The sequence below is a fragment of the Calonectris borealis genome, chromosome 2 (assembly GCF_964195595.1).
Source record: "Calonectris borealis chromosome 2, bCalBor7.hap1.2, whole genome shotgun sequence".
Taxonomy (NCBI): domain Eukaryota; kingdom Metazoa; phylum Chordata; class Aves; order Procellariiformes; family Procellariidae; genus Calonectris; species Calonectris borealis.
This window is the reverse complement of record NC_134313.1, coordinates 79,243,109-79,304,056: the sequence shown is the minus strand read 5'-3', so window position 1 is coordinate 79,304,056 and position 60,948 is coordinate 79,243,109. Positions and strand designations below refer to the sequence as shown.

Sequence of the window (60,948 nt, the reverse complement as noted above, 5' to 3'; positions counted from 1 at the left end):
AAGCATTAAAGAAATGATAAGTAATGACACTTGCATCAAAGGAATGGGTATTCCTATGTTCTCCCAAAGCTGCACTTTTTGGATATTGGCCGAGGGCAGGATCGGTCATCCCAGTCAACATTATGAGGAGCAACTGGCAGTCCAAGGGCTTAGCTGAGGTACGTTATCATCACTGCAGGACTGCCAGCTTCTCTCCCCTCCGTCCTGTGACTACTGCAGTCAGTAACGATAGAATTTTTTGTTACGCTTATTTACACCACTGAATAAATCCTTAATGATAGCCAAGACTTCAGCGCAGTAAGTACTGTATAAATGTGGCAGGAAGGAGAGGAGGAAAAAACAACTGTTAAGCAGAAGCTTGGGTCACAAAGTTCTTTTTCACTACCCATTTTCTGAATGTACTTTTTTTTAAACTAGTATCTAAATTTTAAAAGCAAAATTTATCAGATACACTGCTATAGTAACCAAACTAATCTAACTCAACAGCAAAGACAGAATTTTGAGCTTTAGACAAAGCTTACTGCAATACCATACCGGAAAACTCAGCATCTGGCAAAATTGTATTACCAATTTGTTTTGAAGAACATAACCCAACATATACAGTGTAAACAGATCAGAAGACACTTGGCAAAAGTTTGATTTCCATTGATTTGCAAAGTATATTAGCAGCAGAGTTTTTGGGTTTTGTAGGAAGTTTTTTTGATGGTTTTTTTTGTTGTTGTTGTTAGGGTTTTTTTTTTAATTATTATTATGGGGTTGTTGGATTGGGGTTTTTTTTGTGGGTTTTTGGGGGTTTTGTTTTGTTTTTTGTTTGGTTGGTTTTTTGGCGGTTTTTTGTTGTGTGTTTTTGTTTGTTTGTTTTGTTTGTTTGTTTTTTTAAGTTTTCTGTAGAATTTCTTAGGGTTTCTTTTCAGCAATTCTAAAAAATTCTTTAATATATTCTTTAATATAAGCATGCAAAGAACACAGATGTGCCTCAAACTGAAAGTTGGTATGCTTGGGATCCCATCATGTTTTTGAAACCCTTCTGGAGTCCTTTGGGAAAAAAATTTAGGGGTATGAGAACGGACATTAATAAAACAAGCAGCACTACAAGACTCCAGATTTTTGGAATATAAAATCATCTACACTGTTATCAGGAGAAGGAAGACACTTGATGTTTTTTAACAGCATAATAAAAGAATTTTGTAACAATCTTAAGGTTTTTTTAAGAAGTTAGAAAACATTACACAGTTGTTAACAGTGCTAGACTGGCCTAAGTATCCCAAATAAAGAATGCCTTCCAAAAATAGTGTTCAGTGAGAAAACACATACTGAATATTGAGACAGTTATCAAATTTGAGAGGTAGATGACAATCTTAATCTATTATTTGGGAACAGTAGCACTACAACTGTTTATGTAAATGACATTAAGAATTATCTATACAGTGTCCATACCTGCGTAAGATACCTAACAGCAACTACATTCATCTAATGTCCTTGGTCTGCATCATCAGTTCTCCTGCAAATGCAGGTAGGGGGAAGAAAGGATTAGGAAGGCAAGGAAAAAAAAAAAATCAACGCCATTTGTGCATGCAGGCAAATAACAGGCAGATCACACCATCCAGATAGCAGTGAGGGTGACTGGGCTCACGGCACAATCCTCAGGACAGCGTGGCTAGATCGAGCGGAAAGAGCAGAAGCCTGCATAGGCAGAAAAGGAAGCACCAGAAGTCCTGTACAGTACTTTCCATGATGTGAATTCAGACGCATTGCCTAATGTATTTATGATGGTGCTCCACTGTTGGAAAAGCATTTCTGTTCCTATTCACCATGTCACCCATCAGATTCTGGGTTTTCATTCAGAGGAAAAGAAGTAACCAATAGCAGCACTGATGCAGAGGCTTTGTCACGGTGATGATCAGAGTATGTCGTTAATCTGCCAACACCTGTAAAGTGTAGCTGTTACAAAAAGCATCCATTTCAAAAACAGTGTTAAAAGCACAGCTCAGTACACAAATGGGATCACAATTTTTCTGCACTTTGGGTAGTCTTCAAATTTCTCAAGGTACCATCTGAAAAACAAAGACAGAAATCTGATGAGTACTGAGTCTTCAAAATGCTGTCAAGGAAATTAAGTAATTGTACAATGTGTTCAATTTAATCCATATATTTTCTGGCTACAAACCAAAAAAATGCCTTTAGAACCTACTCTGGATAGAAAACTGCCATTTACCTCACTCATCCTAATGACATCTAATCACCAACTACAACAAAACAAAGTTACTGCTGCCAGCAACGGGAAATCAAACCAACAGATGTGGTGACAACAGCCAGGGAAGGAATAGATGTTGTTGCAAAAATGTATGTTGTTATGCATCCTGAGTATTTGCATTTTAGAAGTAGAAGGGGAAAAAAAAAATCAAAAACATTCAAGGGCATAACATGTCAAATTGTGTAATGACTTCACGTGGAAGCAAGGGATACTTCAACTACTGGAATGACAGTCCTGTTCTGGATAGAAACGTCTTCAGTTCCAGTCAAATAATCAAACTGAATGTGACAAACATTACACTAGCCTTATTGCTAATCCCCCTCAAAGACATTGCTATTTTCAAATTCAACAATTTTAAAAGAATAAATGCATAGCGCTACCAAATGTTATTATTTGTCTGGTCACCTTAGATAACAAACACACTTCCTCCTATTTTCAAATATTTATTCTCCTGCTTCTCTAAAATAAGAAGAAAGAATTAACTTCATCTGGGCTCCTCAAAGGTGCAGGTATTCATATTATCAATAGCTAACCGCAAGACCAAAGCTGGAATAAGCAAAGAACAAAACATGCAGTGGAATACCAGCACTACACTATTTATCCTTTTCAGTCATTTATTCAAAGTTTTTCAAACTAAACAGACTACGCCAAAATATTTCTTCACTTACATGGATTTGCTATTTTTAGTTTTTATTTTTTCTGTACCCCTTTTCCATTTTTATGCATTTTTCCTTTAGTGCAAATTACTTCCTTGAACAACGTTTAGCTTTTCATAATGCTCTGTAAGTCAAGAGCTCTTAAAGAGTGCTGTCAAGGCTTAAGATACACAGAAACCAATCATGGAATTTGAGCCTGAAGAACATAATATTCAAGAAGAGACTGAGGAATCTGGCATTGCTTAGTCTGGTGAGGAAGAGACTAAGGGGCCCTGTTATTGCTGCCTACAGGTACTGGAAGGGGAGTTATTTAAGGCAATGGAGCAAAACTATGAACGACATGCAAACTCTTGCAGCTGGAATGCAATGGCCCCATGCAAAAGTGCAGGCCAGAGACTGACTGGCTAGATAGCAGCTCTGCACAAAAGGACAGGGACATCCTGGTGGACAAGTTGAACATGAGTCAGTAATGGATTCCTGCAATGACGAAGGCTAAGTGCATACTGGCCTGCTTTAACAAGTACAGAGCCACCAAGTCAAGCGAAGTGCTCATTCTCCACTATTCAGCAGCTGAGAGCCTGCATCTGCATTACTGCCCCCAGTTTTCGGCTTCCTGTGCAATAGAGATGTCCACAAACTGGAGAAGAATCCAGCAGATGGTCATTAAGACGACTGCATAGCTGGAACATATAAGAGGAGAGGTTGAGGGAACTAGGCTTGTTCAGCCTGGAAAAGAAGTTAAGAGGCAGATCTAATTGCAGTCTTCCACTACCTACAGCGATGTTAGAGAGAAGGCAGAGCCATACCCTTCCTGGAGGCACACTGCAAGTGGACAACTGGCAGGGGATAAAAGTTGCAACATGGAAAATTCCAACCGGATGTAAAGAAAAAACCCTTTTCCCCATGAGAATGAGAAAATTCCTGTCCCAGTGCTTTGCCAGAGATGTGCTGAAGCCTCTACCTTTGGAGACACTCAGAACTCAACAAGATGAGGCCCTGGGCAACCCGGTATAGCCTTGTGGTGAGCCCTGGTTGGAGCAGGTCACACCAGATGACTGGACTGAACAACCTCCAGATGCTCCTCCCAAACGAAGATATTCCGCGACTCTGCTCAGTAATAGCAGGTGGTAAAACAAGGAGGGATAGTCACAGGCGACAGGCTTGGAAGGTTCAGGTTGGATAGTAGGAAAAACTTGTTCCCTGAGAGGGTAATACAGACCTGGAACACCCTACGAACAAGGTGCAGGAAAACCTCCATTTCTGAAGGTTTTCAAGACTCCACTAGACATAGCCATGGCTGCCCTGACAGACCGTTAGCAATGGCATTTTTTTCAACTTATTTCCTCCATAAATTCATGTTTATCTCCTCTTATGCCACTAAGTTTCAGCATGAGAATCAAAGCAGGAAGCTTAAAATAATTAAAATAAGATTAAGGTGTTCAAATTCTTTTAAACATGCTATTCCTTAAAGAGAATCCTTTGAAGAAACAAGTCTTCTCTAACTATGATCCTTCTGTTAGCAGGAAAGCCACATTATGAATACGTTAGCAGTCAGACTGTTTAATTACAGAGCAGAGACTTTATTACATATCATCTACCAGAACTGTTTTCATATTGTCTATACACTTGATTATAGACAATATGATACAGACTTGACTATAAAGTGTGCCTGTTACAGAAGACTTTAGAGTGATTTTCAAAATTTTAATATTACAGAAACAAGTTTGAGCCGCAAGGGAAAGTATAGTATATGATCAATTAAGACAATTTTCCCAAACTTGTCTATAATCTTTTCAGATCCAGAATGAACTATGTTCATTTAAAAATTATTTTGACCACCTCATTGTACCTTGTGTCCGTTTATGCTCAGTACCATCCCATTGAAATCATGCAGTGCTTAATACTACTCATTCTCTATCATATTCTCCACTGCAGTAGCAGAGTCCTTCACAAGACTTGCTATGCAACATCCCTATGGGATGAGGCATAATTTGTGAAATGGAAATGAAGTGTGGCATAGAGACAACAGAAATTATAAGACACAAACACTTACTGGTGGTGTTGTTTTGCCCTTGAACCCAAGATGAAAAGCGTACACAACGCAAAGGCAAGGCTTTCAATGGTGCAGCAGGCAAGGGCAAACCCAAACCATTCCAGGATCTCCCCAAAAAAGTTGGCTCCACTGACATACTCAAACATTCCTCCTGAAAGCAGGACAGAGTTATTTTAAAAGCACTTTAATCAAGGAGATCTCCAATGCTATCTTTTACTGTAAGTAAAATAAGAGCTATACCACCAAAGTCTCTATACAATTTTTAAAGGCAGTGGAAGCAGTGTTTTTCAGTTCAAGCTGTACCATGAAGGATCACTTCAGACCTCCTTCTAAGACAGACCTTCCCCAGCTCCATTTTTCCTCTTTAAATCATGAAAGAAAAGCAGATTTACCAGTATCAGAAGCGAGTTCATGCCTCTGTAAATAATTACTTAACAATGATATCAAACTGGCCCTTTGATCATAAACTAAACCTTTTTTAAAATATATAAAAATAGAAAATATGATCCCCTTTAAGAGTTAGTTAGCATACAATGTTTAATTTCTTTAAGTACTTCAGAAATTAAGTTAATTATGAACAATATTATTATTATTATTATGAATTAAAGTTCCAAATTTATCCTCTAGCTTAAAATGTATTGTCCTTTTGTTCACATCCCTTGTCAGGTCTACTGCTTCAGCCCTGACACTCAGTGAAAGAAGTAATTGGCAGCCTGCGTTAAATGTGTTTTACAGCCAATTATGCATAAACAATCAGTACTCACCTGCTGGGAATTTTATAAAATAAGAACTTTCACCCTAATTCCAAAGTTAGTGTACAAACTGATAACATCTCAGTATGTGCTTTACCAGTGGGACTAAACAAACAAGCATTTGCCAAGTGTAATAAAGGACATGTTTTGACCTTGCTTTAATTACTTTGCTTTTGTGACAGAAGCAGAATTCTAGCACTTAAACTGGATAAGCAATATCAAAAAGACCAACTCCTCCTGATTGTGCAGCAAATAACATCTTATTTCCTTCAGAACTTTTTTGTACACTAAACATAGTAAGTATGTTCATATTCATTTTTCACATGGGCACTTGGATTTACATCTATCAAAATTATAAAGTTACCTTCTGGATGCAAAAATAACAGTCTACTGCGTTACAAATCTAGTTCTTCCAGTTTTATTAAAAAAATCTCACTAAAAACCAAGAGAGCGCAACAACTAAAGGAAAAACTTAAAGAAACAGCAGAATTCAAAGGTAGCTATTATTTTTCTGCTCTCACCGAGTGTAATACACCTGGAAGAGTCTAATGTTTCCAAAACTGTCAATAAACCTTAACACCTCCATAGGCTCCATAAGAAGTCCTTTCATATTCTCCATTTTCCCATGAAGGCCAGAATTTATAACGCCTACCTTCCTTTGGATTTCTGTCCTCTTTTCCCTTTATCTCCCTTACTACAGTAGTTGTGGCTCTCCAATTACCTAAGATCCCTCCCTCTTCATATGTGGGACAACATAAGATGGGCCAGCCACACGCAGTTGCTGAGTGCTTTCTGCCTTCCCCTCCTGCCCCCACACTGGAGTGATAATTTAGGTCTTCTTTCTCCACCCACCTCTTCACCACCTCTTTCTCCACCCACCTGATTCTCATAAAAGTTATGGAACCCTATGTTACATTTGTACCACTTTTTAAAAATACAGCCAAAGTTAGTCAAGAAATTCAAAGCCACGTGATACCATGAAACAGATCCCTTAGAATACTTCAGAGGAAAAAAAATAAAATGTTTCCCACACTATGAAATCACTTCCTGAGGTTGACAAGAAACTGCTACTTCCAGTTTCCTCTTATATCATAAATCACTAACTTCCCTAAAATACACCAAGCTTTAGAAGGTGATCTTTACAGAAAATAATTTTAGGTCAGATGGGACATCTTGAGATCATCTAGTCCAAGCTCCCCCTGGCTCAAGCAGGGTCAGCTAGAGCAGGTTGCCCAGGACCATGTCCGGTCTGGTTTTGAGTATCTCTACAGATGGATACCCCACAGCCTCTCTGAGCAACCTGTTCCAGTGTTTGACCACCCTCACAGCAAAATACGTATTCAGATGTAATTTCATGTGTTTGAATTTTGTACCCAGTGCCTCTGGTCCTGTCACTGGGCACCACTGAGAAGAGTCTGGCTCCTTCGTCTTCATTCCCTCCCATCATGTATTTATACACATTGATAAAATCCCCCTGAGCCTTCTCTTCTCCAGGCTGAACGGTCCCACCTCTGCCTGCCTCTCCTCATATGAGAGATGCTTCTTTTGCTATATAAATTTCTGTTACATTTTTACTCACCTCTTGGTATCTTGTAACCGGTTTCCCCTGGTTTTCTCAGATTTCTGAGAATATGATCAGAATGAATATTGATTGCCATGCCGATCAACCACCCTATAAAACCTGAAGAGAAATATTTAAAATACTATCTTTAATACACTGAGCCAAAGTGCTTGTTCAGAAGACAAACTACAGTCATATATCACATATTAGGCATATTATCTCGAAGGAGTAGTAACATAAGCAGTATAAGCAATTCTGGTGACATGCTGCACAATCCCAGTCCCACACCAAGCTCTGCAGTCAGCAGAGCTCACAGTAATCAACATGTCTCTAGATAGAAATAGTACTGCAAGTATAAAGTTTATCCTTAGGTTGCTAAACTTATATAAATGTATGCATGTGCATATATACAGATGTAATGTGTGTATTTCCCTGACTTCCACATAGAAAAACAAATACACTAAAATTTTAAACACTGAAAGAAACAGCCATTCTCATTCCTGCCAGAGGGACACATCTTAGTCCCCCCTCCCTTTTTTTTTTTTTTTTACTGACAATATACCAGAGTTTCCACAGCAGACTTCGGTGCAATAAAAGGAATAACAAAAGTGTGAAGGAATTCATGCACCATTTACTTGTGTCATTCAGCAAAATTAACCATTTACACCAGGCTTTCATAGAAACTGATATTATTGTCTCATTCTGCATCCTTATGTCTTGTTGCTATAATTGCATGGGATAAATCAAAAGGAATTTAGAGTTGAAATTCAGTATTTTCACCCTTCCTTTTTGAGTCTTTGGCTACACGTTATCTTCCTTTGAAGGCAGCATTCCTTGTTACTAGGAGCTGACAAGATTCGGATTTTGAGGGTAGATCCATTGTATTGTTTTGAATCCACCTCCAAAGGTACCGATTTTTATTTAAATTACCACGAAAATGCCAGTGATGTGCTTCTAGAAGTCACTTCACGTGCCAAAGAAAGCAAGCTTTGCCTTTTTGCACCCATAACTTGAGTCTTTCAGACGGTTCTCTTTCAATACAGAGAAATCCAGTAGTATGACCATCTCAGCAAAGACGCTAATGGATGTCCAGATGTATGAGGCCATGTTGCAAGACCAGCAGGTTGTCAGAGCATACTTTACCAAGACTTGAGCTACATTTCAAAGTGAGGCTACAGATGTAAGCGGACCTTGCCGCTTCAACAAGTTGTTAGATAGGCAGCTTTCTTCTCTCAATCCCTTGGTGGGCTGCGTTTACCTAAAGAACCTAGCTGTCTGCTTCCACATGGATTAGGAGGAAATGACTGCTCTGAAAAGAAATTGAGGTTTCTGTGTGAAAGCTCGCTCCATGTTTACCTATATAAATACCAAATGTTGTTTGATCAGCTTGTTACAATCCGCTTACATTACAAAACTAGTAGCAGAATTTAGTCCTGTGAACAAGCATGTTTCTTAACCTTTTGCTCATACAGCACAGTGCAGTAAGTTTCCATTAGCAATCAAGGTGTGTAGATGCCGTATGTAAAGTGGTTTTTGTAGTAAAATTTTACCATAATCCTTTCAACTATATATTCAATGTAATTACATCATCATGAGATAGATTAGATCAATGTAATGAGGAATTTACAGACCAATTAATATAATAATAACATTCAAAAACACAAGGTGAATAATTCAAATGCTGTTGAATTCTACTTTTAGGAAAACAGATCATTGTAACTTTTTTCCTTCAAAACAGTTCTCTATCCAAGCAGAGAATATTGAATCCCCACTGCATCCAGCAACAAAAATAGTTTGCTTCTCTTAGCATTAGTAATTATGTATCAATTTGCTAATTGCCAGAGAGGTTGAGACTACCTTGGAAAACAAGAGATGTTATTCATGCAACTACATAAGCAAGTCATGACCTCTATCCATAAAACAATTTGAAAGGGAATTTCTTAACAAGCACGCAGATTAATTCTACTTAAATGTAAACAATATTTCTACTAATTTACTTCAGTATTAGCATGAGGAAAAATCTACACTGAAAGTTAGTATCAGTTCTGAGGAAGAACACTAAATTTCTTCTCAGGAGGGGAAATTAGAGACCTTTTGGTTTCTCTGAAATGCCACTGTAATTTTGGAGAATGCTAGCTGTTTGTTCTGTATTGGTATCTGTTTGTAAATTAGTATATGAACTACTAAGAACTTTTCAGATCATGCAAAAAGACTGGAACTTGCTTGAAGAGTGCCCAATTACTACAGTAGATTAGCTTGGTTCTGTGCATTTTTATCCCTCCTACTTGAAAACTACCACATGTCAGAAGGAAACAATCAAATCTCTCTGCATGGACAAGACGACAATGAATGTAGGCTATTTTCACAGCACTCCTCTTCGATTTGAAGATCCACCTTCCCCTGAAGTACTGCATAACCACGTTCCCTGTGCCTGTACTCCGTGGGCATTGTACTTCACTGTCCTCATCCTCAGATTCTCACCATGGCCGAGCCCTAGGACTGCACTCTGGAAAGCCAAGAGCTGGTTATGCACCACGATCTGCGTGACTTGGCTTCCACCAGAGGGAAACGTGGATATGAGGTAAACAGGAAGGGAGCCACATCATACTCCAGCAGATTCTCAGAACCACAGGATGCACCACACAACACAGATGACCTCATGAGACTATTAAACTCAAGAGGCTTTTCTGCTTCATAAAGATAAACCTGGAGATTAAGGCCTGGGTTCTCCTAGTATGAACACTTGCACAAGAAGGAAGTAACTAGGTCTGTATTACCAAACGACCTAGTGCAACAGAAGAGCACGTGTGCGTTGTTGCATCAGCGCCCTCTTCACCCTCACCCATATAGAAGCTCACGTGAAAAGACCTACTCTTGTTCTGCAGGCTATTTCAGAGTGACAGTATGGTAACTGCTGTCAGGTTCCCCCCCCCCCCGCCGGGTTTCAAGAATATGCAGTGCAAGATGCTGTAGAGAAACAGCAGGAGGCCAGTTTCTACAGCTGCGCTGAAGGTGCCTGGCAGACACTTCAGGCGAACCAGTGCCTCATCCCAGATTGCGTGGTTAGTCTTTCCAAGAAGGCACAAGATCATTTGGAGCACCCAGATGCCTAGAGATATTAGGAGAGAGACTGACTAACCCATGTCACTCAGTTACGGGACCATATCCAGATATGGACACTGCCACTGCTCTGCTCCTGTCTGTTCTGTGTAGGGAGCAGAGGTGGCATGCGTGCTCGGTTGCCTGACTGCCAGATAAAAAGCCTCACGCAACAGACTAGGTGCTGATGTTCTGTCACCTGCACCTTCTGAGTTATAGGTACTGCTCTGCTTCGCAGAGCTGCTGCTGCTGCAAAGAAGTGTTTGATGCATGGAAGGGTTAGCCATCAACATTAGAAGGAAGTTGTTGAATGGGGATTTAAAGGAGTAAGAAAAGACACGGCATACTGCAAAGGGTTTGACAAAGCTAAAGCAAGCAAAGGAAGGAAGGAGTTTCCACCTAGGAGTGCAGACGGATTAGGAAAGAGCACAAGAGTGAAACAGGCAGGTGCATATGCCCCTGTTTGGAGCGCTCACCGCTTTAGGGTATCATGGGTACTCTTGGTAAGTTCACAAACTTTTTTTTGCCACACATGTAAGGTACATGCTGAAAGATAATGATGTTGTTCCCACATTGGTTTGCAAACTCATGGTTTTACAAAGTGTTGTACTGCATCTGAAGCAGAACATTTCTGCTTCCTCTGAAAACAGACTAGTTCACTGCACTAACACACACAGTCCAGAGAAACCATGAGGGAACCACATCAAAACTGTATTGCTGCTCCAAATCAATTGCTAGTGTAGATATAAGCTATTGCTTTTCCCAAATTGACTCCTAAACATCTGAAAATAGATAGTCAATCTGTATACTAAGGCTCCACAGACAAGAGAACACATCAGTCGTTTGAAACCTCCCACCATGATGGTTCATCAGCCTCACTTCTCCGAACTTCTGTCTTCCGTGCAAATTTATCTAATTTCAGCTGCCAACTACTGAACTTGTTTGGCTGCTACTTACAGACACCCTCCCATTTCTCTTCCTCACGTAACTTCATATAGACTGAAGAAATATCTTGTCAGCCCTCAGCAAACATGCTTTCTTGCTATTGTTATTCTCTAATCTCCTACTCAATTTTTTTTAGTCATTTTAAACAGAGGCTTAAAGACACTGCCAGATGTTTCTGAAGAACTAGAACATAATAGCCCAGTTGTTCAGGGAGTATCCAGTGTACAATACAGCACTTCTGCATTTGAGTTGACCAAAGCTACAAGCATAAATTGCAGATACTTGGAGGTACCTAGCTGGGATGAATACCAAATAGCAATTATAAATACCCACTATGTTCCAATTATGTTGATGTGCACTACAAAACAAAAACAAAAAAGCCCAAAAGATATTCTAGTTACAAGAATAAAAGAAACAAGAAGTCTTAGGTTTGGCCGTTTCATAGCCATGCCAAACTTTATCTAAAGATTTATTGTAATAACAGTCTCAAAAAAGGCAGGGAGTGACACTATTTAAATTAGCTGCTACGTATACCAGGAATCTTCACTTTCTTATTTTTCAGAGTAACTTTTTAAAGCAATATTTTGACTTACAATAGTCAAGAAAGCAACACTTTCCTATGGTTAGCAGTACTGGAAACAAATATATATAAGCATATATTCCAAACTGGTATTATTTGGAAAACAAAAAACAAAATCAAACCACACTAATTCATACACAGAGGTATTCATAACATCTTTCAGAAATCCTTGAAACTCAAAAAAAAAGGGGTTTTGTAAGCAACAGTCTTACTGCCTTAATTTTTTAAGATCTTTCAGTAAGGAGGAACTGATTTATGGCTCCTGAGTCATGATTTGTTTACAACACTGTACTGAGATATCTTTGTATTAAGGTACTAAACTAGGACACCAGAAACAAAGTCTGCATTGTATCAGTCTTCAACAGTTTTGATCAGTGGATCTTTTAATAATTTTTTTTGTTGGATCCAAGTTTAAGGAGACTAGAATTTCCAAAGTACCAAGAGAATTTCAGGTATATCCTGAAATTCAGAAGTAGTACTGCCTCCTAATCTTGGCAAAAGAATCTATTTCCATTTAAATTTCTTCAATCCTATAGTTATGGCAGCATTTAGCACAGTGGTCCTCTATCGTCATCCGCAATAACACTGCAATAAAGATAAAAACTTCTTATTCTTGCTGTACAAGGCTTGAGAAATCTGGGAGAAACACTAACTTGCTCTGGCTCCAGAATAACAGGAAGAACAGTACTGAGTCAGATCAAGGATCCACACAGCCCAGTATTCTGCCTTAGACTGACAAGGCAAAAATATTCTGGTTTATCTTCAGATCAAAAAGATCTTTCCGTAAAAATTTCCTTGGAAGATGATACTATGTTTTTGACAGTAGGCAAAACTGGATTCCTAGGAAACAAAAAAGTAGGGCAAAGACACTAAACATCTTAGCCTTTTCATCATATGCCTGGCTTCAAGTATAAATGTGACCTCACCTCCTGATAGGAGTGAATGATCAACCCCTCCACGCCCTTCCTTGTGGGCCAGTTTTGTTCTTTGACAAAGCCCACTTCTATTACGAGGGTGGGTGGGTTGGTGCATGTGTGTGCATGCACGCGTCAATATCCTAACGCCAAAGACATCTGGCATTTGAGTTGGTATCTTGGTATTAAGCAGCTACCCTTAACTGGATTTTTACTCCACGAATTTGTTCACTTCTGTTTGACCGCATACAAACCTTTAGTACCTACGTCATCAAGAAACAAGGGATTTCAGTTTAATCTACATGTTATGCGGAAAATCTGCTTTGTTTGTTCTAAACCTGTATGCTGCTGGTTCCATTTAAGGCCTCAAGTTCCTACATTGAAAAAAAATACAAGACCCGTATTTACTTTAAAGTGTTAAAGAATAAAGATGACAGTCAGCTCATCTAGCACTGACATTGTGGGAAGAAGTGTCAGTTCACAGTTCTAAAATAAAAAAGGTTAAAAGGCTTCCAGCTACAGCAAACAAGACAATTAACTATGAGAAAAGTTATAAAATGGGATTGAAGATACTATAAAATTATAATAAAAAATAAAAAGCTGTGAAGACAAAGGAAAACTACACCTAATGGTCTCATAACATGTAATGTTCTCATAACATGTAATGTAACTCACCTGTAATGAAATGTGGATCTTTCAACCAGCCTGAAGGGTATTTTGCATAGTTGCTTAAGCTTCGGCCTTGCAAGTATCCATTGTAAACACAGAACAGAAGCGCTAGCACAAAAGTGAAAAATGGTGTTGGTTTTCCTTCCCGGATCAGAAAAGGAAATATGAGTGCCCTAGAGCGAACAAGGAAAGAAAAATCGTTGCTTTAACAAACAGAAAAGATACTTTTGATGTCCAACACTGTAATCCATAGTCCATATTATCCTGCTTTTCAAATTCTCAGCGGAGTCTTTGATCTCAGTTCAGAAAGATAGTTACGCTTGCTTTAACACCTAAATGTTAATTTTGTTGCCTAATTGGAATTACAGGATCAGTCCTCTCTCCCCTTCTGACAGAAATTTCGACGTTTGTATCCAAGGCAACTACTTTGAGCAGAGCAGTAAAGGCAACTGATGTTAAGCACAGCATATTTTTGTCCTCCTTTGTCCCTAAATCCTCAATGGTATCATCAAGCTTTCTGAAACGAGCCAGGTCTCTCGATCCCTACACCAAATCCACCAGCACTTCCAGGGAGGAAAGTCAATCCCCTTGAAATTAACCTAATTGAGCTCAGTTTCCTCCTTGCCCTAAGAGTCACTTTAAAACATTAATTGCTTTGCCTTGACAGTCTTGGTCTACCTTACGACACCTGCTAAAGATATGACAAATCCACAACTGCCATCCCAATTGGGAAAGGAATCTTGATTGCTTTTCCCAGGGGATTACGTGAGTAAACAAACAAGCTCCAAACAAGAAGAGCAGGTGAATGTGTTTGTGCTCTGCTCTGTAACTAGCCAACTCTCAATCGCCTATCGATTTAATTACGATCTGTAACAATATAGGAGCAGGATTATTGAAGCCTGAGCGTTCTTCACGTGTTTTCCAGCTACCCAAGGACTATTGCTTCAAAGGAGCCTTTGCAGAGGAAGCAACACCGTAACGGCTTTCAAGAAAGCGTAACAAATTCATTAACACGATTATTTAAAACTACATCACAACAAACGGAATGGGATAACAGAGGTCTCTTCCAGTCTACGTTCCCCTACAGAACAGTCCCTCAGTCCAGCAATAGCAGTAAGCAACTGGAAAAAAAGAAACTGCGGTACAGTTCAGCTTTCTGTACAAACCTTTGCCTTGCCTTTCTAGCATCGAGGATGAGTTAAGATCCCATTAGCCAAAGCTAATCTCTTTACTCTTAAGAATGGAAAAAGAGGGAGTAAAGACACACTCCTGGGTTTGCAAAGCCAGTCAGCCACCAGGCCAACCGTACGCTGCATCTCTCTCGACCGCGAGGATGTGGAATACTTTCAGCCAAAAGCAACAGCCTCTCGCAATAAGCACTGGAAAACAACTGTATATCAGCCACACAAATTATTGTTATTATTAGCCTGATAAATCTCTGCTATATTAGTATGGTGGCAAAATTACTTGCGGAGTGTTACCAGTAACTATTGTCAATGGCTTGAAGGGAACAGCAAAATCTTATCTGAGCTCCAACTAAGCTGCCTTCTCCCGAGTAGTTTTACGAAATACCCTACTACCATTGACTGCACGGCAACACGGGGCACTCAGCCTCAGCTTTGCCAGTGTTTTAATGATTCGTTGAACATCCTGGGCTGGAAGGGACCCACAAGGATCGAGTCCAACCCCTGAAATGAACGCTATGTTGAAAGACATGGTTGGAAAATAGCTACTGTTTCACAATATTAAAACTACATTATATCAGCATCCAGAGCTGAACTTTCCTTATTGGAGCCGCGTCCTTAAGACTACCTGGTCAAGTCACTGCTTAAACGGGGGTCATCACAAGAGCTACGGCGACAGCGTACGGATGATGCGGCACACCGAGAGAGTACCCGGTGCTCCATTTTTATGCCATTTCCGAAAGGCGCCGTAGCACTCCGCTGCACACCACACAGCAGCAAACCAAAGCAGCCAGCACCGCGCCGCCACGATTGCTTGCTCAGCTCATGTAAAAACATGGAATATCTCAACATAAAGAAGCAGGAAAGACTTTAGTGATCACTACATTAAATTAAAATTAATTAACAGCAGACTCTCAATCCCTGCAGTCAGAAAACAGTAGTCAGGCGTTTCTATCAAGACTGACCCTGAACTGCGACTGCTCTTCTCCCGCCGCCAGCCACCACCCCCCGCTTTTCGGGCAAGCCCGACCGGGAGCACCCGACGGGAGGCACCCAGCCAAGCGCCCCAGCGCCGGAGCCCCGCCGGCGCCCTCTGACAGGGCCCCCCGCCCCGGCCGAAGGGCCGCACCTGTGCGCGTAGTGCACGACGAAGCAGCCCAGCAGCACGCGGTTGGGCCAGGCGGCGGCGACCGCCCCGCCGCAGGCGGCGAGCCCGAGCGGGACGAGGAGGGAGGGCAGCTCCTGCAGCGCCCAGGCGGGGCGAGCGGGCAGCAGCCAGCCGAAGCGCCGCGAGGAGTACCGGCCGTAGGGCATGGGGATGAAGCAGAGCAGCAGGGCGGAGGCGGCGCCCAGCGCCACCAGCCCGTAGGAGAGGAGCTCCAGCAGCCGCTGCTCCTCCGGGCCCGACACCCGCCGCCAGAACCCGCACACGCCGCCGCCGCCGCCGCCCCCCATCCCGCGCCACAGGCACGCGCCCGCGCGCGCCCCGGCGCCTCCATTCATCGGCCGGCCGGCGGCACGCCCACCACCGCCGCCGCGGACCAATCGGCTCCGGGGGCGTGGCCCCCTCCGCCCTCTCCGTCCGCCGGTTGGTGGGGCCGCCGCGGGCGGGAGTGGCGCTTGGGAACGGAAGTTCCGCCGGGGCGGTGGCGGCGGCTGTAGCGGCGCGACGTGCCGCCGCCGCCGCCACCGCCCGGAAGGAGCGCTGGGGGAGGGCCCGCGCATGCGCGTAGCGGCGCGAGCACGCGGTGCGGCAGCCGTTTGGCCTCGCGATCCCTCTGGCCGGGAGGGACGGGAGCGGCCGCCCCGACGGCGGGGCGCGCGGTGGGGCTCGGCCGGCGCCTGGCCGCCATGGGCCGCCGGGCGCGCGACCGTAGGCGGCAGCAGCAGCAGCGGCGGGAGCGGGGCGGCGGCGACGGCGGCGGGGACCAAGCGGTAAGAGCCGGGGCGGGGCGGGGCGGGGAGCGGCAGGGCCGCCGGGCTGACGGTGGCGGCGTGTTTCAGGGCTGGGGCGGCGGCTACCCCGAGATCGTGAAGGAGAACGAGCTGTTCGAGCGGTACTACCGGGAGCTGGGCATCGTCCCCGCCGGAGAGTGGGGCGCCTTCATGGCGGCGCTGAGGGAGCCGCTGCCCGCCACGCTGCGCATCACCGGCTACCGGAGGTAGGGGCCGCGGGGCGGGCAGGGGGGCCGGTGGCGGGCAGGGGGGCGCGCTCCGCTCCCCCGGTTGCCCTGGGCTGGCAGGTACCCGCCGATCTTACCGCGGAGGCGGTCTGCTGCCTGGAGAAGGTGCGTCGCGATCCGGCCTTCCTCTGCGGGTCTTCCTCCCTTGCAGTCACGCCAAAGAGATTCTCCACTGCTTGAAGGAAAAGTACTTCAGAGAGCTGCAGAACCTGGAGGTGGATGGCCAAAAAGTCGAAATGCCGCAGCCGCTGAGCTGGTAAGTGAGCTGGAAGTGGTGTGACCCCCCCTGCATACTCCCGACATCGAGCCTGACGAAGTGCTTTGTTTCTTAATTTGCCTCTGACCTTTTTCTGTCTCTTTTTTCCCCCCAGGTATCCAGAAGAGTTAGCCTGGCACACTAACTTGAGTAGAAAAATCTTACGCAAGTCACCGCAACTGGAAAAGTTTCATCAGTTTCTGGTTAGCGAGACAGAATGTGTAAGTTTTGGATAGATCTTGATTTTTTTTTTCTTTCATATCCTGAGCGGAGTTTTATTTAAATGCGCTATGAGAAATTGAGACTGTACCTTTTCTCTCAGAAGTTGAGTAGCTCAGAAGAATCTGGATTGCATGTTGCTGTTGACAGTGATTCATCCCATGACTCTGGCACATAACCGCAGTTACAGATATTGCTCCTAAACTAATTGCAATTTTTTTTTTTGTTTGAGAATGTGAAAATGAGTCCCTGTAAAATAATTAGTTGCTGTTAGAAAACAGATGTTTGAGTCTGGTAAAAAGTGCATGTGTGTACATACCAAGACTTACCTTTGGTGATGGATGTTTCTCACTTGGTTGAAGCCAGCGTCTCATCTCTTGAGCAGAAACTACATCGGTAGAATGAACAAAATTGGAGTAAATATGCAATTACCAGAAATTTCGATTGGGTGAAATACTGTGATTTTGTTTGTTAAATGCTAACAAAATTTAATCCTAATAGTGTGTTTTCCATTGCTTTATCGTTTTACTACATAGAGATTATAAAAATTTATTGCAAAAGAAATGCATTCTTTCGGAATGGAATAAAAAGGAGTTTGTTTTGGTTTTGTTTTTTCCTTTGAAGGGAAATATCAGTCGTCAGGAGGCTGTTAGTATGATCCCACCTCTGCTGCTTAATGTTAACCCTCATCATAAGGTACCTCTAGAATATACTGTGTGCTAGAGTTTTTTCCTGGAAGATAGTTTGATTAAAATACACATTACAACAGCAGTATCAGTGCTGATGCACAATTCTGTTTTATGTTTGTATGTTTTATGCCTTCTGCATGTAAACCACAGCAATCGACCAGTGTTCAGATCACAAATAGACTGTCAGGGAAACATCTGCTTTTTCAGCTTTATGTAATACCCTGTAAAAAACCACTTAGTTTTTAAGTATTACATAATCTTACTTTCAAAGTCTGAATGTATTCAGCTGCATCAAAGTTATATATTCATGTTTCAACCCCCTTTTAAAGTAAGATGACCATTTTTAAATTCCTGCTATCCATCACACTGTAAACAGATGTAGTTTTCCAGATCCAAACGATAATGTTCTTTACCAGGTAGTTTTTACCCCTCTGTGCCTTTTGAAGAAGTTGCAAACTTCTGCTCTATAAATCTGTTAGGCAAAATAAGTTTGGGTGAGCTGAAACATACTGTTGATGGTGGCTGAAGATTGCTGACTTTAATTGAGATGTCTGAGGAATGCCCATGATATTTTCTAATGGCAGACTGTAGGAATGGGGATATCTGGTAGCAAACTTCCTGTTCTAACCTTAGTGATCTTTTCATACACTATGTTTGTTTGCAGAATGAATCTGTCAGGTGGCCTTATTCTCTTAATCTGTTAAGTTAATGACCTAGTTAGAAGTTCCTTGCTATCTCAAGCAACCATGTTTTGCACTTCTTTCTTAGTTTTTTCATGATGTGTCTTAAAATTTCAAGTTTTTCAAACTTCTGACCTCTATGTTTTAGAGGCTCATTCGTACACACTTGTTTTTATATTAACACTACTTAGCACACATAATTTTTCGTTTCTTTTCTCCTACTCTCACCCCAACCCAATGTATGACACAGGGCTGATGGCTATGTTATGTGAGGCAAGGTCTTCTCACCTCTCTTAAATGAATAATGAATTGAGCGATAGATCCAGTCCTAATGTGTCACAGGTGCATTTTGAGTTTTGTCTGGAGTTGAACAGGTAGTGAATTTGTTCGACTTAATGTGAAACACAAATTGTGAGAATGTTTTTGCACACACCTTACTTATATTGCATATACTACGATAGCAGTATATGTTTTTTGCATTGAATGTTTAACTTTGGTGACTATATTTCAACAAGCGCTTTCCAGAAATTCCTGTAAGATTTCACAAATTTCATCATAAATCAGACTCTGAATAGGTTCTTTATGCTCTCTTGTGGTAAGACAGCAAATAGCTGTTGTAACGATGCCTTGGCTGTTGTCATTTAGGACCTTTTATGGTTCTTAGTGCCTTACTTTCTGAGCTGCTTGTTATGACCAGAATTGCAGGTTACTTTTCATGCTTAACCAGCATGTTCTGTACATCATGTCTTCCATGCTGATTCCTATCTTACACAAGGATCAGCTGGATGACTGTCAAACCTCTCTGTTGTTCTGTTCATTTTTACAATTCAGTTTTCCTTCACCATCAATTTGCTGGACAATTTTAGAGCATGTTTAGGCTTGCTTATTCTTCATTATCTTTTGCATTATCTGCAAAAGTAAGTAGAAACTGGTAGTGTCACAACTGTTACTTTGAACAGCAGATATGATGCTCTCTTACTGGGTATGTCTCATGATGCGTTAACACTGCTGCATTCCGTGATGCTGGAGCTAAAGGTCCAGAAGATAGACAGAGTCATATGGTTCTGAAAATCTGTAACTAGGCAAGAGGAAAGACTCTAAGCTTCCATACTTAAGAAAACAGTGTTAGCTGTCAAATGGTTTGCTGTGAAAGTGACTCTATGAATGACTCGATCACAAGCCCAGTTTGTGATGAACCAGAAGGGAGAAATATGCTGGAAATCAGGTGTTGGTGTCTGTGCTGTTCTGTTCTGCTGCCCGATCATGGTTCGAATACTTCCCAAGTACTTCTTCCAGGATATAGAAACAGGCCGTTTATGCTGCCCTGATTTTTTGCATTAAAATGCAAATGTGTGAGGAGCGATAGCAGTTCATTTTTATAAAATCTATATAATCAACTGTGTCGAATAGTCTCTGATCAATTTACTGGTAGTTAAAGAGAAGTACAGCTTGCTCTTGAATGTAACTTTTCCCTTAATGTTTGTGTGTATATGTAAAGTTCCAGTTAACTTCAGTTGGAATTACTTGTGAGCTGATAAAAGGACCATATCCCCATATCTATAATCAGCTTTCTCTTTCACATTTTTTTCAGCTGATGTATTTGTTCCCTACAAACCAAAGTCCTTGTTATATTTTAGACCCTTAGAGACAAAGCTGCATTCCATGATGCATACAAAGAACAGAACTGTACTTTGTGGTTTTGCAAATTGGTGTTCAGAACAATCATAATTCTGCAATTGTGTGCAAAAATACTTAATTTAAACAAGAACACATAATAAATTTTTCAAGTACCTAAAAAAATACAAGGTAGGACTTTTTTAACTTTCTGGTGTTTGTAGATTCTAGATATGTGTGCTGCACCTGGATCTAAGACTGCACAACTCATTGAAATGTTGCATGCAGACATGAATGTTCCTTTCCCCAGTAAGTCTGGAAAAACTACCAAAAACTTTTGTGACTTTGAATTTCCTCTTTTTCTTGTAGAAGGTTACTTTTAATATCACAAATAAGTAACTGCATTTAACTACATATTGAATTCCCAAAGTAGTTGAGTTATATGAAATAAGAAGTACCCCACCTTTTCCGTGAAACTTTGTGGGCTTCCTTGGCTTGAAGGAGGGAGATGGATTATAAATCTTCACAGTTCAGACTACAGTAGATGTGATCAGAGCTTAATTTTAGATGGTGGCCCATGAGTCCTTGTGTTTTAGTGGTATCCTGCAAACACTGGATTAAGCTGCTTTAGCCTTAAAATGGTCATGATTTTTTTTTTTTTTTTAGCTTCCAAATCTTTACTTTCAGTTAGATGCTAGCAGAAAATACTGTCCATAAAAATTGTGAGGTTGGGGGGAGTGGATTCTTTCTGTGTTCTACTGAAAATCTGCTGATGTACAGAGATTGTCTTTGGTGGCAGTGGAGGTTTTCTCTGTTACAAGGGTTTTACTTTGAGAGTGAAAAGTTGAAGGGCCCTTGGCTGTGTCTTATTTCTGCTGCATGCAAACTAGAATTCTTGAGACTATATTTGACACATCAGTTAAACCTCGATATATTTTATGTTATTTTATGTTCAGCAAGGAGTCCTCTATTCATGAGTAGTCTTTTAAGTAAAAATCTCTAGTGAAAGGTTTACACAACTTTGAAGATAAGGCAATAAACTATGTATAATTATTTAGCTGTTAAATAATAAAGCATCTTCCCACTATTTTGTGTTCCCAGAGGGTTTTGTAATTGCTAATGATGTCGACAACAAGCGCTGCTATTTGCTGGTTCATCAGGCTAAGAGATTAAACAGTCCATGCATCATGGTGGTAAATCATGATGCCTCCAGCATTCCCAATCTACAAATAGATGTTGATGGAAGAAAAGAGGTCCTCTTCTATGACAGGATTTTGTGTGACGTCCCCTGCAGGTATTTTGCATGTAGTTTCAATACACAGATTTTATTGCACTAAGTGCAATGATAGAATTTTTGTGTTACTGAGTTACACTTTCTGAATTGCTTAGTGAGTTATGATTTATAGTATCTTCCAAAACGAGTGAATGCCTTAAACTGTCTTAGGTAAGGGGATACTAAATCAAGGTGAACTTTTTTCATTCCAAGTGGTGCTTAAATTTCGTCAGCTGAAGGGCTTCAAATTTTGAACTTACACTCAGGGTGCTGAAATACAAAGGTAATGTAGAAATGAACAGTACAGTATAGGAGAACTAGTTAACATGGGAGAGGTACTGTTAATTTTTTGCTGCAGTGAAAGACTTGAATATGAAATGAGTTTTACCAATAAATCATGCAAATCTGGTCAACGTCTGTTACAGTGGAGATGGAACCATGAGGAAAAACATTGATGTATGGAAGAAGTGGACAACACAAAACAGTTTGCAGCTTCATGGGTAAAAATGCTTATTACACATCTGCACTTCTTTCATTTCTCTCTCTTCCTTTTCCCATATCTTTAATATCTGCATACATTCACATGTTAATATATGGCAAAGCAGAGACTAAGAAGAGTCGCTTTTCTCTCACATCAAGAGCTTATGTGATGTTCAGAGAAGGTGTAGTGTTTCAGATGTGAGGTCAACCTCCAGTGGAATGTGTGAATATAAATTTCTTGTATTCTTATGAATATCTGACATATCAATATTCATTGAATTAATTTAGACAAGGAAGCTAATAAAACAAGGAACAAATAATTTGGTTGGGATTCTTAGCATTTAGGCAGGTAAAATACTGTTGGAAAATACAAAAACTTGTAAAATTTAATAGTAATGTTTTAGCGTCTTTAGAATGTTAGAGATCATACATAAACGGTTTCGTTACCTGAGATTGATTTATGTTAACTGATGGTGAGTGAGTACTTAGCCCAGTGCAGGTGCATGGTAAAAAGCAGTAATTTAAACACAGATGAAAAAGCTTAGAACATTTTACTGTACGTTTGTAACAAGCTGGGAATGTGGTCAGTTACTGTGACTCAGCTTACCTATGGTGACTTGCTGCTTGGTAACTCATTCATAATTAGAGGTTTTATTTCAATTGTAAGTATGCAGGTAGGGTATAAGCTGGTGATCCAGCTCAGTGATACTTTTCTCAGAAGACCAATGCGAGCTCAGCTGTGTTGTCCGTAATATTTGTAATAGTCAGATTGCTCCTCATTTTAACTCTAGATTTCAGAGAAGAGTAATGTTTTGGGGGGTTATTTTTCTAGCGTTGAGTACTTTATAATAAACTTGATGGGCCAGTAGAGAGAACAAAATACAGAATGTTATGTTAAAAGTTGTCATGCAGTAGTGTTAATGTTTGATCTAATTGCTGTTTTAATAGGTGTAATTGTGAGTGTGTCTGCAGTGTAGACTGCACTAAGCTGACTTAGTTTAAAACTGACTTTAATTTGTATACTGGAGACAGCTGTGGAACTCCGTATGTACTGACTAATCCATGGAGTCCATCTCTGTATGGAGAGTTATGTGTCTGCAACATAGCTTCACCTGTAAGAAATCTGATGGCAAATCTTTCTGGTTCCTGAATGATACCTGGCTAGACCAAGAGTGTTCTGTTAGATTGCAGTTAAGAATTGCAACCCGTGGTGTTGAACAGCTGGCAGAAGGCGGGAGAATGGTGTATTCTACGTGTTCGTTGAATCCTATCGAAAATGAGGCTGTGATCGCATCTCTGCTGGAAAAGAGTCAAGGTGAGAATGCGAGCTTGGACGGAGTCCGGAAATCTTTTTTTCTCAGCCCAAAAAAGGATATGTGTATGATAGTACTAGTAATAAACTTAGTGTAGGTAACGTGCTCCTAGTATACAAAACTGCAGCAATTTTTTGGTACCAATAGGATTTAATCGGTGTTGATATGAGCAGGCTTCTTAAATGGGCCTCAATCGGGTGCAAATATAAAACCTGAAGAAGTTTTGTTCATGATACACAAGACACTTCTTACAGATCAATGGCATTCAGTCTGTGTTCTCTGGCTTCTGCTAACCAATTCCACTGGTTGGAGTCCCTCTCTGACACTCATATTTCGTTTGGAAAACACAGCATGGGGCATTACTGCTGTACACCATAGGAGTAAAAATCCCAGAGTGTACTTAAGCAGTTAGAGGAATTGTTGTGCACCAGTAGGTGGGAATCACTGATACCTTTGACATTCTTTGACCCATGTTTTGACATGCTTGGAATTTTAATGTCTTTAAGCTCATGGGATTTTTTTACACTTTTGACTTGCATATGAAGGCTTGCATAAGTTGCTGTCAAGTCTCCATCATCTGAAGTAACAAGAAGTGGAAAAATTGAGATGAGCTGGGAGGCTCCATTGCATCAGTTTATGGTAGTAGGACTTAGTAGCCCAAATTTCTGGTCTTGAGCTGGTGGACACTGTTGTTTTGCTGAGTCAGTAATCTGAAGTTTGGAGACATCTAATTGGATTTTTCATGAAAAGTTCTGCAGAGTTTGTTAAGTTGAGCCTTGTACAGAACAGAAGCAGCTGTATTAGTCCTGGAACTGAGCTGGTGCTGGAAGTAGAATAGCCTGGTTTGTGTAAAGTTTTCTTTGTGCCAGTCATGAGTCTGGCCCCAAATTATGCATGAAATTTCATTGTCTTCCAAACAGCAGTTTAGCTAAAATGCCTGTAGATAATTAGGAGTTGACTATTTAATTTCCACCCAAAGGACATTTTTATTTAGAGGTAGTTTTTTTGGCAGACTGAGTGAAAAAACAACATAGACATGTTTCCAGTAAATTATAGTATGCTTGGCTTATTGAAGGCTGTAGTGCGCCAGAGTTAAGTTTAACGATGACAAGATTGGAAAGCAGTAAGGACTAGTTTGGATAGGAGCACGAAGCAGTATGGATGTTGACAGAGGCCAACAATTGCAGTATTTGAGGCAAATTCAGTACTTGGAAGTAAGGATTTTGACTGCAGTATTGGGCTGTGGCATTTGGATCTTGTCTCTGCCCAGTGCGGGTATTTTGAGGCTTACTTGGAGGCTATGATGTGTCCCAGCGAGCGAACCTTATCCTTGGGGCTTGAACATAGGTGTAGCTAAAGAAGGGCGAGGTAGTGGAGTGGTCTGCAAGGGGCATTGGACCTCAAGGGTTTGCTCAGGTGAGTCCAGAAGGTTTGTTGGTTATTCGATCTTAGTTCCTAGCACGGTGTTTTACTGCTGCCTGTGGAGCAGATCAGAGTTAGCTTTCCCCTTGGGTCTGAAGGAGTAAGGAAAAGGCACTTTTGTACCATGTTTCTCTGCTGGGAGTTGTAGTACTTCTGATGGACCATTTAATGGCTGATCAGTCTGATGTAGTCTTGAGGCACCTGTTGAAGTCATGCTGTAGGTAGGCATGGACGCAAACATCAAGTTTAATCAGATTTGAAATATCATTTTGGAATTTGTCTATGAATTCATGTATCACTTTTTCATTTAGTTAAAAGACTTGCTTAAACTGTCACTGTAAGAGTAAATGGTTAGTCGTGTAGAACAGGTTGATAAATTGTGTACAACGTGAGGAAGAGCCTACCTGATTGTTAAACAACTTAAGTATTCAGAATCACAAAAAAGAAATTTTAAGGTTATTCTTCTCTAGAGAGATCACTTGGTTAAAACAGTAAGTTTTTATATCATTCTTTCTGGATTTGGGGCAGTTTAAAATTTTTATTCAGTAAATTAAATTATACTCTGTTGGTGTTTCTTGTAGTAATCTGACATATTTTAGGCACATAGCCTTTTCTCCTGTTAGGTTGATAGTACTTACCTTCCTGTTAAATAGTTTGGAATTTTACTTACCATTTAAAAAATAATAAATTCTTTTTCCTCTCACACTGGAATATATTAAGATTGTAAGTCCATAAAATCAGAATATATCATGTATTTTAAAAGGCTTAGTCATCCCTAAAGAGTACTTCTCTGAAAAATACTTAATCAGTGTAGTAAATCCAAATACTAAGTAAGTGAGAATAAAAACTTCTATGGCTGCATTGCCTGGAACATTGATGTTTAACGGTACAGGTTGTAGAGTATTGCTCTATGCAGTTGCTACAAAAAGTATCTAAACATTATATTTTGGTTAATTTATAGGTTGCAAACTTCTGTAGTTATTATGAACAGTTCTTACCATCTTCTAATTGACACAGTAGTAATTGTATAACATTTTGTTCCTTGAAAGGTTTAAAAAGCAATGGTCTTAAAATGGTCTTAAAATTTGAAGGAAAACTATTTTTGTAAAAGTTAATTGGAACCACGACTCTCAAATTCTGTTTTCAAGAATGTTTATGTTCTTGGGGTTTCAGGTGCCTTAGAACTTGCTGATGTCTCTTCTGAGTTGCCAGGTTTGAAGAGGATGCCAGGAATTACCAAATGGAAGGTACTTACCTGATATTTCTGTGAAGTTCTTGGTCTATCGTAGTTTTAATTAGGGAAATTTTGACGTGTAAAATTTCAAAACATTAGATTGAGCTGAAGTAATCGTAGTGATTTGCTGTTTAGAGTTGTAGACAATATGGTATTATAGGGGAGAGGGCTAAAAATCTTTCTGATGGTAAGTTCTTGTCTCCTTATCTGCTCTCCTCGTCTTTTCCTCTAGCTTTCTTTGCTCTTTCTCCTATACTTTCATAATGTAATTCCCTTTTCTATCGTTTGCAGCATGTGGCCTGTAGATGGCAACATAATTTCAGTAACTTTTTAAGTTATCCCTCCTCCTCTGTCTTTACAGTCTGTGAGTGTTAGATTCTAGGATTCTTTAGCTGGTCCATTTGAATCATTTGGAAGTAAAAGCTGTTAAACCCTTTCTGGAAATAAGCTATAAAAACTGCAGTTATGTGAGTAATCCTAGAATATTAATAGAATCCTGTATTTTGTTCCAGGCCTTACATGATTTCAGTTCTGGAAACAGACTGGTAGGGAGGGACAAAAAACCCCAAAGCTTCTTCAGCTTTCTGTTAAGAGTATAATCAAGAAGAGTAGAAGGCCATCCTGGTAGTAGGGAAAGAAGCTCTGATTAAATTTTAATTATGAGTGCATGCCTTTGCAACGCCATTGATTGTTCTACCTTCTCTCACCATTTCACTAGTCTCTTGCAATGGTACAGTCTGCAGGTTTGTGCTTGTGTGTAGGCTAATGAACAAGATGCACGGAATAAAGGTCTGCTTATGTTCTGTCATTGGAAATCCAGCTTAGAAACTAGCTGATTTCTTTCTTCTTACACTTCCAAAAGTGTAAATTATATGCTTGTGCCTGAAGGATAAATGTAAAATGCATGATTGTGGCTCTATAATCTTAATTTTACTTTTTTTTTTGTAATGTGTAAGGCTACAAAATATATACATAAAGACCTCTAAGAGTATATTGTATTCCCTGTAACACTTATTTCTTTGTTTGCAGTTGAAATACAAATTTCCCTAATGAGTATTTTTAAAAGTAGGCTAATAAAGCCTGTTGAAAGTTTGCAAGATTTTCTTCAGCCCTTATTTGCTGCGACTGTATTTTTTCAAGCCTCATTGGCTAGTTCATCATTGAACGTATTTGTTTGCTTTGGTGCTGTTTTTACTTGGTGTGGTCTTTTGTTTCCTTGTGAAACGTCTGTTCAGTGGGAGCTTTGTGACTTAGTGATTACATTGAGTATTCCTGAGCATCAGTTGACTGTAAATCTCTGGAAACAGCAAAATGAAAATAAGGTTTTGTTCAAGGGACACTCAGGTGCTTGGAAATAGCATTCAGTACTTTCTCCTTAAGCCAGGCAATGAGTGAACTCAAATGAGTTATTTCAGAATCTTGAAGGAAGAGACCTTTTTAACTTCAGATATGTTAATCTACTTCTGCAACACTTTTAGTCTTCATTCTACCCTAATAAGAGGCTAGCAAAATGTGCAGTAGAGAAGACTTCAGCATGTTCTTTGATGCTTTGTCATTCCAGCAATTACATTGTGTGGTTAGACTGGTAAATCAAAGCTGAACAGAGCAGGGCTGTTAGGCAGTTATTCTAGTACATCCAAAATAGTTCTAGACTTGTTTGTACTTCCAGTTATTTATCAGTCCCGTTGTTTGTTTCTCTCAAGCTGAACTCATGACTTCCAAAGAAGAGCAGTTCAGAATCGCAGTCTATCTTGTCTCCATCTAGCAATATGACATGCAGCATATTTGGACTTGAAATACTAATTCTGGAAGTACAGTCTTTTCTATTTCAGGAACAGGCAAAGGCTCAGTATTTTAGGTGTGATCTGATCAGTGGCTGAGAAATGCCAGACTTCATGACGCTGCAATCTGTGTTCTAATGTTCTTAGTGAAATTGTAATCTAGATAAATCTTACATTTCAGTTTCTAGTAGAACACTTAATTAAACCTTCAAGACAATCACAGCGAGATGTATGAAAACACTTCATTGTACTTGCCAGTCCTGAAGTCACCATCGCTGTGACTTCTCTATTTTGTTGCATTAACAACAAAAATGGGCCTTCATTTCAGTCATTAATTTTATGCATTTGCGCCACACATTCCTGGGTGTGACCTTTTTTACAGCCCTAGCATCCAGTACAGAACCAGGCACCTAGAGTTCTGAAGTCGAATTTTCCCTGTTTTTTTTTCCACTTTGGTATTCTTGCTTAAAGAGCATTCAGAATGCCTTGCTACAAGAGTTGTGGCTCTAATTTTCTGCTTGTATCTTAAGTGTGCTTCAAAAGCTTTGACCCTTAGACAGAATGAGGTGATGTTATGTCCACACAGTATCTTAGAGTGGATTTATAGATGTGTTCTGAGTCCTGGATAAAGATACAGACACTAGAAAATTCGTGGGGTTATGGTTCTTCAGTAACTTTCCTTGGAAACATCTCTATCTATGACCTATGTAGGGCTGTGTCATGGGGCTGTATGCTTACCAAGCTGTTGTGTTGCACTCTTGCATCTTTCTTATGTAATGAAATTGGGTTTCCTCGTTTCTAATCTCTACTAGACTGCAGTGGCCCTTTTCCTTTTTATACTGCTTGGAAGCTGCCTATAGCAGAATGTCTCACAGCCAGTCTCATGGAGGAAAAGAAGTAATGTATAAATCTGACCGTTTACTAATCTTCTGGTACATTCCACCACTGTCCTTCCTTTGGATTTTGGTGTTCTATATGTTCTGGAAGGTTAACAGAGATCACTGCAAGTGATTCTGCACCAGTCTTTACTTGACTGCATGCTTTTTGAAGCGTAAAAAGTGGAGCAAAGAGTTACAGCTGGCAAGAATCTCCTGCTCTTAAGTGCACACAGGAACAATACACTTTAAAGAATTTACTATACCAGAAAATAATGTCTCTTTTTGGCGTCTGAACCTTGGTTTGAAAGCATTTTAATTAAAACTTGGAAAATGGTGACCCATATTCTTCACAGTATTTATATTTACTCCTTTGAAGGTAATGCTGAAAGATGGACAGTGGTTTGAAGAGTGGAAAGATGTGCCTTCAAATAGACAAACACAAATACGTCCCACTATGTTTCCAGTAAAAGATGAAGAGAAGCTAAAGGCAATGAATCTAGAGCGTTGGTAAGTTTTCCCATAGTAGATTTTATGAGGTTTTGATAGCAACCTTGTATGGTGGTGGGCAAATTATAATTAGAAGGTCAGATTAGGAATGTGTTGCAGAATAGACCTATGATTATATAGGCCTGAGTATATTTTGATTGCTTCATATATAATGGCAGTATACAGCATTTAAATTCCAGTGAACTGAAAGAAATTATTGAAAGTTGCTTACAAGGAATAATACTCACAAAAAGAGATCAAATTTTTTGCATCCAATAAGAGATACATAGCCACAATTACTGGAAAAGTATGTAAAACTTAAACATTTTAACAGTGTGACTTATTTTCTATGAAAGACTTTCCATAGCTATCCTAAAAATAGTGTTTAGAAATGAGTCATTAAAGCTCAGATGCGAATGGTGAAATGAATGCATTGCACTGATGCAAGTTATTTTGCCAGAATGCTCTATTTTAGATCCTGTTTCTAGCTTGATAAATTAAATCTGTGCAATCCTACTAGGAATACTTAGTTTACCCTGAAAGTAAATATAAATGTGACACTTCTAGTACTTTGTGAGAGCCTGAATGCTGATGATGAATACACTGCAACATTCTTTTTTTCCGCTCCCCAGTCTTAGGATATTGCCACATCACCAGAACACAGGAGGTTTCTTTGTGGCTGTGTTAATAAAAAAATCTCCAATGCCATGGAATAAACGCCAGCCTAAGGTAACCTCTTTTAAAAGAGCTAAAATGTTAAATTTTAATAACATTTCTGGAATTTTTTTGAAAGCTTACATAATAGAAACCATGCTATAACTGTTTTGTATCTGCCGTTCAGTTATAGTTCAGTGTGTCAATTAAAAATAAATTTCTAAATCCCTTAAGAACTTTAAAAAAAAATCTCCTTTCAAAATAAAAAAAAAAAAAAAGGAGAGGGGATTTTGAAATCATAGTAAAATAGCAAGATAAAACTTGAACCTAAAATTAAGGCTTTGAAAGAATTACAGAAGCAGATTAGATTGAGTAGCTAAAGCTGTCACTTCCTTCAGCTGTGTGTGGTCCCTCTGCTGAAGGCTTTTTTCTGCTGTGTTGTAAGCTAATTCTGATTTCAGTTTATCTTACTCTGTGGCTGGTTGCTCAGGAGTGATTCACTAGCAGATTAGTCTGGCAGACCAGCAGCAGGGGGAATGGATATAAAACTGTTAGGAGCAGCAGCAGCTTCAGCCATCTGACTTTAATCCATTTGTTGTCAATTGTCTTTAAAATCCTGTCAAGAGGATTTTAAGTTGACATGATTTATTTGATTTCTTAGAATTTTCATCTCTTTGAGAGAAACTTCTTGTGTGAATCCCTTTTAGCTGTTTCTATTTATTTGATTTGCTTCATTAGAATACCTTATGAGTAAAATGTACGTGGCAGTAAGGAGGAAGCATTTATTCAGAAGCAAGCGTCATCCAAATAGTTTATGCTGTTCCACGTTTAATGTTGTAGCACTCTTACAGAAAATGTGCAGCAGCAGCATGTGTGTGTCACTTTGAGTGCTAGGAGGAAAGCAGCAGATCCTGATTTGAAATAGTCTGCTCTGTGAGTGCTTGAACATGATTTTGTAAATGGTACAAAAATAGCTTTCTTGGACAGTTGGTAAGAAGTTGTCCAGAGCAGACATTTTACAGAGGTAAATGCATCTTGACTTAGTAATCAGATTAACTCCCTAAACGCATCTATTTAAGCACTTATGTACAAATGGATAAGAATTAAGCACATGCAAAGAGAGAACATAGGTACCTTTTGTTCCAAGTTAGATACTACTTTTGGTTTGTTGAAATTACTATAATTTGAAATAGGTTCATCAGAAATTACCACAAAGAACAGGAGATACTGAAGTGACAGCAGCTAATTCAGGTAATGGTTCTGAATGTGTTACTGAAGAACCAACTCTTGCTGAAAATGAAGAGTCTAAGAAAATGCAAGAATTGCAGAATTCAGACACTGAGCAAAGCAAAAAGGAAGGAGTATGTGGGTAAGAGACCATGTCTAAATGTTTGTCGTGTGACAGCTTCATAATTCCTGAGTATTCTATAGTTCCTTTATTATTGGACTCATTTAGAAGTCGATGAAGAATAATTAATGAATTTGCTCAGTTGTCCTACGTTTCCATGTTTTCTGTCTTGTATTTCAGCAAGTTAGGAAAACAACTGCTTTTCTTATTAGCATTTGCAAAATCCGTTAGTCCTGTCTTCTCTGCTAAGGAAAAAACTACTTTTGGAAGTTAACCTTTGGAAGATCTTTGCTGTCTTCACAATTACTCCCTCAGAAATCTCTGTTTACTTGTTTTTGTGGCTTCTGTTTTCAAGCACTGCTTTCACTTCCTCATTTTAAGAAGTTAAATTGTGGGTGGTGTTGTCTTAGTGAAGCACAGGAAAATGTCAGTATTCTGTTTGGCATACTATCATTACCATAAGGCAAGTGTTGACTAAATGAACTGAATATACTGATTTTAAACCAAGTACTTTTACTAGAATTGACAGTGCAATGGTATTTTCTTTTTAGACCACCACCATCTAAAAAAATGAAGCTGTTTGGTTTTAAAGAAGACCCTTTTGTGTTTCTCCCTGAAGATGATCCATTGTTCCTTCCTATTCAGTAAGAAAAAAATGTTTCTGTTTTGGCAGTAAGACTTCTAGTAGTTTAGGAATATTAGTAGTTCAGTTCATCACAAAAGATGGATCTAGTTGGTCATACCTAAAACTTTTTCCCTAACTTTGCACCAGGTGCCCCTCTCCTCAATACTTAAACTCTTCTTAAATTAAAATAGCCAATTATAGTTAGCACTGGCAATTTTTGAGTGTATCTTAGTGTCTATGACAGCTTGTCTTTTCTGATGTCATGCATCTTAGAAAGTCTAATCTTTATGTTCTGGAGCCAAAGTGTTATGTGTTTGCAGAGATAGCTTAAGGAAAGGGGCTAACCCATGCATTTTGAGTATGTAATTTCATTGTTCAGTTAATCGAAACAAGTATTATGGCCACAGGAAGTTTTATGCGTTGGACACATCATTTCCCAAGATCAATTTACTAACTCGAACTCAGGAAGGAAAGAAGAGACAGCTGTACATGGTTTCTAAGGAGTTAAGGAATGTGCTTCTGAACAACAGTGAGAAGATGAAGGTATGGTTCATCTCTTCAGGTTTTCACAACAGAGATCATAAGCTTCAGTGGATGTCTCCTTGAACTTTATTGCCAAGCTTATTTATATAGAGGATTAGCCCTCTAATAGGCCTTTTTTTTTCAGTCTGAATGAATGTTTTCCTCTCTATCCCTCCTCTGTTAAAGAGATGAAGAGTTGTCTCTGAGAGGTAAATAATAGTCTGCAAGATTAAAGTCGTCATGTTTTTTGGCAGATGGAAGGGAACTTAAAAATAGAGGAAGGGAATATATAACTGCTGTGTGTGTACCAGCATTGTTATGTGGTCTTCAGGTACCTTCACAAGTTTACATTGACACTGTTGTATTTATGACCCCTTTAATTATAAAACTACAAAGAGCTTTGAAAGCCTACCAAAAATAACGGATAACTTCAGCCGAATTATTAGTTGGCTGTGTTGCATGGGAACATTGTTTCAAAGTCATTTCAACAACTGAATATTTTGAAAAGTTTTTGAGCTGAATGGTAATGGGATAAGAAGTAGTACTAGAAATGTAATTTGAGGGAAAAATGATAATTTGTTTTCTATGACTTCCCATGGAAAATGCCTTGCAAATGCTAAAGATTTGTCTTAAAAGTTGTTGAATAATTTAAGTTAGAAGGAGGTCATCTCATCCAGCTTCCTTCCTGCCCCAAGCAGGGCTAACTTCAAAGCTAGATCAGATATGGTTCAGGGCCTCGTCCAGTCAGATCGTGAAAATTTCCAAGGATACTCATTACATCTTTGCAACAGATCCTTGAGATGGATAAATAATTATCCTTTTATCCCACATGCAGGAAATGGCTACATAATTGACAAAATTCTAAGAAACTGGTGCATTATGTTAGGCAGTGAGACTTTGAGTACCACAAAGGATATAGTGTCCTAATATTAAGCACTTGTGCATTGTTAAAATCCCGTCCTTGATTGACTTTCCCAGAATCACCCACAAAATTCTTACTCAAACTAAAATTAAAATAGTTCATTGCCCTCATTTTAAGACTAACACTTTCACAGTGTTCGGTTTTCAACATGGAAAGGAGTAAAAGGTGTTTATGTTGAGAGAGAACTAAATTTTGATAGTGAGAATTCCTTTTTCTCTTGAATGAATTTTCACATTAATTTAATTAATGTAAAACAAACATTATGGCAGAATTATCACTTCTTCCTCCTTGTAGTCAAACAGTTGAGGAAAAACAAAGTTCAGAGTGGTAATTTAGAATTTATACTCCTTGATGATGCTTATTGGCTTTGCCGTTTGCAGGTTATTAACACAGGGATAAAAGTCTGGTCTCGCAACAGTGATGGTGAACAGTTTGGATGTGCGTTCAGATTAGCACAAGAGGTAATTACATAGCATTGTATTTTTGAAGCAGATACTTTGGTTTCCTCTAGAGCCTATAGCACAGCTGGCATTAACTTTGTCAGACTAATGACAATTTGCATTTTCAGTGTGGTTTAAAATGTGAAAATTGTTTTCTGATATTAGCTAAAGGACTGTTTTTAACATTTTTCCTTCAGAAAGTAGAGATTGCATTTTGAAATAATTATATTTATTTATTAAACAGGGAATTTATACTCTGTACCCATTCATTCATGCAAGGATTATAAATGTCTGCATAGAAGATGTTAAAATTCTGCTAACCCAGGAAAATCCATTCTTAAGTAAATTCAGCAGTGAAACACAAAAGAAGGTCAAAGACATGGGTAAGCCTTCTAATTTGTGCTATGACAAAATGATTATTATACAATACATGGAAGGCTAACTGTCACATAAACTGTGTTTGCTAAAAATTTTGACTACATTTATCTTAAATATACTTGTTAATTAGGTAAGTAAGCATTACTGAAACCCAGTGTGCTACTAGAAACTGTGGTCCTCTCTGATTGCAGCCTTTAAGGTTTCTGAACTCCAGAGAACAGAGGAGTTGCCAAACTTGTGACTTCTGTGAAGCAATACTGTGAGGCAGCATTTAAAATATCTGATGAACAAAGATTTTTATATACGCTACTGATTTTTACGCCTGTTAGTGCTCCAGCTGAAATTGTTTGTTTGTCATCTGCAATTGTTTGTCATGATTTTATGTATCAAATATAGTTACTCAGATTTGATTTTCTTAAATATGGGGAGCAATGTCTATTCATATTACATTTTTATTTCCTGTACGCTGGATGCTTGAAGAAATAAAGACTGGTTTTCAGTCTTTTGTTTATGTTGTTTTATTTCCAAGTCATCGCTGGTCCTTGTGTTTCAGTGTTTGATGAGACAAAATGGGAAGAACAATTTTTCTAAAGTTTGGGCTGGCATACTCTTACGTTCATTTTACTTAAGTAAAAGTTCCTTGCTAGATTCACTGAGTAAATTAATCCACTATGTGGTTTTGTATTTTCATTTGTTTGTTTGGGGTTTGGGAGGGGGCAGGGTTGACAATTGCTTTTGTAACTATATAAATACTTTGGTCAAAAACAAAAAAAGGAAAAAAAGAAAAAAAGGAATGAAAACTGGTATTGTCTATAGTTTACTGTACTGATGTAGATAACTGCTAACCAGCTCATGCTGTGTGGCTGTCTAAAAACTTGTTTTCTTGAACATTTTCAAATTACAATCATTTTAACATTGTACCAAGTAACACATCTGTTTTGTTTTTGTCCCCCTCACCTCCCTTCCCTGTAGCGATGGGAAGTATAGTTCTGAAGTACGACCCAGATCCTGAGTAAGTACATGTGTTGCTTTCCATTTACGCAGTTTTAAAACTTGGACAAGAATTTATTTTCCCTCAGCAAAAACAGAAGTGGAGGCATAGAGATGCAGTGAGGTCAACAGTAAAGCCAGACAGCATACAAAGAATGTAACAGGGAAAGAAGCTATCTTGCCTGTGTATTCTTAAAACAATTGTAGGATTTAGCTTTATAAAGGAGAGCTAATATTTCTGCCAGAGGTCCACGGTATCACTGCGTGTTTGTTTGCTTCCCGGTGAAGTCCAGCATTTGGAATAGAAAAGGTTAAACTTTTTCATTGTTCATTTTTGTTGACAAAGTAGTATCAGAAGCTCTTGAGAACTTTTTAAATGTAAACTTTCATCTTGCTATTGCTTATATTAGTTTTGAAACCAGAGCCAGAAAATTATTTTGCGTGTTGCAGAAATTTAATAGCAATTGAGCTTTATGTTTTTTTACTTGCTTGTAGACAAGCAGATACCTGTTTAGGTATTGAAGTTAAGACCAATGTACTTGTGTCTTCTACGAATAGTTATAAAATGCATTCACTTGCATTGTGCACTTATTTGTCAGGGAATGGCTATAAAATTAAGTTTTGAAGATTAACTTTCTCATAGTTGACCGAATGTAACTGCTTGTTTGTAGAAAACCTGATGATCTTCAGTGTCCTATAGTGCTGTGTGGTTGGCAAGGAAAGACATCGCTCCGTGCCTTTGTGCCCAAGAATGAGAGACTTCATTACCTGAGGATGATGGGAGTTGAAGTATTTAAAGCAAAGAGGAAAGAGGAGGAATCGGAAAGTAAAACGGCAGGAGTAGTTCAACATAGGCTGGCACAAACAGAGGAAGGAATGGATGTGGAAGATAAAGAACATGATTTGGTCACAAAAATGGAAGCAGAAATAGGTGAAGAATCTTCCCACAGTCCTGTGGAAAGCAGTGCTATGGAAGTAGAAAATAAAATTGAGGATTTAGATCAATCTAGTAAAAATGCCAACAGCCATGTAAGCCAGGAAAGCAAAGACATGGGTTCGAGTAATGTGAAAGATTAAGTTTCTTTCTTTATTATTTGGCAGCTTCCATGAGGCTCACATCCAGACTTTGCTTTTAGCATGGAAGTATATTTTAAAATTTTGGTTGGAATGGGATGTTCCTCTTCTAAAGTTTCGCCTATTTTATTTTTTAAATGAAAACTATAAAGAGATTTCTCTTCAAGTGTGTCGTCTTTTTACCATTTTAAGCTCCATATTACTGGTGGGTTTGTATGTCTGTTGCTGGCAATGGACCATGCACCAGTAAAATCTAAAGCCTATATTTGAAATGGAATAATGATATGTACAAATTAACTGCCTGTCTAACTAGTCAAGAATTTCTTCAGAAGAAAAAAATGGGGTTTCACTAAAAGCACACAAGTTCTAGAAAAACATTTTTTCTCTTAAGATTGCTTACCCCACCTACCACCCAATCTGATTACTACTTACACAGGTTCTTTAATGGATAAGGGAATCGGTGTGAGTATGCATACAAATGCATGTATAGGATATCTAACAAACAACCTGGTTAACATTTATTCAAAATAAAACTGTGTCCTGGGAAAAAAAAATGCAGAATGCATTTTGCCAGAGACTGATGTCTGAGACTCTTCTTCAGAGCGCTGAATTGCTTGACAGGCACAGCTAATAAATGTCCTTAACTAGATCTTTAGGTATGCTGAGCACGCCTCAAACTCCTATCTTGAAATGTGCCTGTCTCTGACTGTCCCTTGAATCTACTGCGGTTATCTGTTCCTCTGTCTTTTCTTCAAGTGGGAGTCATCTCTAATTTTTGCAACATACTTGTTTATAGCTGAAATAATAGTTTTAAAAAAGTGTGGTGTTATATATATTGTTGTATACTAGATGTTTAAAAGAGGTTATTTAGGTCCAAAAGGGTAATTTACTTAATCTGACTTTAAAAAAAAAAAAAAAAAAAAAAGTTGGCTACCTCAGAAACTTACAATATAAATTCCATCCTTTGTGGTTTAGTTTCAGCAATAGTCTTTGTACTTGTAGAAGTTGACCTGAAAGGAAAGTGACCAGTGGTACGAGGTATTGTCCTCCACTAGGACCATGGTGATGCAAGTGTTTGTGTTGCTAGTCAAACTAAATTTTACTGTGTGTATTTTTACTGATGAAGTCCTAATGTAGCTTGAATCCATTTGCTGTACCTTGCTACAACAGACTTTCTGATGCCTGCCCTTGAACTACTTCATCAAAGGGAGTATTCTTGAGGGAGAGACATAAAAGTGAAATAATGCCACGTCCTCTGATAAGATATTAGTCTCTCGCAGTGAAGAACCATTGACAGGACTCATTTTCTCTTGAGAGTCCGTAAAATAGGTTAATAAAAGATCAGTTCTTGCCCTTGTATTTTGCTAAGTTTTGAGTTTGTTCTTTGAATTGGGAGCTGCGATTGGACAGGTTCTTTTTTGGCAGCTGCTTAGGCTGAAGAGCAGCATAGCAGAAGTTTCCTTTGAATGGAGGTGTATGCAAAGTATAATTTTTAATTCTTAAAGTATATGAGGAAAAAAATTATAGCAACTTGAAACTTCAAACATGAAACTGAACATTGGTTTTCATATCTTTGCATTTATTCTGACATACTGGGCATTTGAAGTGGAAGAAGTGTGGAAGACCAATGTCATTTTTAAGTCCTCATCACCATCAAAGTCTGCAGTACTCAACCCTGAGGGTGACTGATTTTAATCCATCTAATCTTTTTATGCTCTGATGATCTCCATAAATTATCAGAAGGTCAAGTGTTAAAACTTATGTGAAGAAATCAGAATTTGTTTTGAATTATGCCTGCTGTTACTATATCTGCTGATGTCCCTGAGCAGCAGTTTAAGCTTCGTTTCAGTCAGTGACTCTGCTAAGGATACAATTTTATGACAAGTTAAGCTGATAAGAATCCTTGTAGATACAGACAGTCCAGACAATTAAATCAGCAAAAAGCTAACTGTATAGAAAATGAACAGTCCTGATTATTTTTTTTGACTGAGTTTACCACTGGCAGACTAAAATGGGAGTAGAAAGCTTTTATTTGGGAGCTAAAGAAAAGTAGGTTCCTGGATCGTAAACTGTCCGAAATCGGGTATAACTTAGACTTGTAATAGAATAAGAGCCGACATCTGCATCATTTTAAATCCTTTGAGTAGTCCAGTTTTCCTGCATTATCTATGAAATTTTGCTTTGCTCTTGGCTTTTTGGAGGGTTTTTTTCCTGTCAAGTGCAAATGGGAGATTTCAGCCAAGAAACTTTTCTTGTGCTGATCAGCAGTTTTACTCCATATCTCAAAAAAAACCCAGAGATGGCAGATTATTTTTTTTTTAAATACTGCGAGTTTGTTTACACCAGTTGCTCTGTCCCCATTACTCTTGCCTTGATTGCCAGAAAGGAAGATGCCCAAAACTCTAGGTAGCAGCTGAAAATGCTGTCCTGGCTTCCCAGGCTGGGAGCCCGATGAAGGGGGGTGCATTTTCTTTATCTGTCTCTACTGAGCTACGTGCTACTGCGGCTGTGATGGTCAGGTGGCTGAACCTCTGCTTGGGTGCTTTTGAACCTGGGTTGCTGCAAATAATTTAAGAGGAAGACGAAAGAGATACGCAATCGCGTTAGGTTTGAAAATGTGAAAGTCTTACTAGGTTTGAAGTTCACAGATTATTAAATCCATCCTTGTAAGCAGCCCCTATTAAATGTGAGATTTCTCTAGTTAATGCTGTTTTTTAGAAACACGGCACTGTAGATGTTTGCGCTGGTGGCAGGGGGTTTTATATGTGATAGAGGGGAAACAAGAAAAAATTTCCTGCATCTAAATGAATAGTCTGATTATGTTCTGCTTAGAGATGCCCTCAGGAGAAGCTGCTGGAGCCTTCAGAAAATAATCTGACTGAAAAACTTGGAAAGAAAAGAAGGGAAAACACCACATGAGATACTCCTTTGTAGCTTTTTCTTCAGTATTTACCTAATGTTAGTCATTGCTTTGGAAGTTCGTTAGAATTTTCATACTTTAGTTTGCCGCAAAATTAATATACCATAATCTAGTGCCACCAGGGTCATTTATTGGTTTCTTAAATGTCTGAATCGTATTAAAAGTCAATGAGACTTCTCAAAGTATACAGACCCTTTGAAAAATTCCTGCCTATAAACTTCAAATTTAGTCTTAGCAGTAGAAGAAAGCAGTTTAGCTCCTTTAACAACCCCTATCCGAGGCTGCAGCAAAGGGAAATTGGTGCATTTCTTTCTTCCAGTGGGAAAGCTCCAGCCCGGAAAACAAGCGGCGGTGTGCTCGCGCCGCGTTGCTGCCGGAGCTGAGCTGGGCACGCCGTCTTGCCCTGCTGTCTCCCCGGGACAAATCTTGTAAACAACCCCCAGCAAAGCAGCGCGGATACAACAGCAGTTCTGTTATTCCCAACAAACCTCCTGATGAAGTCGGCTGGCGCGCTCGTAGCACCGCATGTTTTTGCCGCTCCGCTTTGCAGCTGGCGTTCAGGAAAGTCAGTCAGCAAGCGGCGTGGGGGGACCTGCAGCCCGCACGGGGGTGCGAGGCACCTTGCTGCCTGCGCCGAGCACCGGCAAGGGTCCCTTTCGGAGGGACCGAGGCCAGCGCGGGGGCTGTGCATACCCTCAAGGTGCAGTGTTGTCTGCACCTCTGTCACTCCAGGTGGATTTTCCACACCTACCACTGATCCTTGTATCAAACACATGGTTGTATTTAATTATTACTTGATTTGTTGCTCTGTGTTTCTTAAACAAACCTGGTTTACTTCTTAAGGGTGTGGCTGCTTGTGTTACGAATTTAAATTAAGTTTCTTACTTCTGCACTTGGTATTCCTATTCAGTTACATTTAAGCAGGCTGTTGGCTATATAGGTGTTTGCATATAATCCTGCTTTTTTCTTTAAATGAGTTACCCAAGCGTGGCTTTGGCAGGGCGGGTAACTCCGTCACCGAACCATCCCTCGGGAACGTGCCTGTACGCTCCTGCCTCACCTGTATACCTCTTTGTATTTCTGATGCTTTGCATCTTCCACTCCTGTTTTCATTTATTGTCCCTGGAATTATTGACTCCTCCCCAGTTTTCTTTTTGTGTAGCTCAAAGGCTTTCAGGTGCATTAGCGATGGACTTCTGCCTGTTCCTAAAGCAACAACCGATATGAACAGTGGCCAAAACAATTCTTACAGTTTTTATAAGAACAGGGCAAACATACAATAATCCTTGCCCAGGATATTCTCCCAGACTCCAGGATTTCTTGGACCAGATATGTTGTCTTTGGGTTTAATGGTCCTTTGTATTTTTCTCCTCCGTTACGTTGCCAATCGCTCCCTGAGACCATGTGAACTTCTAGCGCTCATAACACCCTGTGGCAGGGAGCCCCAAGATCCCACCTGTTGTGTGAAGTATTGCCTCCTTTTGGTTATTTTGGCTCCTAACAGTTTTGTTCGATGATCCCCACTTCTTGCATTGGAAGAGACAACGTGCAACTGATCGCTGACTGGTTTCGTCAGGACACTTGTGATTTTATTGTCGTCTTGTCATAACCCTTATCAGTCACCTCTTTTCCAAGCTGAAGAGTCCTACCTTACTTGTTTGTTCCCTGTACTCCAAACCTTTCATCATCTTTATCAAATGTTTCTGAACTTTTCTCAGTTTTTATGTCCTTTTCCAGATGGGGGAACCAGAACTGCGCGTGATGCTTAGGATGTGGCGTTTGTGCAGGTGTGTGCTCTCTGCTCTGTCCTCTGGTCATCTGGTTGGCGTTTTTTAATACTACTAAATATCAAGCCGATGTTTCAGTGGAATTGCCTATCGTAACCTCATTATTGCTGAGCAGCAATTGAGAATCTGTTGTTTTACATGTGATGTTAGCATTCTTTTTCCCCACATAAATCACTTTTATTTGTATTGAGTTTCATTTGCTGTTTTACGACCCAGTTGCTCAGTCTTGTAAGGTCCTTCCACAATTTTTTGTAGCTGGACCTAAACCAATAGCTACTGATTGAATTGTACCCCACCCGGAATAGTTTTCTGGAAGTCTGCAGGTCCTTGGCAGCTCTGAAGGGATCCTGAGCTAGTTGTTTCATTGCGACAAGATCATAGGAGAGGAGTTTCACATCAAAATGCTCATAAGCAGGATGACCGAGCACCAAAGCAAGTATAGTATTTTCTTTCTAATATTTAAAACAATTAAATATCTGTCCACGAAATACTCTCATAGAATGCTTTTCTTTTGGAAAATACCAGCTTATTGGAGGGAAAAAAGTGTCCTTAGGAACACAGCAGTAAGACTTCTGGCAGCCTCCCCTGAATCTTTTCCAGGGCTCCTCAACCTAGAAATCTATCTGGGAGGCTCTTGAGAACCACCCCCTAAACTCCCGTTTCCTGTGGCTTCTCAGGCTTCAAATTCACCAACCAACTTGATGTGCAACAAGGTGATACCTTGAACATTGTGTTACCAGGATTTCTTGCCCTTGTACGTCTGAATGTCTCCCTGGCCAGCTGTCAGTCTGGTACGCTGTCCCACTGTCTGCCCATATCTTCAGCTGACACTCTAGGGCAGTGAAGAGGGAGTTGGGGAAATGGCCTGAAATACTAAAAATGTCTGTTTCAGATGTTCCAAGTGGATTTTTAAAGCCATGTTACCCTGTAGAAAACTTTGCATTTTCAACTCTTCATTCTCCGTCGTCTGAATTTTTACAAATACAAAATCTCCTGGGGAATGAAATTCCAGGTCCTGCATGGTAGCAAACGGCATCATGAACCTAACACGAAGTTATAACATTGGATTAAATACGGTAGCATCTCCCAATAAGAAATATGAATGTAATGACAACCAGCACAATTAAAACTTCCTAAAATTTTTTTTGAAACCCACTTGCTAATGTATCAGCATTTGATTACTTTCTTCACCCAAAGAAAAGGAGAAGGGAGGACAGAACAGAAATTGTTCAGTAACACCCATGGTGCTGGATGCAGATACATAGGATGTAAAGCCTGGTAAAGGCTTTATCTTGGTAAAGGTGGCGGGTAACTTAAATGATTCAAGGTGAGCTAGCTGAAGGATGGTTGTCAGCAGCTATTTTTGAAATGTTACAGGAATTGTGTGTTCAATTAGGCAGCCTTGTAGATTCCACATACTTGCCGGGGAGAGGTGAGCCAGTCTGAGCTTGCAGATGAACACCTGCTATAGACAGCAGCTGAGGACAGCGCGTCAGGAGCCAGTCAATCACTGAGAGTGTTTCTGATTGTAAAATCACAGAAACACAGAAGGATTTAGGTTGAAAGGGGCCTCTGGAGGCACCTAGTCCAAACCCCTGCTCAAAGCAGGGCTAACTTCAAGGTTGGGCCAGTTTGCTCCGAGCCTTGGCCAGATCAGTCTTGAAAATCTTTAAGGATGGCACTTGCACCACCTCTCTGGACAAGCTCTTCTAATCCTTAACCATTCTCGTGGGGAAGAATTTTTTCCCTATGTCCAGTTGGAGTTTTCCCTGCTGCAACTTCTGCCTGTTGCCTCTTGGCCTGTCACTATGCACCCTTGAGAAAAGTTTGGCTCCATCTTCTCTGCAACCACCTCTTGGGGTGTCGAAGAGAGCAGCTGAAACCCCCTTAACAGTCTTTTCTCTAGGCTACACAAACCCAGCTCTCTGCTCCCCTCCTCATTCGTCATACACTGTAGCCTCCTAGCCATCTTGGTGGGCCTTCACTGGTGGGCCTCCCCAGTTTTTTGGCAAATCTTCTAATGGGGGACCTACGCTGGACACAGCACTGCAGATGCAGCCTCACAAGCAACGTGTAGAAGGAAATAATCACTACCCTCAAATCCCTGGCTACTTCGTGACTGTTTTAAACCTCAAGAACTTTACGCTGCTGCAATTATTCTAGAATATTCTTGGTGGGTTTCTGTGCCTCATAACTTCATTTTCATATTCTAATTTTTCAAATTGCCTTTCTCTTGATGACAGAAAAAATCCCTGCAGCTGTGCAAAATATGCCGATTTTCTGAACAGTAAGAAGATATAACTAGCTTTGTGCAAAGTTCTCGAATACAAAAAGAAAATAAAATGAAATGCAAAGATTTTTCAGTAATCATTGCTTAAGGGCTTTTTATGTGGTGACACACTCATGATGATAAATGATGTAAATTATTTTGAATGATGATTGAAAAAAAAATCATATTTAATGTGTGGATCGTCTTTAATGCGAAGATACGTATCTTCTTTTCTGACTCAAAATACACACCTCTTCATGCAGAAAGGGGCTGGAACTCGTGGGAATGCCTTATGATCTCCACTCATTTGACCAATAAATTGTTCTAGAAATATGGGCTACGGAGGCAGAAAACATGTTTCTCAGCTCTGCCTGCAGTACAGAATGGAGCCAAAGGGCATGACTACACCATGGTAAAAAAGGGAACAGCCAGAAGCTCCCAGCTTCGTCCACTGCCTACACACATATGTCCTACAGGCAAAGAGTGTTTGAGTGCCTTGAGTTTTGCTGTCTGGGTCGATGTATAATGGATCTGCTCCTGGGGACAATCTCAAAGTGCTAGTGAAAGAGCAATGCAAACTGCTTCCCACCCCCTCGTCTGCATTTCTGAAAAAAATGAGAGCTTGAAATCCTCTTAAACCTGCAGGTTCGGATTTTAGATAATGGAGCTTCTGATCCTGAAGAGGGTTGAATCCAACCTAGGAAAAAAAAAGTAACTGAAAGGATAAGTATGATGGAAGGATGGATGGAGGATAATGTGTTTTCTTAGGTTTGGTCTGTTGCTAAGAGGCCTCTAGATAGCCGGGGTGGCAGAGGATGTGCACCATTTGGTGTAAGGCCCTCGCAATGCTAACAGGTCTCTCTGTTTGCAACAGGTTACCTATCACACTGACAAAACAACTCATTAAACTGCAGAGAAAGTTCTTATGTCTTTGAGCTTTCACCTTCTCCCACAGTGTCGTGGTTTAACCCAGCAGGCCGGTAAGCCCCACACAGCCGCTTGCTCACTCCCCCCAGTGGGATGGGGGAGAGAATTGAAAAAAAAAAAAAGGTAAAACTCGTGGGTTGAGATAAAGACAATTTAATAGGTCAGAAAAGAAAAGGAAAATAATAATAATAATAAAAGAATATATAAAACAAGTGATGCACAATGCAATTCTCACCACCCGCTAACCGATGCCCAGCCAGTTCCCGAGCAGGGGATCCCTGACCAGTTTTTCCCCCAGCTTTATATGCTGAGCATGACGTCCTATGGTATGGAATATCCCTTTGGTCAGTTGGGGTCAGCTGTCCCAGCTGTGTCCCCTCCCAGCTTCTTGTGCTCCCCCAGTCTCCTCGCTGGTGGGGTGGGGTGAGAAGCAGAAAAGGCCTTGGCTCTGTGTAAGCACTGCTCAGCAGTGACTAAAACATCCCTGTATTACCAACATCATTCTCATCCTAAATCCAAAACACAGCACTAGCTGTGTAGCACTACTGGCTACTAGAAAGAAAATGAACTGTATCCCAGCTGAAACCAGGACACACAGATAACAGGTGGAGCTTGGTGTTAGTGGCCCATAATCAGTGGCCCATCTTTTCTGAAGAAACCTCTGTCTTCTGTAATGTAATTTCTTAGTGCCTATAGGATCTTAAGCATCAATCCACAGAAACGATGAGTCGACGCCTTCTTCCTGAATGGTTGTTTACAAGGACAAAAAGAAAGCAACCCCCACCCCCCTTCCAAAATGGTTGAACATTGCTACTTCTCTTGTGCAACTTTAGTTGCTCTTATGGATATTTTAACACCACCTCAAGTTTTGCAGTCTCAGTGAGTCTGTTCTCTGTTTTTAAACCTATCATTTGCATAGGCACAGGCCTTATGGTGTTTATAATAAACTTACTTTTTATATATGTTTCTATATCCTATCATTTCCTAGCTTTGAATCTGAGGGGTTTTTTTAAAGTATAGAGGGATAAGTGCACTCAGCTGGTCTGAAGTGGTCTACACCTTAGAAATATGCGTTCTTTTATACCTTAGTAATATATTTTCACAGTGGGGGGGAAGTTTAAGTCTATTGCTGCAAAATCAGCTTAGGTTACCTGGATTTGTATTTTTTATTGTTATGGTAAAAATAATTTAGAGCTTGTGAAAGGTGCCAAATTGACAGCCTTGAAGTTAAGCTGATTGTTCCATTATTTCCCAGCTCCTCTCTTTCAGCCTTTCAAAGACATCTGCTCTTTTCTAATCTCCCACAACTCGATTTTTCAGATGACTGCTAAGGCTTCTGAGACAGTGAGAGCCACTTCTCTAGGTATCCTTAGATGATGTTTATCAGGCTTGTCTAATTTGAAGATGTCTAATTTATTTCATTAGGTCTAACTTATTTCATTATTCTCTATCTTGTTCTTTCTCTGGTCCCTGAGACCTTTTCATCGATATCATGTGCATGAACAGCCTCATCTTTTTAAAGGCCTAGTTCATCTTTTTAGATACACTAATTACTATTTAGACAGGACAGATTCAAAAGAAGTAATAGGCAATCCAGCTTGAAATCATCTGCTGATTCCTTTCCCTTGAATATATTTATCAGTGTTTTCTTTGGGCCATTCAACAAGGTAATAACAAAACACAGAGAATGATTTCTTGTTACCCTGTAATTCTCTTGCTAAATTGAATCTCATGTTGCACATATTTCTTCCTTATAAGCATGTATTCTTTTACATTCACTTTAGCAAACAGAAAGAGTTTCTATTCTTTTTATGAGTCCTTTTTCTGCTTAAAAGTCCACCAGTGAAGGACCACCAAGGAGGTAAGGAGGCTGGAGCCCATGCCCTGTGAGGAGAGGCTGGGAGAAATGGGTTTGTTCAGCCTGGAGAAGAAATGGTAGGTGAGATCTAATTGTTATCTTCCAGTAAATAACAGGTGGCTATAGAAAAGAAGAAGCCACTTCTCAAGGCAAAGTGACAGGACTCACAGCAAAGGATACAAGATGCAGCAGGTGAGATTCCAGTTGGACATGAGGAAAAAATTATTCCCCGCAAGAGGAGTTGAGCACTGGGGCAGGTTGCCCAGAGAGGTGGTGGATCTCCGCTCTTGGAGATCTTCAAAACTTGGCTGAGTGAGGCCCTGAGCAAGCTGATCTAGCAGGGAAGCTTTGAGAAGGGGGTTGGACCAGCTAACCTCCAGAGCTGATTCAAACCTTAGTCTTTTTCTGATTCTAGGATCGCTCCCCAGGTGAATGCCTTTGTCCTGGTTTCGGCTGGGATGGAGTTAATTTTTATTCCTAGTAGCTGGTGTAGTGCTGTGTTTTGGATTTAGGATGGGAATAACGTTGATAACACGCTGATGTTTCAGTTGTTGCTAAGTAGTGCTTACAGTAAGTCAAGGCCTTTTCAGCTTCTCATGTTCTACCGACAGAGAAGGCTGGAGATGCACAAGAAGCTGGGAGGGGGCACAGCCAGGACAGCTGACCCAAACTGGCCAAAGGGATATTCCATACCGTATAATGTCATGCTCAGTATATAAACTAGGGGAAAGCTGGCCAGGGAGCCGCTGCTCGGGGACTGAGTGGGCATCAGTCGGCAGGTAGTGAGCAATTGCATCGTGCATCACTTGCTTTGTATAGCATCATTATCGTCATCATCATTATTATTATTACTACTACTACTACTATTACTACTACTTTATTTTACTACTATTTTATTTTATTTTATTTTATTTTATTTTAATTATTAAACTGTTCTTATATCAGCCCACAAGTTTTCTCGCTTTTACCCTTCCGATTCTCTCCCCCATCCCACTGTGGGGGAGTGAGCGAGTGGCTGTGTGGGGCTCAGTTGCCGGCTGGGGTTAAACCACGACAGCCTTCAGTGATGTACAGACAAATAGAGCCCACTGAGACTCTTCTGTTCAATACACCTTCAGACACCCTCTGGCCGTTCAGACATCGAAGTATTGCATTTAGCGATTAGGGAAGCATGTACACGTGTTTAACTCAAGTTAAACCAGAGTGCAACGGTCTAACAACACAGTCACTGGATCCCCTTCCGACTACACACAGTAGTTTAGTATTGCTAGTGCTTTTCACTTACTGTGACATTTACAGCTGAACATATGAGTTAATAAAACCAGGAACAATTCAAATCTGTAGATGCCTCACATTACTCATGTACCACAGCTTCCTTCAGCTAGGAATGCAGCATTTTGAAACACGGGACACAATTCACCAGCCTTGTACCTTCTGTAGCATTATTGACGTAACGGTATGGGGTGGTGATACAAAAAGCCAAGGCGGAGGCTCGTTTCCAGGCTCTTTGCTCTTTGCCTGTAGAGGCAAAGGATGAGTTGTACATAACGACTATGAATTTCAGATAAAAAGGGCAGATCTGAGCAAGTTTAGGACATTTTCATTTCCTGCAAAAAACCTGAAATGAGGGCAGGATTATCTGGTTACTAGACAGCACAGGAAAGCCCATGTTCCCTTCGACTTTGGCCAAGAGATGGCCCTCCACCCAAACAAGCGCCACCCCAGCACCGTGCCCAGGCCTGAGCTTTGACCAGAGGGGATATAAGATATTGCCAATTGGCATGTGGTAAAGTCAGGGGGCACAGGAGATTCAGTTCCTCAGGTATCTCATCTTAGAAAGGAAGCCTCAGCACTGAAGGAGTAACAGCCTATGAGGCACTAATCCTGGTGGGACTGCAGTATGTTTCAAGGAGGTTGGGAAGATCCTCTCTAGGAGAGAAATACTGGTGGAAGGTGTTGATAGCAAGCGTTTGCTTTGTTCTAGATGGGTCATGAGACCATCTCAAAAACAAACGGTCTGTGGAGAAAAGTAATACATGCATGTGCTGACGGGCCTCCAGGAGGTCCCATGTGATGTCAGCCGGTCCCGTGGAGATGTTTCCGATGCTCTAGAACATCTTAAAGACAGTCAGAGACAATGTTAAGGCAAATGAATCTTATTTCTCTGTGAGTGGGACTTCAGCGTTTGGCTAATATCAAAAGCAATTCAGTTAATCTGGGTTTTCTTTCCAAAAAAAGTCATTTGGTGGGTTTTTTTAGCAAAACCTTTTCAAGCCACACTGGTATGCCTTGCACTGGAAAAAAGGTGAGCTAAAGAAAAACCTAGAAAAAGTGCGTCAAATACCAAAAGCAGTCATCCCAACTGACAAACAATTTATTTGCTTCCTATGGAGAATCTGGTTATTCTGCTTTTCACATCCAAATAGGATTTGAATCAACATCCAGTGTTTAGGAAAACTCACATTATACCTCACTCAAACCCCTCAAATAAGAACTAACTCTTTAATGTTTCCTTTGATAAATTGCAACAGGTCATGTAAGTGACATGCTTTATTAAGAATTGATGTCATACAAAAGGGTTTGCAGGGCTAAAATAATATGAAATCTCTGATTATGCTATTACAGAGACTGTGCTGTTCCCTCTGAGAAAAAATAGGAGGAATAATGTAACACTAATGGTGAAAAATATATTTTTCTGAGGAGTCTGAGCACAGGGCAGAACATTAACATTTTGTACTCCAGCTTGTCTTGGTGCAGAGCTGCAGTAACAGGGTAATGCTGTTGACCTCTGTGAACTACATTGAAAGGAGAGCCGAACTCAGCCCAATTCTGTCCTGAAGTTCATAGAAAAACACGTTAAATCAGATTTGATCTGAAAAGGTAAACATCATGAAACAGGGTATTTTCCCTGATATATTCTTTGTAGCATGCCAACCATCTACAAAAAGCTGACGTAATTTTTCGACTCTCTAGATTAATTTCCGGGCTATGCTCTGAGGCAAATGAGGCTGTGTTTCAAATCAGATCGGTCCACTAAGCTGAGAACACAGGATCATGGAAACAGTAGAAGAAGTTGGGTTGGAAGGGACTTGGGGAGGTTGCGCAGTGCAGCCCCCCGCGCCGCGAAGGGCCAGCTTCAAGGCTGGAGCTGGTTGCTCAGTGTCCGGGTGGGTCTTGGGAATGCACCCAGGGCAGAGGGTCCACCTGGGCAACTGCTCCGGTGCTTACCTGCTCCTGCAGGGAAGGCATTCAGCAAAATGTAGCTAAACAAAAGTCAGCTGGCCCGTTACACAGCTGTCCTGAAATACTGTATTTTCCTGAAATACAGTATACGCGTTTAACACACACACAAAAAAAAAAGAACAGTACACGGGAGAACAGAGAGGTCTTGGTAGGAAATGAGTGATAACCAACAAATTACCGTTGATTTATGGAGAGAATGTACAGAGATTTATATGAATGATACCTTTTGTCAGGCTAACTGCTAAAACTTACTGTGCAAAAATGAACAGCATATGCTGATCATAAAAAGAAGGTAAAAGTCTCAAACAGCTGGTAAGGACAACACTTGAACAGAAACAACCTGTCAAAAGAAGCTGAAGCATATGCAGCCTGCGATAACAGCTCCACAAGCTCTCATTATAGAAACGTTCTTCAGAGGGGGGTGACCTTGTTCAACAAACTGTTCAAAAGCACTGTCTGCCTGCACCCCTGAAGGATGTAGGATGGGTCTGCAGGAGCCCAGGACGTTGAAGCAGCGCTGCAGAGTGGAGCAGTGTGCATGAGCGATGCTTCCTCAGAGGTGGGCGAGCAGAACCATTGCAAACGCCGAAAAAAAGCCGCTCCCTCTGATGGGTGCCCCTGCAGCCCTCTCCTGGCTTAGGGGAAGAGCTCGTTTGGCCTGACTATGGATACGCTCTTAAATGCTGTGCCTGCTTCTTCACATGCGGATGTGCCCGTTCACAAACCGCTTTGTGCTTCCTAGCAGGAAAGTGAAATGCGCTGTGAGTCCCCGGGGAGGCTGCAAGGGAGAGAAAGCTTCGGGGAGAAGTGATGAACTGGAAGGGAAGTGGGAGGGCAAAGGATAAGCACTAGGAGAAACTTGGGAAGCTGGGGAAGATTGCTGGGAGAAACAAGAATCCTGCAACATTTGGAATAAGCAAATGAAGAAATTGCAGCTGTCTGTGGATGAGAGGAATGTTAGAAGGATTTTGGAGATCAAACATCCAATACTAAAAGGAAAAGATGCTCCTGGGGCATTGTGTGTATGCACAGCACGAAACCAGTGGCTTTCCAGGAGGGGGCAACACATTTGAGCACTGATGCATTTACCGGTTCCAGCTCCTGAGGGAAATGTGTCCACGCAAGAGCTGATCTCTTGAGTGCTTAAAGGGAGCAATTAAGGGCATCGCTAGCAAGCTACATGATTTCTTAATGGCAACTGCCTTTGCAGACAATGTTGAAAACAGGCCAGTTCTGGGCTTGGGAGTAATGATGAAGTCTTACGAGGATGGAAAGTACCAGAACAAACTGGTGAACAGAAGAGTAGTTACCAAACCAAAATGGCACATAAAAGAGTAGCCTGTTCCAACACATCATAAACATTAATGCATTCTGTATATTCAATGTTTATTAAATAGATAGACTCAAATTAATTTTATTGATTTAAATTTATGTTAAATGCTTGTTTCATTAAATTTTTTATTTTTAGATTTTACTTATATTATTTATAAACTATATGTATTATATATTACAAATCATATTACATACACTATATACTCTATATGTATATTGTTATATATTTATATAACTCATAGCATATAATATATGCATATGTTAATATAATTACCTATTCATAGATTATATACTATTAAATTACATGATAACATAATATCACATATTATTATGTTGTATATATTATATAATATAATGTGAACAGTTCTCCTAGACACATTTACATATATTGCATTATACATTCTATCTATGTAAATATGTATTACATAATGTATAAAATACTATATATTACGTATTAAAAAAATTTAATTTCTCACTGAATCCTGATTATGTGCTAGAGGGTTAAAGAGACGCAAAATGCCGAGTGTCTGTTTTGTTCTGGGTTTTTTTCAGATTAAAAAAAAAGCTTTCTGGGTGATCCAGAGAATCAAGAGTCAGTAAATCTTGTGTCTGTAGCTGGCAAACAGGTTTAATTGATCATTTGAAATAAAAAAAAAATTACAAAAGAACAGATAAAGGACAACATAATGTAATTAATCATTCAAAGGACTTTGAGGAAGTCCTTTCTTAGCAGCTATAAAAATGCAGAATCTTCTTATGGCTACAAATGTAGCCATGATACAGAAAACAGAGTAGGACTGAGAAATCAATGTTAAGGATGGCAAAAGTTTAGAAACATCAAAATGTTTAAAAGCATTAAGCTTCAACAGTTGATCTGCATACATATTAAATACTGGGAAATCTGGAAGGAGGATGTGAACAGTGAATTAGCAAAATCTGCAGAGGCCACATGGCTATTTGTTTTATTTAAAACCTGAGAATATTACAAGGTAGGTCGAATGAAGAAGAACCTAATGAAAGACAAGTAAACAGAGGATACTGTGACAATTGGCCCACCATCGTGAGTATGAAGGAAAGAGCATGGGAAAGAAAAGAGAAAACTCTTCAAACTCTTTGAATTTTAGATGGAGAACACCAACATGGTGGTGAGATCTGGGCACCGCTATACGCAGCTCAGGGGTGACCTCTGCTTGATGGGTGATTCCAGGCGGATAAAAAACCTGAGATGTCATGTTGAGACACAAACTGGGAAAATGTAACAATTCTTTTCTCTCTTTTTGAACTGTTTTTATTCACTTCTCCCAAATGCTCATGAAAGACGACAAGGGCCAGCAGCTACGATACTAGTTGGACAGGAGGAGCAGGTGAATCTCCCAGAGGGTGACTAAGCTGGAACAGGCTGCCCAGAGAGGTGGTGGGATGTCCATCTTGTGAGATATCCGGGACTCAGGTGGATAATGCCCTAAGCAACCTGACCTAACCTCAAAGTTGACCTTTTTTGGAGCAAAGGGTTGAACAAGATCGTCTCCATTCCAGCCTGAATCATTCTGATCCCCAGGACAAGAGTCTGACGCTCCCGTCTGAGCCATCAGGATACAAAATTAGATGACTGTCTCATCCAGCTGGAGAATTCATTTCTACTGATCTCAACATTTCTATATTACATAAAAAATACAAACCAGATGCCTGTTTCAAATCTTGCCTAGCACAAGATAAACCAGTTGTTTTTATTGCACATCATGAACACAGAATGGCATTTGCAAGTAATATTGAAAGATTAGGAGATATAATATATAAATATCGTCAGGCATTCTTTAGGAAAAGCCTGTATGTTTGTACAGCATGTTCAGAGTCTTCAAATGCCCTGGTAATAAAGATACCGGCTAGCCAAAGCTGCCCCACACATAACAATACAAAAACTAAGATTCCTTTTTGATCAGCTTTGAGTATGTTGAAGTTTCCAGTGGGATCAGGTGCAGTAATAGGCAAAATCACAGCTCACTGCAAACTGTGAAGATTTGGTGGATGAAAAGCTGGACATGAGCCGACACTGTGCGCTCGCAGCCCAGAAGACCAACCGTATCCTGGGCTGCATCAAAAGCAGCGTGACCAGCAGGTCAAGGGAGGGGATTCTGCCCCTTTACTCCGCTCTGGTGAGACCCCACCTGGAGTACTGCGTCCAGCTCTGGTGCCCTCAGCACAGGAAAGACATGGACCTGTTGGAGCAGGTCCAGAGGAGGGCCACAAAAATGATCAGGAGGCTGGAATGCCTCTCCGATGAAGAAAGGTTGAGAGAGTTGGGGTTATTCAGCCTGGAGAAGAGAAGGCTTCGCGGAGACCTTACTGCAGCCTGTCAGTACTTAAAGTGGGCTTATAAGAAAGATGGGGACAGACTTTTTAGCAGGGCCTGTTGCAACAGGACAAGGGGGAATGGTTTTAAACTAAAAGAGGGTAGATTTAGACTAGAGATAAGGAAGAAATTTTTTACAATGCGAGTGGTGAAACACTGGAACAGGTTGCCCAGAGAGGTGGTAGATGCTCCATCCGTGGAAACATTCAAGTTCAGGTTGGATGGGACTCTGAGCAACCTGATCTAGTTGAAGATGTCCCTGCCCACGGCAGGGGGTTTGGACTAGATGACCTTTAAAGGTCCCTTCCAACCCAAGCCATTCTATGATTCTATGATTACCATCCTTTTCAGTTGCTCCCTGAGGGTATGCACAGCTCTGAGGCAGTGCGAGCGCCTTCTGGCATCCTTCAGTCGAACACCCAGCGCTGTGCCATTCAGAGCAATCTGGAGAAGCCATCATATCCTCCAAATGATACACGGGTCCCATTGAAGCCCACAATTAACTCTTACCGATTTCCACAAGGCCACTTTCCACTTTCTGAAATAGTTGGGTCCCTTTACACTAAGTAAAAGGTTATTTTTATTTGAGTAAAAAGCATGCTTCTGATGGATGGGTTTTTTTAAATTGCTTTTGTCTCTAAAAATGGACAACAAGGTGAAACTTTCTTTTAAGTAATTTCTCAGGTTCAATCCAAAGTGTTACGTTGCTCAGGAAGGAAGAGACTGATGTATGAAGGGAGGGCGAGGTATTTCCTATGAGCTGAGATTTAATTGTGTGAGTCCCTTTTATGGATTTTTGCCTTACTGATTGAAAGTGGCAAACAGTGAGGAATGACATGAAGGTGGTTGTCTGTCTCAGCTGAGTTCATTTTCTTGTCAGCTGATCTTCTGAATTTGCTTCCTTTGGCTAGATTGGTAACACTTTTGCTGTTTGCTCGGTGTTAATTTTGCTTTCCTTTCCTCTCCCTTTACTGTGTCCTACTTTCCTCCCTCCATTTCTACTCCACCACGAGCAACCTGGTAGGTTTCTCCATTAGGCAGCAGCAGATGATTCAGCTGGAGAAGTCAAGGAAAAAACTGGGAAGAAAAAATCAATCTTTTCAATATGAGTGAACAAGCGGCTGTGTGGTGTTTGGCTGCCTGACGGGTGAAACTACGACAGTCCTGTAGACAAAGAGATCTCTTTGGTCGAGGAGCTGTGAAATAAAAAGAAGTCTCCTATCGCTTATTTCCTCCTGAGGTCAAGAAGGTAAGACTTCCTATTTTCTTACAAGTGGGTGGATTCCATCAAAGATACCTAAATGCTTCTCTTCCAGATTGAAAGAATTTAATTTAATTGAAATAATGCCTACAAAGGATTACATTTTGACTAGTTGCTTGAATCAAAGAGGATAATCTCTTACGTTACTGGTGCTGACTGAACTTTGCCACCGTTGTCATCTGCCGAGCAGTGGTATTGCTGGTCTGGCTGAGTCTATCAGGGAACCGGGGGCAGGACAGGTCTGTGGGAGCTGGAAGCAATGCACAGTGGCAGGGGGTTCTGTTTAAAAAAGACTGTTTGCCCTCAGTGTAAACCCAGCCTCTGTAAGCAGTTAAAGACATTCCCAAGGATCCTTTGAAGACATTTTTCAGTTGGAAACAGGGAGGTCCTATCTTTTTACTAGTTTTTTCTTATATAGAGAAAAATCTGACCAAACATTTAAGAAACCTTTGGTGCTTTGACCTGTTCAGTTGAAGCTGGATACACCAGCTGTTTAACTTCATGAGTTAATGAGTATACTTACGCTTTCATCATTTGTTTTACAGCATCAGTATTAGAGGACAAAGGGATGTAGGCATTGGGAAATAAAATGCCGCTTCAATTTCTCTGTTACATGAGAGCTATTGTTACATGTCATGTGACAAAATCTCAGATCTCTTGAAAAAATGTCCTGAAGAGAGAATTTATTTCTTGAAATTAATTTCAATGACAGAGATGGCATGACCATGTTATAAACCAGGGCTGTCTACTCTTGGGTTCATACATTAGCTCTAACAGGAGATAGCTGTCACTATTGCCCTGATCAAACAGATCGTAACTTTAAACCGCACAAAGGCAGCAGCAATGTTTGTTTGTGCTCATTAAGCTAAGCACACACTTCAATTTACTTGTTACACTGGCGGCTTCCCACTTTCTTTCCAGCTGGTACGTTGCACAAAACTGGTAAATCAGGTAAAGCTCTGCAAAGTAGGTATGAGTCATGCAAGTTACAGATGCCCGCTAGCTGAGGACGGAGGGAATACACAAACATTTGCGTGTGCTTTCCCTCCTACTAGCACTTGCACCTTTTCATTTAAAAGGAGTCCACACTGGCCCATGACAGTGTCAGTGACAAGGCCCCTTGGGTACGATCCACATGTACTCCAAATCTCTTGGGAAAACACTGGGAAGGTGGAAAGGTATATTTAACAGAATGGTTGCTCCGGGCATGTGAAGTAATGAGAAAATGAGAAAGAGGTATAAAGAAGAATTTTCTGGTAGTCTCAAATTTCTAGGCACCCCCTGACTTCTCATCCTTCCCAGTTTGCCTTTCTTTACCGACAGGAATTTATATTCTTCTCTGTCAAAAGGAGATTTCAAGAGAAATCAACAGCATAAACTGAAGCTTCTCCTTCAGGAGGCTGCAGTAACTTCTGCTTCTTTTCCTTCCAAAGAACTTGTAAGTTCTTCTGGAACACGGTTACCTACAATAATTTATGGTCACCAGGTGTACTGGTGGAGACTGTTTCTGACTCTTCCTTTGCCACCTTCACCATGGTGGATCCTCACCACTCATACCCTGGTTCGCCTAGTTACATTTGTGCTTTTTCCATAAAGAATTTACCATGAGTATTATGGGCAGTGTCCAGCTCTCTCTTTCTGAGAGCAGGTGCATGAATTGTAGAGTAGATAGCTCCAACTAGTAAGTGGATCATGTCATCTGTCAGTGAAATTCATGTCAAGAAATACATTCTCTCTTCAGGTCACTTCCAATGGGCAGGAACCTTTGAATTTATTACTGCCAGTACAGAAAGAAAAGCAGAAAAGATAAAGTTGTCATTTATACCCCAAGTGCTGCAGAAGGTGTGCATGTAGTTATGCTCCAGGTTTGAAAGCCTTATGGGTGTTATGGTGGAAAGAATACCAGAACAGTCTGTTTCAGCTTTGGTCTTGATTTGGGTCCAAGTTTCCCCTGTATACATGTATTTTTTATATATATACATATATATGTAAATATAAAATAAAAATACATCTAAAAATTAAAAAAACATCAAGAATAACTGAGTGCCTGTAGAGTAACTGTCCAGAAGGTCAGGCCAAGAGTCAGATGTTTTTCTGCTCGGTGCTGGCTGAGAGGTGACAGGCAACTCAACATAGATACACCCTGTTTGCACCAGGCCCCGCAGAGGCTGGGCACCACTTGTGCTCGCTGAAAGCAGCAAAACTGCTCTTGGGAGGCTTAACATTCAGACCAACGGCACTTCCAGTATTACTCCGTTTTGCGCCGTGCAGAGGACAAACGCGCTGAATCACCCCACTATTCACTGTTGCAATGTTAACAGCTGTGCTCTAGGGCTAGTCACTTCGAATACATCAGTCCTTTGTTCCATCCCTTTGTTTTTCCGAGTGCTCTGACCGCGCTTGTGAGGGGGGGTACTTGACAACACAACTTTCTCTCAGAAATGGGGTCAAAATAAGTGCAATCAGAGGCGGCTTTCCTATCGAGCAACAGCGATGCAAAGCATCCCAGGGAGCAGGGGAGGAAAGACAAATCCAGGTCCTTACACCGGCCGTCTTTGACGCTACAAGCTGGACAGGGCAAATATGTGTATTGACCAGATGGGGATCTGTTGGGCAGCAGAATGAGGACATCAAACGCAAGCAGATGAACTGTACTGTGATATATTCCAGGTGAAAGTCCCTGTCAGAAATGCCACCAAAATCCTTTTTGCCTCAAATGTTAATTTGCAGAAGGTTTAGAGGATGCAGGCAAAACCAGGGCAATACTGAGAACAGGGGCTTTGGCCCTAGGAATTCAAGAATAGCTCACCTTAGCAATCATGAAAGCCTTGCAATGTGAGACAACTTCCATTACAGTAACTCGCTTTCCAGAATTTAGAGAATTTTCTTGCAGAAGATCCCCTCTGTAAGCTCCAGGCTTGCTTTATATGGTTTCCTTCCTATGCTCTCTACTAAGGGAAGTATTTCTCAATCTTGCATTACAGGGATACAGACAACATGAAAAACCTGTTAAGCTTAAAGTTCTTCAGGGAAAACAGAATTAAAAGTTCTCTCAAAACACCTATTTACATGGAAAATATTTATAACAGTGGACAGGTAGTTGGTGTATGTGTGCAAAAATTTTAGCGTGGATATGCTAACTAGTGACACCTTCAATAGGTGTTTGCATAACTTTATACACCTACATCCATGCAGTTAAGTTAAAGCACAGGGTGCTTGGAAGGGAACACACTGAGTACGGAGTCATGATCAGCTGGCCCTTCCTGGAGGTTAGCAGCTTTACAAATCAGGTAGAGTTTCACAGGCATATTTTTGGCCATGAAATTTGTTTCCCCAATACCTCTGAATAGCAGAATTTATAATATAAATAATATAATAGAATCATAGAAACATTTAATTTGGAAGAGACCTATGTAGATCTCTAGTCCAAACTCCTGCTTCAAGCAGGACTAACTTCAAAGCTGGATCAGCTTACTCAGGGCATTATCAAGTTGAGTCCCAAAAATCTCCCACGATGGAGATTCCATTATTTCTGGGCAACTTACTCTAGTGCTTGCCTGCTCGCGTGGTGAAGAGGTTCTTCCCTCCATCCAGCTGGAACTTGCTTGCTGCAACTTGTGTCTTCTGCCTCTTGCTTTTTGACTCTTCATGTCGGAGAAAAATATGGCTCTGTCTTCTCTGTAATCCCTTTCTAGGTAGTGGAAGGCTGCAGTCAGCCCCCTCTCAGCCTTCTCTTTCCAGGCTGAGCAGAACTTGCTCTCTCAGCCTCTTCCCACACATCACAGGCTCCAGATCCCTAACCGTCTTGGTGCCCCTCCACTGGATTCCCTCCAATTTGTCAAACAGTGCCGTGTTCTGGGGGGCCAAAACCGGACACAGTATTCCAGATGACACTCACAAGTGATGAACAGAGGAGAAGAACTTTCCTTGACCAGCTGGTTACGCTTTTGCCAGTGCAGTCCAGTATGTTGCCAGTCTTCATTAAGATAAGGGCACACCACTGATCCCTTGTAAATCTGCTGTCCAGCCGGGCCTCCAAGACCTTTCCTGCAGAGCTGCAAGCTAGCCAGACAGCCCCCAGCCTGCTCTGATGAATTGGGTGGCTCCATTCAAAGTACAGGGCTTAGCCCCTGTCGTTGCCAAACTTCAGGAAGTTCCTGTTGGCCCATTGCTTCAGCTTGTCCAGGTCCCTCTGAATGTGGGCCCTGCCTTCCAGCATATCGGTCACTCCTCCCAATTTGGTGGGATTATCGTAAATTCTATTAATACATTATAAAATCATATGTATGTAATAATTAAATAATAAGAACAATCTCATCCAGCATAAGGCATTACCTGTGTTTGTATTGTTACCATACATTCTCAAAACTAAATGATGCTGGCATAAATGAAGAAATGGTTTAAATTTCTCTTAAGGATGGTCTGCTTTCATTCCCCAGATGCATGCTAATCCATGTCAGCATGGATTTCATGCTGAATTTGAAGTCTTGGTTTTGTTGAAGAACTTCAGATGGGGAATCTTTAGTAAAAGTCTACGGATCTTGTTAATGCAAATGGCAAGTGAAGAACTCTTCTAAATTGCACAGACAATTAGATTTGGTTTGGTTACATTTCACTGATTTTGCCAAGAGGACCTGCAACATACTTCAAATATTTCTGTTAGTAAACCACAAATAATTTAAAACACATGAGGTCACTGAATAAGAAAACACAAGAATATTTGACAGCAAAACATAATGAATGCTAAGTGTGGTGGCAAACACCAAGTATAAAATGCAAAGTTTTCAGAGTGTGAGGAGTTATCTCTGAATTCCCATTTGGTGAAACACAACTGCAATGAATATTTATTGCCACCTTATTTAGCAGCATGAACAAAAGGAACTGTTATAAATAAACAACACTATGACAGTTTCACTGCTGTTAGCTTGACGTTCTCGTCTGAAGTCAATCAAACTGAAAGACAAAGCTATCGGGGAAAAGACTAAGTCAAACATCCAAATTACACAGTTTCTATTTTTGTGTTAACTAGCATCATCACTGATTTGTCCAAGACTTACTAGTGTGAGGAAGCTGTTGGTGAAATTTGACAGGTGTCAGCATGGCATTTGCATGCTTCTAGATTGAAATGCAGGCTTTAAAAGTAAATTTACATGACTTGTTTTAAGGTTTCCTTAGCACATCAGTAAAACTTTGAAGTGATACAAAGGGGGGTAAAATTTACAAAGCAGAGCAATGTACATTTAAGAGGGTGCAATTAAGTAGTCAATAATATGGTGGGGGGGAACAGAGAGGCAAGCTCTATCTTTCTAACTTCTTGCGATGTCCTACCAACTGCTCTTGCTGCAGTACCTCACCTCTACCCTTTGACGTACAAAGGAAACCACCTCTCCAGTGCAGCTGTGCTGATAATAGCAGGTGACTCACTTCCAACCTATTTGTCCTCAGACCTAGTTTGACAGACACTTTATTCTTCAGAGCGAGCAAAGCGAAACTTTAAATGTGTCACTAACTCACACAAAAACCTCCAGTGCATATTTAGTAACCCATCTGCTCTGCAAATCTGAACTCGGGTCAGAGATGTACTGAACCCTTTGACTCAATCCAAGTCATTTGCACAATTGTAAAGTATTTGCAAGATTGGTATATGAATACAAGACAGGGTGCACATTGCCTAGGTAGGCTCAGAGGCTTGTTGCCCCCAGCTTCCCATAGCTGGCACTTTGCAGGGCAGTGCATGCTCTTAGTGCGTGTGCACGGCCCTCTCGGTCTCTCTCATTCACTTAGATCAGGGCTGCATCTTCCCCCCAGGAATGCACCCGGAAGGCTGGAGGAGATACGTACCCAGGAGTTTTTCTTCAGCATCTCTACTGACTGTCATCTTCTGAAATGTGACGTCTGTAGCAGACTATTTAATATAGGTTGGTGCTTGTCAGGGAGGGGATACGTAACTGAAAAATTGTATTGTACCAGCAGGTTGGCCTGCTTAATTCTGTTTGTATAGTTCATAGTACAGTTTGAGAGGAACCTTCTTCACCAGAAGTTACCTACTCCATGGAAGAGACAAGCCTTTCACATTGACTCTATGCAAATGCTTCCCCATGTAATTTCAGCTTCCCCATGTAATTTCAGATGCCTAAGCATGCGTCACATCTGCCCACGTAACGCTAAAAAGTAAATCCTCAGTACATCAGCCAAGCTCCACACCCAGGCATTCAGCTGGAAGACAGTTACCCTCTAAAAACTTCATCAACAAGAAGTGTGTTCATAATTGACCACCTCGTTGGAGTCGTGTAAATAACCACGCTGGCCGTAATGCTAGTGTAAAACAAAGACACTATGGCTCCATGTCTGAGCTGGAAAATTTCAAAAAAAAAAAAAAGAGTAAAATGTGGCGAAGAAACCCCTGAGATTTAAATCCCAAATGCCAGTTAGTTCTACAGTATTTACAGGCTGACTCTGTACAGTCAGCCTATCAGGAATAGATTTCTCTCTATTGCAAGTTCCTGTGGAATGGGAGTACATACACATCACAGCACTGGCCATCACAGCGATCGCTGCTTGGCAGCTGTGACTCTGAACATCTTTCTAAATGAGTTTTCTAAAAGTATATATATTACACAGTCATATCACGTGTATTTGTTATACTAGAAAGGCTTTGTCCCAACCCTGCTATTTATGCAAGAAGCTCCGTTTTAGGATCTTATGGACTGCTTTGGACAAGGAGAATGAAGTGAGTCTGTTTTTGTACCATACAGTGCCATAGCACCAAATAAACAGACCACACCTATTACCTTTCTTTGGGACTGAAGCTTAGGCTGCAATGAAGGAGACACGCTGCCTTTGGGAGAGAAAACAAGGCAAGTTCAAGAGGTC

The 60,948-nt window shown here is 40.5% G+C and overlaps 2 protein-coding genes across 2 annotated transcripts; one reads left to right on the top strand and one right to left on the bottom strand.

Annotated features, from left to right (window-relative positions):
- Positions 1–792: 792 nt before the first annotated feature.
- Positions 793–16,179, bottom strand: SRD5A1 (steroid 5 alpha-reductase 1). Its single transcript, XM_075142421.1, has 5 exons — positions 15,797–16,179; positions 13,490–13,656; positions 7,295–7,396; positions 4,964–5,114; positions 793–2,054 (listed from the first exon to the last, which is right to left on the bottom strand). Exons 1-5 carry the CDS (start codon positions 16,168–16,170, stop codon positions 1,988–1,990), a joined length of 861 nt encoding a protein of 286 aa, XP_074998522.1. The 5' UTR covers positions 16,171–16,179; the 3' UTR covers positions 793–1,987.
- Positions 16,180–16,307: 128 nt separating this feature from the next.
- On the top strand, positions 16,308–36,703 carry NSUN2 (NOP2/Sun RNA methyltransferase 2). The gene is made up of 19 exons (XM_075142420.1): positions 16,308–16,602; positions 16,672–16,829; positions 17,002–17,106; positions 17,222–17,327; positions 17,950–18,021; positions 20,533–20,617; positions 21,410–21,602; positions 22,007–22,081; positions 23,246–23,376; positions 25,970–26,043; positions 29,066–29,196; positions 29,808–29,904; positions 31,023–31,198; positions 31,729–31,821; positions 32,210–32,345; positions 33,627–33,707; positions 33,931–34,069; positions 35,037–35,076; positions 35,726–36,703. Exons 1-19 carry the CDS (start codon positions 16,519–16,521, stop codon positions 36,129–36,131), a joined length of 2,382 nt encoding a protein of 793 aa, XP_074998521.1. The 5' UTR covers positions 16,308–16,518; the 3' UTR covers positions 36,132–36,703.
- Positions 36,704–60,948: the final 24,245 nt, after the last annotated feature.

Bases quoted from the DNA above. Each gene is read 5' to 3' on its own strand.
- SRD5A1 (XM_075142421.1), bottom strand. From the start codon at position 16,170: ATGAATGGAGGCGCCGGGGCGCGCGCGGGCGCGTGCCTGTGGCGCGGG. The intron at 5,115-7,294 runs GTGAGTAAAAAT...TCCTGCTTTCAG, and splicing joins CGGTTACAAGATACCAAGAG to GAGGAATGTTTGAGTATGTC. The intron at 2,055-4,963 runs GTAAGTGTTTGT...TTTGTTTTTCAG, and splicing joins AGGGCAAAACAACACCACCA to ATGGTACCTTGAGAAATTTG.
- NSUN2 (XM_075142420.1), top strand. From the start codon at position 16,519: ATGGGCCGCCGGGCGCGCGACCGTAGGCGGCAGCAGCAGCAGCGGCGG. The intron at 23,377-25,969 runs GTGAGAATGCGA...TTGGGGTTTCAG, and splicing joins TCTGCTGGAAAAGAGTCAAG to GTGCCTTAGAACTTGCTGAT. The intron at 31,822-32,209 runs GTAAGAAAAAAA...TTATGGCCACAG, and splicing joins CCATTGTTCCTTCCTATTCA to GAAGTTTTATGCGTTGGACA.